At 41.3% G+C, this 60,948-nt stretch overlaps 2 protein-coding genes across 3 annotated transcripts; one reads left to right on the plus strand and one right to left on the minus strand.

Annotated features, from left to right (window-relative positions):
* The first annotated feature begins 12,345 nt into the window (after positions 1-12,345).
* On the plus strand, positions 12,346-57,694 carry EFCAB14 (EF-hand calcium binding domain 14). Of its 2 annotated transcripts, XM_036255398.1 has the most exons (11): positions 12,346-13,420; positions 15,054-15,202; positions 22,298-22,443; positions 32,857-32,955; positions 37,842-37,955; positions 38,969-39,073; positions 42,213-42,299; positions 45,056-45,167; positions 48,534-48,659; positions 54,285-54,448; positions 56,906-57,688. In XM_036255398.1, the coding sequence occupies exons 1-11, from the start codon at positions 13,239-13,241 to the stop codon at positions 56,909-56,911; spliced, it is 1,290 nt and encodes a 429-aa protein (XP_036111291.1). In that variant the 5' UTR covers positions 12,346-13,238; the 3' UTR covers positions 56,912-57,688. The 2 variants fall into 2 exon arrangements, with proteins under 2 accessions (XP_036111291.1, XP_036111290.1); XM_036255397.1 differs by having other exon boundaries at positions 54,285-57,694.
* Positions 57,695-59,557: 1,863 nt separating this feature from the next.
* TEX38 (testis expressed 38) lies at positions 59,558-60,723 on the minus strand. The gene is made up of 2 exons (XM_036255401.1): positions 60,687-60,723; positions 59,558-60,165 (listed from the first exon to the last, which is right to left on the minus strand). The coding sequence occupies exons 1-2, from the start codon at positions 60,721-60,723 to the stop codon at positions 59,558-59,560; spliced, it is 645 nt and encodes a 214-aa protein (XP_036111294.1).
* Between the last annotated feature and the right edge of the window lie 225 nt (positions 60,724-60,948).

Genomic DNA, 60,948 nt, shown 5'->3' on the forward strand with positions numbered 1-60,948 from the left:
GAGGGACCCCAAGAGATCTTTCTACACTCTCTGGAGACTGAAGGAAGCACCCCCATCTTTCCTTCTACTCATTCGTTCACTAACTTGCTAGGGGAGCAGTAAAGAATAGTGACCGAATGGCTCAGTTGGTTGGAGCGTCATCCTATATGCCAAAAGATTGCAGGTTTGGTTCCCAGTCAGGGCACATACCTAGGTTTTGGGTTCAATTCTTGGTTGGGGTGCGTATAGGAGGCAACTGATCAGTGTTTCTCTCTCATATTGATGTTTCTCTCTCTCTCTCTCAAATCACTGAAAACACATCTTCAGGTGAGGATTAAAAAATATGTATATAGTGATTAAGAGAAAAGTATCAGAAGTTGGGGCTGAGTCCAAATCTTAGCTCTGCCTCTTTCTAGCCATGTGGTCTTTGGTAAGTTGCTTAATCTCCCTAAGTCTCAGTTTCCTCATTCAAAAGTGTAGATAATAATTTTACCCATCTTATAGTGTTATTGGAAGGATTAAGAAAAATTATTTATGTAAAATGCATAACACAGTGCTCAATAGATGGCTGTTATACCCAAACATTCACTCTAGGCCAAGAGTTATTGAATATCGTAGATTTGAAGACCAATCAATTATGTCAAGAATTCTCAATCTTAAAGGAGATAGCCAAGTGATGAGACAATAATAATACAGCACTCTGGCTGCCAATGGCTGAGGAAACATGGGGACTCAGAGAGCACAAGGGAGAAATTTTAGCCCTAATAAGTGAAAAGAACATTCAAGCACAAATGACTAGGAAGGGAGAAATAAAGCTGTCATTATGTTCAGATAAGTGATTGTCCACATAAAATGAAAAAAATCCAGAGACAAATTATTAGAAGTATTAGGAGAGTATAACAAGGCAATTGGATGTAAGGTTAATAGACAAAGATCATTGCATTTCTATGTACCAGTAACAAAGAATTGCCATAAAAACAAAATACTTTAAAGATGTTATCTATAATAGCAGCCAAATTATAAAGTACTTAGGCATAATTGTAACTAAAAGTTGTATAAGATCTACATGCAAATAATTATAATACTTACTGAGAGATACTTCCTCAACTAAGTGATCAAACCTAATGTCACAAGCAATTCAACAAATGACATTGTGTGCCCTCAGATGTGATAACACAGAGAAGAGCATCTCAGTGATATGTATTCCTGCCAAAAATGTTTAAACTGAATCTAATCGTGAGGAAATAATCATACAACAGATGTTGATGGGAATGTATTTTGGCACAACCATTTTGAATCTAAATTGAAGGACATTTTGCAAAACAACTGGCTTGTACTTTCAAAAATATCATGGAAGACAAAACTCACAAAGGTCAATGACAGACTGAAAACTGTTCTAGATTAAAGGAGAAAAAAGAGGCAAGGCATCTAAATTCAGTGTGAAATCTTTGATTTGATCCCAATTTTTTAAAAGCTGTAAGACATTAAGGGAAAAATTGGAGAATTTTTAATATGAACTGTATATTAGAGAATAATGATGTATCAGTGTTCAGTTTCCTGAATGTAATCATTATATTGAGCTCATAGAGAAGAATGTTTGTGTATTTGGAAGTTACATACAGAAATATTTGGAGGTAAAATTTCATGATTTGAAGTAAGTTACTCTCGAGTGGTTCAGAATAAAAGAACATATTAAATACTTATATAAATATGAAGAGTTAAAGCAAATGTGGAAAGGGTACGTGGATATTGCTTCCCTACTTTATTTAATGCCATCCCAATCAAAATCCCCACAGAGATATTTAGATAATTCTGAAGAAAAATAGGGAGGAAGCACTTGCCCTACCACATATCAGAATGTATTCTAAAATCGTGGTAATTAAAACAGTGTAATAGTACAATTCATCCAATATGAATTAGAATAAACATTCACAAAACAGACCTATCACATAATGGAACAAAAATGAAAAATGTGGAATTGGAATCATATTTGTCCTACACACACACACACTACATTCAAGATGGACTAAGAACCAAAATGGATAACATAAAACATTAAAAGCATCTAGTATAAAATATAGGTTAATATCTTTGTAACTTTGAATTGGGAATAATTTCCTAAACAATTTACAAAAAAGAGCTAATCATAAAAGAAAAAGCGTAATAAATTAGACTATATTAAAATAATTGCTTCTGTTTATAAAAGACATTTTAAAGAAAGATAAGCAATAATTTACATACTAGAGAAAAATAATTATAACAGATAATTAACAAATGATTTATATCAAGAATCTATACAATGCCTCAAATATTCAGAGAAAGAAAAATGATTAAAAATAAATAAAAGTCATGATTAGACTTTTCATAGAAAAGGAAACTATATCTTTTTTTTCTTTTTTGGTATGTGCCCCTAGCGGGAACCGAACCTGGGACTCTCTGGTCTGATGCTCCAACCGCTGAGCCAAACTGGCCAGCGTGAAACTATATCTTTAATAAACATTTTCTCGCCCTGCCGGTTTGGCTCAGCGGTTAGAGTGTCAGCCTGCGGTCCACAGAGACCCAGGTTCGGTTCCCACTAAGGGCATGTACCTTGGCTGCAGTTTGTCCCCAGCCCTGGTTGGGTTGTGTGGGTGGCAGCTGCTCGATGTGTCCCTTTCACATCGATGTTTCTCTCTCTTCCTCTCTCTCTTTCCCGCTCTATCTGAGTAGAAAATGGAAAAATGTGCTCGGGTGAGGATAAAAATAAAATAAATAAATAAATAAATAAACAAATAAATAAATAAACATTTTCTCAACCTCATTAGTAATCAGGTAAATGAAAATAAAGACTACGATGATACCCTAATTACCCCTATTCCATTTACAAAGGGTAAGAATTCAAACAATAGCAAATATTAGAGAATGTGAGTTAATCTTTCTACTGTACACTGTTGGTGGGAGTGTAAATTGTGACAACCATTTTGAAAAACAATTTAGTATTATCTTGTAAAGTTGAACTTTCATATACTCTACGACCCAGAAATTACTCTTCAAGATATGTACATATGTATGTGTAAGTGTGAGTATGTATAAGGAGACATGTACCAGGAAACATGTACAATAGGATTTTTATCAGTACTGTTCATAATAGGAAAATAATGGGAACAACTCCAATGCCCACTGACAGGAAAATGGATAAATAAATTGTGATATACTTGCACAAAAGAGTATTTTATATATAGCAGTAAAATTGAATAAATCACAGCCCGTATTACAATTTGGATGAAATTTGGTAACATACTGAAAGAAAAAAGCAAGTTTCAGAAGATTGTATACAGCGTGATACTCTTTCTATAAACTTCAAAAAATTTTTAAACATGGGGTGTGTGTGTGTGTGTGTGTGTGAGAGAGAGAGAGAGAGAGAGAGAGAGAGAGAGAGAGAGAGAGAGGGAAGAGAGGGAGAAAGAAAAGAAGGAAGCAAGAGAGAAGGAGAGAGGGAGGAAAAGAGGTTTGTTGCAAGGGCTAATGATGACAGTGTCATGAGCCAAGATTATAGCTAAGTCTATTTTGTGGTGTTAATTAAGAGGAAGAGGAGAAGGAGGAGGAGGAACCTAGGAGAGATCAGGGAAGGCTTTTCAGAACCATGTACACCTAAGCTGAACATTGAAGAGCATCTAGAATTTATCCAGGTAAAAGAGGCATCAAGGGCTTTTCAGAAAAAGTTAACATTCAAAGACAAAAGGTCAGAAAAGTTGAGCCTACAGGTTATTAAGGGTAACTGCTGAGCAGAAAGGGAACTAAGCCACTATGAGAAACAAGACTAGGGGGCTATGCAGGTCTTGATCCACCTCCAACAGCCTAAACCACAGGGGTAGGATGGGGACTAAGAAAGTGAGTAGGTGAAGGCCCCAAATCCGTAGATCTAAAGCTGTGCTCAATCTGTCTGGCCTGTGAGACTCCATCAAAGCAACTATGACATTAGTGATCTGAACAGAGGGGAGCCAGAGATACCATCCAAAACCATCTTTTATCAGAACCCCAAGGTCTCATGTAGAAAGATTGCTCTGGGAGCACTGTGAGGATGAAATGGAAGTTAGGGTGTGGAGCCTGTAGTCAGGAAGACAAGGGAGGAGATGAGAGCAATCAAGAGGTCATCCTTTCAGACTAGATCAGGGCTGATAGTCTCCTGGCCTCCCACTCCTTGTCCTTGGGCTCCTGAAACCTGGAATGTCAGTCTTCAGGGAGTTGTCTGCCAAAATTTCCTGTCTTCCCGTCTTGGCCTGAACCCTGAGGAGGGGTGAAGTGATGCAGTCTCTGTCCATGGTGCTGCTTTGTAGGTCCCTCTCTCCACCTCTTGAAGGCATACCTGCGCTCTCGTCTCAGCTCAACTCAGTTCTCAGCACAGAATCAACAAGCCCAGCATTACTCTACATATGGGAATGCACACCTGGGGATTTTATTGAGTATAGGGTATTGTGAATGTTCCATTGTTGAGAGTTTACATTTTATTTCCTTCCTTGAAAGAATGTTAAAGTTTGTTTTGTTTGGTCAGGCAATTAAGTTAATTGTGGATCAGTGTTATCTTTTTTAAGCTTTACTCTAAGGCTACTTTAGCCCTTCTACTATAACCCCTTTGAGGTTTGCACTGAGTGCCCCAGGTATTAAGCAAGTTCTCTCCCCTCTAGCCAGCTGAAGCATGAATGTCTCCCAACCAGGACTAAACTCTGGAAGTTACAGCTCCCGGGGAGTTATTACTTGCCCATACTCATGGAGCTTCACTCTGTACATGCACAACTTAGTATTTCAGCGAAGACTCAAGGGAGACCCCTGTACAGCTTTCTGGAGCTCTTTTCTGAGTCGCTCCTTTCTCTCTGGTACTTTCCCCTGCAAATTCTAGTGTGTCAGCCTTTTCATACTTCAATATCCCTCTCTTCAATTTAAAAAAAAAAAAAAGACTTGTTCTCTACTAGGGTTTTCCCTCTCTATTCTTTCAGAAAGTGTTTTTAGGCCTAAAGCTAGGGTGATTATCAGGCTCACCTTGCTTGTCTTTTCTCAGAAAAAACAGTCCTGTGTTAACTGTTGTGCAATGTCTGAACAGTTGTTTCATGTATTTGTCCAGTTTTCCAGTTACATAAAAAAGCCCAGCAAAACTCGATCATGATCAGAAGCTAAAATTCCTCTCCCTTGGGTCTTTATTCAAATGTCACTTCAGAAATTGCAATCACTCCAACAATACTGTCTCCTTTCCTGCTTTATTTTTCTTCTATTTATTTATCCATCCTATTTATGAATCGTTTCCCTTCATTAGAATGTAAACTCCATGCGAGCAGGGACTTTTTGGTATTTTGTTACCTGTTATAGCTCTAGCAGAAAGATTAGGGCTTGGGTTACATTAAGTGCCCAATAAACACATGATGGATGGATGGATGGATAGATGAAAATTTACCTTCTTTGAAAACTTGTCCTGATGCCATCCCTACCCTTTCTGCATCTTGTATCACAGTGCTGATTATATCTTTATTGTTTACGTTCATGCATCTGTCTGTCTCTCTCTCACAGACACACACACACACACACACACACACACACCAGACCAGAGTATAAGAATATAATTTTGGCCCTGGCCAGTTTGGCTCAGTGGTTAGAGCGTTGGCCTGTGGTCCAGAGAGACCCAGGTTCGGTTCCCGCTAAGGGCATGTACCTCGGTTGTAGTTTGTCCCCGGCCCTGGTTGGGTCGTGCGGGTGGCAACCACTCGATGTGTCCCTTTCACATCGATGTTTCTCTCTCTCTCTCCTTCCCACTCTGCCTGAACAAAATATGGAAAAATGTCCTCGGGTGAGGATTAAAAAAAAAAAAAAGGATATAATTTTGTCTATCTTTATGTCCCTACTTCCCAACACAGGGCTGCACATAGGAAACTTATTTGTGTGAATGGAAATTGTCCCCATCCAAGACACGCAGTTGTTCAAAACACCAGCAGAGGACAGCACAGGTCCATGCATGTCTATATTGCCTCCCTGGTGCCGGACTTAGGAAAGCAGAGTCTAGTATCAGATGGAGATGGAGCTACAGTCTTACGCTGATTTAGACACACAAAGCCAGTTTCCTCAGAAAGAACTCAGGAGGGCCCAGGCCGCCTCCTCTATTGATGGCTCTATTCCTGCCCAACCCCCAAGTGGCCTTACTGACTCAGGGTCTCCCACCAACACCCAGCCTCAATGGAGGAAGCAGGCAGACACACACACACACACGACCTTTCTTCAGTTAGAAGAGCCTTCCCTTCAGGATTCCATCAACCTCTCCTGGACTGTGCTGTTTAAGTTCCCTGGTTCAAATGAAATTCCTGAGAGGTGCTTCCTGGCCAACCTGTCTATCCAAAGCACTTATCAATTAGAGGGCTTTAACCTCTAATGCCCGCCGTTTAAATGTAATCCTTACCACAGGCACTGCCAGGAGGTGAGCATTGTTAGTTTCCATTTACAGATAAGAAAACAGGCTCAGAGAAGAAAAGGAACTTGTCTAAGGTCCCACAGCTAGTGGATTAAGAAACTGATACTCGAACCTAGATGTGCTGGTCCCAGAGTCCCTTCCATGGCCAGTTACAGCCCCCTGCCCAGCTCCAGCCCCGGGGAAGAGGGCAGGAGCAGGGGCAAGTGGGCTGGAGGCCTCCATGCAGGTTCTTTCCTCCCACAGTTATTGTTCTCATCCTAAAATAAACCCTGTCACTCCAGACTTGCTTTCTTATTTCTTCCAGTATAAACCTATTCTGTGGCATTTACTCCCAGAGCCATTGCATCTTTTTTGGGAACTCTTGCAGGGCAGAGCCTGGGTTTATTGGTGTGTTTCATGACCTCACAGGCATTGGGGGACCCCTCAGGGCAGGAGAGGTGGGTGGATGGGTGGATGGACAGATGAATGAATAGTGTCACCATGATGAAGAACAGTGCCTAGAAACTCTTCAGAGTTCCCTCTAACTCTTTCTATGAGATAATTCAGAATAGTTCCTGAGGTCTCCCCAGCACTGGGCTCTGTTCTGAGTACTAAAGCACAGTTAATAGATGGGGAAACTGAAGCTACTACTACACAGCTGAGGCACCAAAGTGTGTAGCAACTCAGAGGAGGCTGTGCCTGGAATAGAAGGAGAATCTGCACGGGGCAGCCCTCACCCCTGCTCACAATAATGCTGGGAACCATTTGCTACTTCCGGCTGCCTGGGACCCACCAGGAGAGAAACCATTGTTTAGCTTGGAGCTTGGCCCCTTTCCTACCACCCAATCCTTCCCCTTCCCATTGTCCTTAGTCCTCTCATCAGGGTACAGGATGCAGCTGCCAACACAACAGCAAAAAGAATGGGGAAGGGGCCAGGGAAGCAGATGAGGCCATCCCGGGAGAAGGAAGACGCCTCAGCTGCAGACAAAGGCCCCAGACAGCAGGCTCCTTCAGCACGGCGGTCAGCATGGCATGGGGCACTGGGTGCAGAACTCAGGCTTCAGAGGCACACAGATCCCAATTCAAGCCCTAGTATCTGCCATTGATGTCCTGTGTGTTCCTGGGCCTCTTGCAATCTCAGCATCAATTTCCTCCTCAGTTAGAGCAGGGATAAAATGCTTGCCTAGTGAAGATTAGCTTATCGCAGTAAGGATCAACACCAAAATGCTTGATACCTATGTCTTTTTAAATGTTTATTTCTGTTCCTTCCCCTATCTTTAACCAGAGCAAAACACCAAAAAGATGATGGCAAAGAGAGTTCTTAGAGTAGATTAAAGCAGCTTTATCTATTAGGTAAATAAAGATATATCATCAAAATCACATTTACTAAGTCACATTTCATAATGAATCACATTAATAGAACAGCTAACATTTATTGAGCACTTACTATGAGTCAGACACATAACTTCTTCCCAGCTACACCATGAGCTAGGTATTATCAGAGCTAGTTTCGTGGGTGTGTGACCAGTGCAGTTGCACAGAGCACACCCCACACCCCCAGAAGGGTGCCCAACAATAGGGATGTAATGTTCTGTGGTTGCCATCTTGAAATTCTTAATCATTTTATTTTTAAATTTGTGTTTTGTAAATGAAGTTTGATGGAATAATGGAGCCTATATTGGGGACCTGTAGTCTAAACTCACACGTAGTCCTACCTCTCATCATCTCCCCATCTTCCTTTCCCCAAAATGGGTTCTCAGCTGCCTGTTCCCCTGTCCTTCTTCTGTCCCAGGCAGGAGCCTGGGTGCAGGGAGAGTCAACTTGGGGTGCATGCCAAGTCAGAGGCAGGGTCCCAAGCCCCTGTGATTTTCTCCATGCCCAAGGGAGCATAACATTCATTAGTGAATAATAAACAGCATGACAGGTTGAGCAAGAAATAACAAAAGAAAGGAACATATTTTTTTTTCCCGCAATTAACAAAGGGTCTTGCATTTTCATTTGCACTGGACCCCACAAATTATGTAGCCAGTCCTGGGTACTATTATTACCACCATTTTACAAAGTGGAAACTGAGGTCCAGAGAGGCTCAGTAATTGGCCAAGATCTCACAGCTGCCAGCGGCAGAGTTCAGACATGCCCTTAGATCTCAGGGGAAAGAGGACTCTGAGATCTTAAAGAACTTCAGCCCAGGAAGTAGGAGCCCTGGAACTGATTTCTAACTATGACCCTGAGCAGGTTTGCCCCTACTGTGTGCCTCAGTTGTCCCAAGTGAAAGTGCTCTTTGTTTGGGGGGTGGGAGCAGGAAGGAGGGGGTCAATGGGGAAAGGGGGGACATCTATAATATTTTCAACAATAAAAATAAATAAATAAGCCCAGCCGGTGTCGCTCAGTGGCTGAGCTTCGACCCATGCACCAAGAGGTCACGGGTTCGATTTCCAGTCAGGGCACATGTCCAGGATGTGAGCCTGATCCCCAGTGGGAGGCATGCAGGAGACAATCGATGTTCTCTCTCATTGATATGTCTATCTCTCTCTCCCTCTCCCTTCTTCTCTCTCTAAAATCAATAAAGAAAAAAATTAAAAATAAATAAATAAAACAGAAAAATAAATAAATAAAAAGAAAGAAAGTGCTCTGTGGAGTCTTCTGAGGTCTCAAGATTTGGCGTTGCCACTTACACAGTATGGGATTTTGAGCATGAAGGAGCCATCTCTGCCCACTTTCCCCACAGCACTGCTAGAAGGATTCAGCAGACATCACCCATCCTCCATGACATTTTATCATATATGATGCACTCTCATGCTACTTCCTCCCCCAAACGCACTGAACAGAAGGAATATTCTCTTATTTTTTTAAAATTCTCACCCGAGGCTATTTTTCCATTTATCTTCAGATAGAGTGGGAGAGAGAGAGAAAGAAACATGACATGAGAAAGACACATTAATTGGCTGCCTTCCACACGACCCCGACCAAGGCCGGGGACCGAACCGCAACCAAGGTACGTGCCCTTGACCAGAATCGAACCCTCGACTCTTCAGTCTGAGGGCTAATGCTCTAACTGCTGAGCCAAACTGGTCAGGGCAGGGCAAGGAATATTCTTATTCCCATTTTACAGACAGGAAAGTTGAAGTACTGGAACTGCAAAGTGACTTACCCATGTTCACACTGTATATCAGGCAAGTTTTGAAAGGGTAACAGGGTTCTACAGATACAAGGTCATAAAATGAATATCCCCAAATTAAAAGATGGGTTACAACCTTGGGAAGTCCTGGTGTGGGAGGACACCTGGGCTTTTCAGTGCAGGAACCCTCTCTCAGAGAGGAGTGGCTAAATCTCTGGTCTTTAGGGTTCCAAGTCTGAGGAAGGAGACCAGAGAGGTGCTAAGAGGTGGCCAGCAGCTTTCAAAGGGTGACTCATCATCCTATGGGATGTTTACCTAACATAGGAGGGGTGTTATCTATAGATCCCTAGACAAACAGGCAGACAGACGGAAGCAGAACCATCCATCCCCTTACCTCTCCACTCCTCCAGACTCCCCACCCATGACCAGCCCACTGGCCAGTCCTTGGGGAGGCCTCCACCTGCAGAGAGGGCAGGGTCTGGCTGACTGGAAGTCAGTGCAGTTGGGTGATGCATCTGTGGCCCTGCCTCACTCCTGGGGGTTTCTCAGCCCCCAATTCCCGTTTTAGCACAGTAGCCAATACATTTTATTAATTTAAACTTTTTATGTAATGCTGATTAAGCTACATGTAAATTTAAATTGTACATAGCTACTGGCTACTGTATGGGGCTCTGTGATAAGGAGACAATAAAAGCAATAACTGCACTGTGACTCGGGGCTTCAAAAGCACTTTCACAGGCATCTTCTCATTTGTCTGTCCTATGAAATAGATGTTATCCCCATTTTTCAGAGGGGAAAAACTGAAGATCAAAGAGTTTAAATGGCATCCATGCTGACAGAGATAGTATTAGAAGCATGATTTAATCCCAAATCTCTTTTTTTTTTTTTTTTTTTAGAGTGAGAGGGAGAGAGAGAGAGGGAAACATCGACGTGAAAGGGACACATCGAGTGGCTGCCTCCCGCACGACCAACCAGGGCCGGGGACAAACTGCAACCAAGGTACATGCCCTTAGCGGGAACCGAACCCGGGTCTCTCTGGACTGCAGGCTGACGCTCTAATCGCTGAGCCAAACCGGCCAGGGCTAATCCCAAATCTCTTGATTCCAACTCCACTCATACTTCTGTACAACTCTGCCCACTTATGTAAGTATCACATATTCCTTGGATCTGTTACAAAATGCCTGCCTCTGGGCTAGAACAGAAAGACAAATAAGAGGCAGGCCTCAGCTTTGGGTGTGTCTCCCTGAACAAAGACAGTACAGTTGCCATAATAAGAATAACACTGTAATTGCCACAATAAAAATTATTTTAAGTGACTTTCTTCCAAGTAGCTCAAAGCACTTTGCTTTAAATACCATCTATATCTGATGACTCTCAGATTTGTATTTCAGGCCTCAACCTCTCCCCCAAACTCCAAATGGATATACCAAACAAGCAATTTGAATACTTAACTGGTTTCTTAAGCTTGCCTCACATCTGCTCTTCACCATCTCAATCAGTGGCAAGTCCCTTCTTCCAGTTGTTCCACCCCAAAACTCTGGAGTCTTCCATTAATCCTTTTTCATTCACACCTTTCATCCAATCCATCAGTAAATATTATTAACTCTACCTTCAAGAAGCATCCAGATGCTCACCATCTCCATTACTGCCACTCCAGTCTGTCATCATCTCTATCTGGATTGGTTTTCTGGCTTCCTTTGTTCCTCCCTTTCTCCCATTTCTCTTTTCCACACAGTAGCCAGAGTGAGCTTTTCAAAATATAAGCCAAAGTATGCCTCTCTCGTATTAAAGCTCCAATGACTTCCCCAAATCCTCACCTCGGTCCATAAGGCCCCTCACAATCTAGCCCCTGATGCGTGTCTGACCTCATTTCCCATCTCTCTCCTCTTTGCTCTTCAGGTCCAGTCACACCAGGTCGTACAGGTTACTCCTTCCTCCTGGCCATTGCATAACTCACTGCCTGGCTTCCTCCCAGTCTCTAACCAAATGTCCCCTTATCACAGGCATTCCCCATCTCCTTATGTTTCCATTTTTTTTCATAACACTTATCACCTCCTAACATTTAATATGTGTGTCTGTTGTTGCTCTCCTCCCTGTAGAATATAAACTGCAGGAATAGAATTGACAGATAAAAAAAAGGACACCTAGTTAAATTTGAATTTCAAATAAAAAACTAAATTTTCTGTATGAAGATGTCCCTAGACCTGCATGGAATATACTTACGCTAAAAACTACTCGTTGTTTAGCTGAAATTCAAACTTTACTGGGTGTCCTGTTTTTGTTTTTATTTGCTAAATGTGGTATCCCTACCCAGGAAGGCAGAGACAGTTGTTATTTTGCTCTTTGCTTCTGACAGGTGGTAAGCTCTCAAACATTTATGGAATGAATGACTGTGTTCAACCAGATCATGAATCTGCAACACACGTAAACTTTTAATAAACAGCCTGCGAGTCAGAGAGGCGGAGCACCTAGGCTGAGTAAGTTCAGTTCACAACTAGGGCCTGGACAGCTGATGAACTTTACAAGCAAGTCGAACAGCTAAGTGTTTTGGCTGACCCCAAGCCGGCCTCTCAGGAAACAAAACTCTCCGCGAGCTCAGGTGAGCGGCACGCCCCTCTGGGGGCGGGGCCTTCCCAACCTGCGAGCCAGCCCCAGCCCTCGCCGGGGCCCAGGGCCCTTTAACGCCCCGCCTCCCAGCCGCTTCTAGCGTCCCAGGGTGTGACGTCACCATGCGGGCGGCCAATGGGAACGCGGTTTACTGGCAGGCGGCGCGGGCGGTTGCTGCCAAAAAGGAAGTGAGCTGGGGCTATAGCGATGGCGGGGGGCTGGAACCCACGGCCGCCTCCGCCGCCACCAGCACATCGGGAACAGCCGCGGCCGCAGCCAGATCGGGGGCCGGAGTCGTGGCCGGAGTGGAGAAAGAGCGTGTGAGTCGCCAGTGCCGGAACACCTCAAACTCTGGGCGGGAGGTCGCCCCTCCGCACCTGCCCCCCAGGCCCAGAGAGCAGGGCTGGGGTCTCCCCAGGCGCTGGACTGGCCCCTCTCAGGCCGAGCCCTCGGAGCCGGGCCCAGAGTCTTCCTCGATTTGGGGCTTCCTTCAAACTCAGGACAGAGAGCACCCACGACCCGGGCATTTTGTTGTCGCCCAGGCTGTGTCTTGGTTGTAGCAACTGGGAGCCCCCTCCTGCTGCCACTTCTCCAGCGAAGGAGGGACTGACGTGTCCCCACTGTCTCGTTCTGCGCTTCTCTCTCTCCTCCCATTCAAGAACAAGTTTCGTTTCCCTCTCCATTGGAAATCCTGTCCTGGAAGTCCAAACACCCATCTGTGTGTCCTTCTGCAGCTCCTGGGGCACCCTTAGAAATATCTGCTTATCAGGGGTGAGAGTTGCTCGTTCTTGACTTGGCTTTTTAACCCCCTTTGGGAGACAGAAGTTGTCTCCTTAACACCTCTGAACTGACACTTCATGCCCAGCACCTTATTCAATTGGATCACCAGCTCCCTGGCCATATCTATGTGACTTCCCCCACCAATCTGAGTTCCAGTTTCCTCTGGGCTCCAATCTCCAACTCCCAGCGGATCTGGTCAGTCCCACCCCTGGGTGGGAGTGACCAGGGGGCTCTGGCCCAGGAACTCCCATCCTGGAAGGCAGCTCCAAGGTAGCAAGAGAATTGGGCATCGGATACGAACCAGGAAGCTCTGGAGTGGGTGCTCCACTCACCCCACACAAGAAGATGAAAAAGCGCAAAGAGCTCAATGCATTGATTGGCTTGTCTGGGGACAGCCGGAGAAAGAAGCCCAAGAAAGGCTCAGGCCACCGCCTTCTTCGCACTGAGCCTCCTGACTCAGACTCAGAGTCCAGCTCCGAGGAGGAAGAGGAATTCGGTGTAGTTGGAAATAGCTCCCGGTTTGTCAAGTGAGTGATGCAATGGTGAGGGGTGGGTTGGGGGAAAGACATCTTGCACTACCAAGGGGGCAAATTGAAGAGGAGAAGGTGTTCTTAGGAACAGAAAGGGGTGCAGTCCTTGGAAGTCAAAGAGGGAGAAAAATTGTTAGGGAAAAAAATGAGTTCAGGTTCTGAATGAAGGGTAAGTTAGAGATCTGTCTCTAAATGTGCAAAAAAGAGCTCTGAATCTAGGGTGGAAGTGTGGACGTGGGGAATGTGCCAAGAACCCAGAGAGACCAAGTTGGGAGTAGCAAAGAAGCTAAGAATAGGAACATAAGAGCAGAAAAGCTTTTGGAAGTAGCCTTTTTTTTTTTTTTTAATGCCCTGACCGTTAATCGAACCGGCGACCTCTTGGTGCATGGGTCGACTCTCAACCACTGAGCCACACCAGCCGGGCAAGAAGTAGCCTTTTTTTTAGTGTGAGAGAGACAGGAAACTTAAGACTGCAAAATTACTTATTTTTTGCCCTCTTGATGAGTCTGAATCTTGGTGATGGGAGAATATGGTAAAGGACATACTGTAGAAGGTATAAGCCTTGAGAGTAATGGAGCATGGAGGAAAAAAAGAAGAGGCAGCTTTTTCCCAAACCACTTTTAGATGGTGCAGCCACTAGACATATCCAGTAGTGAGCATTGAGGACTTTGGTAATTAGGACTTGGGGTTGGGAAAGGACTGAAGGGAACCTGGAAAGTGCCGTGGACCCTCTGAGAGAGTACATTAGTACATTAAAAGAAAGGAGTATTCTGCCAAGGATGTGAAAGCAAAGGCTAGGCAGAAGGTTGGGTGCTAAAAGAGATTGAATCCTTTGTTTGAGGTCTGTTTGTTTGTTTGTTTGTTTGTTTGGCGTGTCTTTATCCTTCTATTTTGTTAAAGAGAAGGATTTGGCTTCTAATGAGCTTTGCCAGACTAGGTAGTTAAGGACTATCCTAGGTTTGGGTTGTGAAGATCTGATGAAATGGAATAGCTCAACTGAAATAGTTACACTGTTGGGTTAGTTTAGACCTTGAGTGTTTGTTGAAGTTTGGTGTGAAATCTAACCCCTTTCTATGTTTCCCTTCTTCTGAGCCAATAAGCTAGAGTGTAGCAGGTGTCCACTTAAACCTACAGTTCCTATTTCTTTCATTCCATTTGCAATAAAACTTGCTCAAAAGTTTATGAAGTTCCAATAAACTAAAACAGGGTCCCTGGAGTGAGCATGTATTTGACAGAGACAGACAGGTAAATTACAGTGCAGTGATGGAATTGCAGAGAAGCTCTGGTCTTGATGCTTTCCTAACCTGAGATTGTTTCCAAAGACCTGAATTGATGGTGTTGGCAGTGAGCTATAGTTCCCACAGGTGCTTCCTGTGGCCCACAGGAAGTCTCTCTCTTTTATGTGAAGTTTGAAACTTCTGTTCTGAATAGGTGAACTCTTAATAGGTTATAGTACTTAGTTATTTTCAATTTGCTATTCAGATTAACTGTGTTACTCTGTATTCTCTGGTAAATCAACTGGTTATTCGTTTAAAAAGATAATTTCATAGCAACACATGTATGCTATTTCGAATAAAGCTGTGCTCATAATCACTTATGCACTCCTGGTTGAATTTGTTCTTGTGATCAGGGGAGACTATTTACGATGCTGCAAGATCTGTTATCCCCTCTGTGCTTTTGTCATCCTTGCCGCCTGTGTCGTGGCCTGCGTTGGCTTGGTGTGGATGCAAGTTGCTCTGAAGGAGGATCTGGATGCCCTCAAGGAAAAATTTAGAACAAGTAAGTGGTCGCATATTTCAGAGTTTATCCTTGGATTCTTTTCCAGAATGTAGGACAAAGTGGACTGTGCTGAATTAAGAGTTTTGCCCACTGATAAAGCAATTATACATTATATATTTGTTCAGCATTTTAATACTCTTTCTTAGCTGTCAGCTTGAATATAGTAACAGTTATTTGTTTTAATCATACAACAAAAAACAGTGCTTATGCACTGTCAAGACAAATAGCATCTAAAAAATGCCATTGTAGTCAACACTTAGGGCACAGAAGGGAAGCGCTAAGGTCCAGGAGTCTAGAACCTTGGTTGACCTCCAGCTGTTGCCACTTTATACTTTACCAGTATACTGGGCTATTTCCTTCTTCCTCACAAGATCATTTGAGAAAGAATATGGGAATCTGTCAAAAAACTTTACATACCTCAGAGGAGAGGGCTGAGATAAACCAAAGAACTTATGTGCATGTGTGCGTAACCAGTGGACATAGACAGCAATGCTTGGTGGGGAGCGGGATAGGGAGGAGGGTGTCTGTGGGGGGAAGGAGAAACATCCGTAACAAAAATAAATTAATAAAAAAATACATATATATAAGAACATAGTAATGGGCAGTAATAATAGCCAGCATTCATGAGGTGCTTACTGGGTGCCAGGTCACAAATAAATATTTGTCTCCTGGGTGAGTTTTAAGTTTAAGATATTGCCCTGGCCAGTTTGGCTTAGCAGTTGGAGCATCGGCCTGCAGACCAGAGAGTCATGGGTTCAGTTGCTGCTAAGGGCACCTACCTCGGTTGCAGTTTGTCCCCAGCCCTGGTTGGGGTCGTGTGGGTGGCAACCAGTCATTGTGTCTCTCACATCGATGTTTCTCTCTCTCTCTCTTCCCTCCCTCTCTTCCTCCCACTCTATCTGAAGATAAACGCAAAAATGTCCTCGGGTGAGGATAAAAAATTTTTTAAAAAATAATAAAGTTTAAGATATTTTCTAAAGTTAAGGAGTTTTATATATACTAAATTATGATGTTGTATTTTGCATATCCAAAGTACTTTTTCTAAAAGATGTGTTTGCTTGATAGCATCTACCAGATTTAACTTAAATTATCTTCCTTTACCAACACAGATCATCGGTTTCAGGGTTAATTTTCTAAGCTAAGAAACCAGTTCCAAGTTCATCATAAATTTCATAACCTTAGCAGTGTTAGCACACCAGGAAACTGACCACCAGGCTTTCTCAAGGTCATCAGAACTGGAATTAGAGTTGTTTTCTTACTTTGCATCTTAAACCTTAGGAAATCACAACATCCTAGTTTTCCTTCACTCCAGCTTCTCTGCTGCCTGCAGTTATTCAAGTTCTGAACCCGATCTAGGAACAGCTAATCCTTAGTGTGTTGATGATTCCTAGTGATGTTGCTTGAAAAAAAGCCTAAATACTAACTTTGGTTTTCTTCTGAATTTCTGATTCAGGGAATGGGCTTGGGTAAGTCATTCTCTTCTAGAATCATCCTGACCTAAATGTTTTATCAACTGGTGGGATCACAGTATAGTATAAGAAAGAATGAAATTTGTGTTCTAGTTATTGTCCCTCCTTAATGGTTGTCCTTGGCAGTATTGCAAGGTGCTTCTAAGGCAAGTGTTTTCTTTGTAAATAGTGGTCATAACTTGGAAATGGGGTTCTCAGAAACAGTGTTTACCTGTAAATAACCACAGAAGACACCCATCTATGCCATCATCTCTCCTTAATTAGTTGGGCTTCCTAGGTTTGTGCTACAGCTTGTTTTGATCACATGTAGCAATTATTTATTTATACATTTCAAAACATTGCTCAATTCTACCTCTTGGATTCCTTTCTCTGACTCCTCTGTGCCTGTGTTTACAGGACACCCATGTAATTTATACTTTAGCTTTTCAGTGAATGTATTGAGCTCTTGTTAATTCCAATTCCTGGAAACACTGTATTCAGGAGATTCTAGGAATTGTACCCTGAACTATGAGACCCGATTTGTATAATTGAGCACCATTCCCCTGAGACCCTGACTACATTTGTCATCCAGCTGAATGAAGCAGATTTAGAATTGTCAGTTCAACTACTTTGTTGGCTTTGATTTGCTACAATAAACATGCTAGCACCTGGAATGTCTAAGCGGGACTTCTTAAAGAATAGGGGATGTGGCCTGGGGCATAGTGTCAGTCCATGGGCTGAACCATTGTGGATCACTTGCCCAAGAGTTTTTTTGTGAAAACCATTACCTTGACTAAATGAGGTCAATCTTATAAAGCTTTAAAAAATCTTTCTTTGAATTATGCTTTTGCTTTAAGTATATTTCAACAAGTTAATTTTTACTTCTTGTTTTTCAGGAGGACAGTGGAAGTCACTGACTCAAATAAGACCATCTGTTGTTCTGGCTTTAATACTTTTTTGAAAAATTCAGTCATTGTTTTTTATTTCAATAAATTTTCCAAGACATTTGTGTGGAAAGGAGGTAGGGTTCCTGAATTAGAAAACAAAGCAGACAAAAATGAATTAATAAAAATTGCAAAAGCCCTGGCCAGGTTGGCTCAGCGGTTGGAGCGTCAGCTTGCGGACCAGAGTCCCGGGTTCGGTTCCCGCTAGGGGCACGTACCAAAAAAAATAATAAAATTGCAAAAAAAAAAAAGATTAACAATGAACTCTAAATACTACCCCCCTTACCCCTCCAAAAAAAAAGAAAGAAAGAAAGCAAAGCAGAGAGGCTGGTATTTTTACCTCATGTTCAAGGAGTAACTTGATCCTTAAGCTAAAAATACTGGCTGGCCTTGAAACTCTTAGCTCAGTATTCTTTTTCCAGAACCAGGTACTCCAAAAGACCTCCACAGTTATTCAAAGAAAGATTCTATTTCCAACCCTCCTTCTTTGTCATTCAACTATGAAACACTAAAGTGATAGAAGAGATTTGGAAAAGAAAAATCATTAATGAATTAAGCATCTCCTTTTTGGTCATACAGACAGAGTAGCAGTGTGGTCATTTAGTACAGAGCCTAAAAATGGTCTTGTGCTAATGATGGTATTAGGATGTAAGGGTTTACAGTAGCTAAAGTGTACTAGAAAGAGTGCTGGTTCTAGGAGCAAAAGGTTTGACTTGAATTCTGGCTTGCTTATTACTAGCTGTAAAACTTGGACAAGTCACATTCTTTTTGAGCCTTCACTTTCCCAGCCATAAAACATGAAGATGTATTTGTGCTACCAAAGCACCTTGGGCATTCCTCTGTCATAGCATCTGTCACATCGTATAGTAACTCTGTGACAGTGCCTTGCTCCCTGCTAAAGTGAGAGCTTCAGGGTCTTTTTTTGCACCAGTATTGAGTGCAAGTTTGGGCACATGGTAAGGACTCAATAACAAGTTTAATAGTTACATAAAAGTTTATTGAAAACTATAAAGACTTACAAAATATTGTTATCAGCTTTATATATTGTGTCTGAAGGGTGTATGCAGAAATCTCCATTTCCCGATCTTCAAGATCAGGAAAAGAGCTAAATAAGTTTGAGTATTAACATACTAAATTTTAAATGAGTTGCTTTCCATGTTGAAAAAACATGAATAAGGAATCATACGTTGTTTGCGCCACTGTAGTCAGAGTACCTTGATTTGGCTTGTCTCTCCTAAAAGGCCCCAAATCAGCCCTGGCCGGTTTGGCTCAGCGGTTAGAGCGTCGGCCTGCGGTCCTGAGAGACCCGGGTTCGGTTCCCGCTAAGGGCATGTACCTCGGTTGCAGTTTGTCCCCAGCCCTGGTCGGTTGTGCGGGTGGCAGCCACTCGATGTGTTCCTTTCACATCGATGTTTCTCTCTCTCTCTCTCTGTTCCTCTCTCTCCCTCCCACTCTACCTGAACAAAAAATGGAAAAATGTCCTCGGGTGAGGATAAAAAATAAATAAATAAAAAATAAAAGGCCCCAAATCAGAAAGTGAATATGATCCCTTCTTGGCTCATACAATCCTCAGGATCCAGAGTGTTTTCAGGGCTTATCATCTTTATGTTTACTAGTTAATAATTGTAACCCAAATTATTTATGTGTTTGCCTTCCTCTTCCATTTCTACCTTCCACTTAATTTGTATAGATTGCAGGAAAGAGAGAGACTGCCCCCTTTTCATACACACATATGCACACACTCTGGGGATGTTTGACCACCTGAGAATGGCAGACATGTGTGGGATTAGTTACTTTGCAACTGCCCTGAAAATGTAAAAGAAATTCACTGAAATGCTGTGTTTAATTTATTTATTTATTTATTTTTGTTCAGATAGAGTGGGAGGGAGGGAGGGAGGGAGAGGAAGAGACAGAGAAACATCGACGTGAAAGGGACACATCAAGTGGCTGCCTCCCACACGACCCAACCAGGGCCGGGGACAAACTGCAACCGAGGTACATGCCCTTAACGGGAACTGAACCCACGTCTCTCCAGACCGAAGGCCAAGGCTCTAACTGCTGAGCCAAACCGGCCAGGGCTGTTTCATTAATTTAGACTGGTAAAATGTTCTTACTGTATGAGCTGAATGTAGTCCTACAAACCATGTGTAAATCAAAAGTTACATTAAAAATACCTAGGGAAGCCTAATTATAAAGAAATTCTTTGGTGCATATTTTTGGAAGATGAATAAAAATATCTAATTTCTTTTAATAATTCTGAATTTTCAGGTAGTGAGCTTTGTTGTAGCAGGGATACTACCATATCACTTGCCCCCCACTACCTCCAGTTTATCCTCTTTAATGGTTGTCCTTTTATGATTTTTTTTATCCTCACCCGAGGACATTTTTGCATTTATCTTCAGATAGAGTGGGAGGGACAGAGGGGAGAAGAGAGAGAGAAACATTGACGTGAGACACATCGACTGGCTGCCACCCACACAACTCCAACCGGGACGGGGACAAACTGCAACCGAGGTATGTGCCCTTAGCGGGAACCGAACCTGGGACTCTGGTCCATAGGCTGACACTCCCAACGGCTGAGCCAAACTGGCCAGGGCCCTTTTATGATTTTTAGTCATTGAGTTTGTTTGTTTGTTTGTTGAGTTTTCTTTGTTTGACTTAATAGGCTAACATTATCTCCATTTCATACCCTATGATTATGTCACTGGACAATCATTTGAGTTCTTCTGTATACCCGGCACTATAGTGGGCCCTGGGAATACATAACAAATAAGATTTGGTCCCCATCCTCTTGCATCTGTCTATCAGTCTGTGGAGGAGACAGACAAGGATATAGCTACAGCACAGTGTGTTAAGTGCTTGGTAGAGTTAAGAGTGGTAAAGAGGTGGCAGTGGTCCAAGGTAGAGGTGCTGCTACTTGTGCTGAATACTGAAAGGAATTAACTAGGCTAGGGTGGCAGAAATGAAGAAGGGGCAAGCTAAGAGCATCTAGGCAGAAAGAATAGAGTATGCAGGGTCAGTAAGGTTTTTTAAGAGGTTGGTGTGTCAGGAAAATCTGCTTGGCTAGAAAGATTGAAGAGGTAGGTAAAGCGATGGGAAACGTGGGTGAGAGGTAAGCAAAGGCCAGATTTATTCAGTAACACTTACTGAGTGCTTAAGATGTGCTGAGTATATTCTAAGTGCTGACCATGCAGAAATGAACAAAAAAGTCTTGGCACTTACATTTTAGAAAGTTGTCTTATGTCTGTCCTATGTGCCAGTTTTTGGTTCTGAAGAAAGCATATAATAACTAATCCAGTGCTCTGTGCTTTAAAAAAAATGATGTAGGTTTTATACTAGAGGACCAGCCATTATCAATCTTTTCCATGAAAATACTCTTTTTTGTTGTTGTTAATCTTTGCCCAGGGATATTTTTTTCAGGAAGAATGGAAGGGAAAGGGGCAAGGGAGAAAGTGAGAGAGAGGAGAGAGGAAAGAAAGAAAGATCGAGGTGAGAGATACATCAATTGATTGTTTCCCCCAAGTGCTAAAGATGGAACCTGCAACCCAGGTACATACCCTTGACTGGGAATCGAACCTACAGCCATTTGGTGTGTGGGCTGACGCTCTAACCACTTAACAACACCGGGCAGGGCAGGAAAAATACTCTTTAAAGTAAGAAGAGAAAGCACTTGTGCAAGCTTCTGCCTTCAGGCTGGCAAATCTCTAAACCATTCAGGAGATATAGTTACCCAAAGGAAAGACCAAATATCACCCTATACTTCGTTTAACATGTTCCTTTATCTTCTTTTGCTTTGAACTTTTGGGTGGATTTCAGGAAACCCTCTCCTATTTATGAAAAAGATTTAAAACTTTGTCCTCATAACAGTACTTAAAAGGGAGTAAGAACCCACCTTGCATTTGACCAATTTGAAATAGAAAAAAGTAGACTTTTGCACTAGGAGATATAACTTGTCATGTTGCCTGGAGCATTAATGGAGTAAAAGTGGTCAATATTTAACATTTATCACTTACCATATGCCTAGCCCGCTGTTCAGTATTGTACAGCCACTCTTTCATTTGATTCTAAAAATCTTGTAAAGTATATTTTATCTCTGTATTATGGATGAAGAAACTGAACTCAGAAAAGTTGAGTAATTTTCTCAAAATCACAGTAAGTTACAGAGTTGAGATTCACATCCAAGCCTTTTTTAAAAATAATTTTTCTTTATTTACTTTTTTTATTTTAGAGAGAGAGGAAGGGAGAGGGAGAGAGATAAAGATATCAGTGAGAGAGAACATCGATTGGCCACCTCCTACATGCCCCCCACTGGGCATCAGGCCCATAACTGGGGCATGTGCTCAGACTGGGAGTCAAACTGATGACCTCTTGTTACATGGGTTGACGCTCAACCACTGAACCACACCAGCCGGGCCAAGTCCACCTCTAATTGCTGATATTCATCATTATCATTTTTAACCATCTGACTTTTAAAAGTTGTATTGCCAGTAGTGAATAGCCCAGTTAAAAGGGAGCTTCAGTATTAAAGATATACATTTACATAAATAAAAGAACATGTAGTTGATAGATATAAATTTAGTCATTATCCTCCGAGTTAACTTTTGTTAATCTGGCTTCTTTTCTACTGTATGATAATTTTTTAAATCTTGGAGCAATGAGGTAACTTTATGGCTGTTTATGATTGTTCTTATTTTTGCTTTTAGTGGAATCTAATCAGAAAAATTCATTCCAAGAAATTCCCAAACTTAATGAAGAACTACTCAGCAAACAAAAACAACTTGAGAAGATTGAATTTGGAGAGTTGGGATTGAACAAGGTCTGGATAAACATCACAGAAATGAATAAGCAGGTAACAAAAGTGTGATTTTATTTCTGTGTAAGCTATGAAAATTTAGTTTTGTTTTTTTGGTCTGAATTTGTAGGTATAGGGAACTCCAAATTGTTTTACTTTTTGAAATGATTTTTGCACACTATGATACCAACACATTAAATTTAGGCCAAACAGGTAATAGTTATGCATTTACCAAATAATTAAATGATTAACCCTTTTTGAAAAGCATAGTTTTACAAACTAGAGCAGTTTAGAGGGAGCTGGAAGTTTTTGAGTCCGCTTTCCTAAGGAGCAGTGTAGGTATCAGTTTTTTTAAAGAGTGTCATCCAACCCCCCAAGAAAAAAGATAACCTATTTTTATTAGATAATGAGAGCTTATTTTGTTTAATAGACCTTACAGACTTATAGACATAGTCTTGAGGTATAGTGCTATACACTATACTAAAACCAATCTGGAAACCATCCACAGTTAACAATAGTTATTCTACCATAGCATTGGTGGACATGGCAGAGCTCGTTAAATACTCTGTCCAGGCAAGCCACCCTAGAGGAGAAGCTTTTCCAGTCCTTAAGAGAATTTTGATCAAGCATCTTGTATATATATAATTGCCACTGGGTAACGATAGCCACTATCCTCAGTTTTTAGTTTAATTAGGAAAAGTGTGCATTGAAAAGAAAGCTCAAGCACCAAATGAATGATACATGTGCAAAGTGCTTAAAAATAGATATGCCATCCTTGTTGGGGTTAAGAGGGTATTGTCTTCTTCAGAATGAAGTCACAAAGTTAATCAGCCAGTGGCAAGGAGCACTGTGCTAGTATAAAGGGCTTACACATATTTCCGAAGCAACACCCCCAGTCACCCCCTTTCAGCAGTAGTGCAGGAGTGGGGCAGTTCCTCAGTTAAGACCAGAGATCAATGACCTGGGGCCGCAGATTTAAAACTTTTGCCTGGAACCCACAAAAAGAAATGTTTTACATTGTTATCCACTAAACACATATATACATATATGTAACTGAAACAAAAGTTTCTGAAAACATTAGCTACCCTTAATATTATGATGCCTTATGATATTTTATTTTCTATTCTGTTCTATTTCATTTTTAAAAATCATTTGTGAAATACTTAATCAGTTGCAGTATTTAGTCATTCTCATTTAACCCTGGACTCTTAGAATTTAGGAAAAAGCAAGTATTCACTCTTTTTTTGCAAAAAGAATAGGATAAACTGTGGCCTTGTATTCACAGAGCAAATAGGCAGTTTGGCCAGAGTTACATCAGGTGAAAATGGACCACAGTGAAGCACTGCAAGATAATTAGCATCTCTCACTGGGGCAAACCAGAGATTCCATTTAGATAGTCATGGAGTTTACAGTTCTGAGTGAGGATGAGATCTTTCAGGATGAAGAACAGGCAACGTCAGCTATTTCCCATCTCCTTGTAAATCAGCATGTGAGAAGAGTCAAAAGAGAGCTTTGTACTTGGTGTGAGAGGACACATGGGTTTTCACACCTTTGCTACACATTTTGAGTTCTCAGTTCTCTCTAATTCAGAATCTAGAAACGAAATTATTTTATTCTTGTCGTGGCTGTTATTTTTAATGCAAAAGTACCAGGGAAGAAAGGTATACGGGAAAGTTTACTTCAGTCCTAGGGCTTCATATATAAAACTAGGGGAGATTGAACTGAAACCCTTTCCACATTAGCTTCAGTAGATCTTCAGTTAGATAATGGGACTGACTGATGAGACCAACCTGAGGCAGAGAAATTCTCTGCTGGCATGGGCACAGAAGGACCGGTGATAATAATAACATGGAGCTTTATGTTGGTCCAAAGGGAGCTCATCATTCTCTGAGTGATTTTCTAAAACTGTTACTCATCTCTGATGGAGAGGCATTTGTCCTCAACCAAAATGGCTATAAAAATAAAATTAATATTTAACGATGTTTCTATATCTAAGGGTAATTCTGACAATTAAGATGCTTTTAGTGGCAGAATTTTTTTTTTTTTAATCTTTATTGTTGAATGTAAAATGTATTACAGATGTTCCACATTTTCCCCCCATTGACCCCTTCCTCCCCATTCCTGCTCCCCTCCCGCCTTTTCCCACACTATTGTCTGTGTCCATTGGTTATACATATAAGTTCTTTGGTTTATTTCTTCCCACCCCCCCCAACCGCTTTCCCTTTGAGTTTGTCAGTTTAGCAATGAATTTGTACTTCTTAATCTCTTCACCTTTTTCACCCATTCCCCCAACCCCCATCCCATCTGGCAACCAACAAAATGTTCTCTGTATCTATGAGAATGTTTCTGTTCTGCCTGTTCATTTTGTTTGTAGATTCCATTGTTGATAGATATGTATTCATTGCCATTTTGTTTGTTCATATATTTTATCTTTTTCTTCAAAAAGACTCTTCGTCATTTCATGTAATAACAGTTTGGTGGTGACGAACTCCTTTAACTTTTTCTTGTCTGGGAAACTCTTTATATGGCCATTGATTCTAAATGACAGCTTTGCAGGATAGAGTAATCTTGGTTGCAGGTTCTTGCTTTTCATCACTCTAAATATTTCTTGCCACTCCCTTCTGGCCTGCAAAGTTTCTTTTGAGAAATCAGCTGACAGCCTTATGGGAACTCCCTTGTAGGTAACTAGCTGCCTTTCTCTTGCTGCTTTTAAGATTCTCTCTTTGTCTTGAACCTTTTGCATTTTGATGATGATGTGTCTTGGTGTGGGCCTCTTGGGGTTGATCTTGTTTGGGACTCTCTGTGCTTCCTGGACTTGTATGTCTGTTTCCTTCACCAAGTTAGGAAAGTTTTCTGCCATTATTGTTTCAAACAGGTTTTCGATTTCTTGTTCTCGCTCTTCTCCTTCTGGCACCCCCAAGATGCGAATGTTGGCACGCTTGAAGTTGTCCCAGAGGCTCCTTACACTATCCTCATTTTCTGGGATTCTTTTTTCTTTTTGCTGTTCTGGTTGGGCGTTTTTTGCTTCCTTATATTCCAAATCTATGGTTTGCTTCTTGGATTTACGTACTCTACTATTGAAGCTGTGTAAATTATTCTTTATTTCAGTTAATGCCTCCTTCAATTCTGACTGCATCCATAATTTCTGACTGGTCCTTTTTTATGCTCTTGAGGCCCTCACTGAGTTCATTGAGCATCCTTATAAGCAGTATTTTGAACTCAGCATCTGCTGGGTTGCTTATCTCCATTTCGCTTAGTTCTTTTCTTGGGGTTTTGTTCTGTTCTTCCATTTGGAACCTGTTTCTTTGTCTCCTCATTTTGGCTTCCTCCCGGTGTTTGTTTCTGTGTATTACTTAATGAGAGGTGTGGGGCTAGATGAGACCAGATGCTGCTCGTTTGAAAGAATTTAGGAAAAACCTGAAGCAGGATCCAAGACAGGCCAATCCTATGGTTAAGCAAGTGCCAACAGCTTGGGTGGGCCTGAAAGTTGGGTGGGGTGGGGCGGGGCCTCAGGGAGTCACCAGGGCGGGGCTACCAGTGTGAGCCAGGTTGCTGGAGTCCCAGATATGGGGGCTGTCTGCCGCCCCAGGGAAGGGCTCACCAAAGGAAGAAAGGCCTCTGACAGCACGGAGAAAGCCCCCTCTCCAGCCGTTGCTCCAGTGCCAAACAGCTCAGTTCTTCCCTGTGTGTCTCTGGCGCCCCTGGAGCTGCCTCCCCTCCAAGCTTAGAGGGAGTGAGTCCTATAAGTTCGTGCGCCGGCCCTTTAAGGAGCTGCCTGGGGCTCCAGCCGCTTCAGCTTCCCTGAGCCTCAGTTCCTGCTGGTTTTTCCAGCCAGAAGTTATGGGGACTTCTCTTCCTGGCACTGGAACCCTGAGCGGGGCACCTGGTGTGGGACAGGGATCCCTCACTCCTCAGGAAGGACCTTCCCAGCCGAGGTATCCTCCTGATTTTTATCTGCCGCACGTGGGTGTGGGACCAGCCCGTCTCGCCACCGGCCTCTCGCCTCCGCCCCTCCTACCAGTCTGGATGTGGCTGCTGCTTTAATTCCGTAGTTGTAGGACTTCCATTCAGCTTGATTTCAGGCGGTTTTGAATGATGGTTGTTCTGTAGTTTAGTTGTAACTTTGATGTGGTTGTGGGAGGACGCAATACCGCGTTTACCTACGCCACCATCTTGACCGGAAGTCAGCAGAATTTTTTTTTAAATGATTCAAAGTGGCTTAAACAACAAGAAGATGTATTCTATCACTTAACAAGAACTGTCCTTATCACAGTATGAGTTGAAGTTAATGCAGCCTAAAAAAAAGTCATTAGTTTGAAGTAAGTTAAAATCAAATTTTGCATTGAAAAATAATCTTTAAATTAGTGTTAAAATCTCATGTACTTTTCTGTGTTATTTATGAAACCTCTGATTTTATACCCAGGCCCATTCTCAACCATTAGAGGGAGTCTCCTCCCCTTCTTTGAAGATCATTAATTCAAAAATGTTTATTGAGCTGCTTTTATGTAGTTAGGCCTTGAATTCCCATCCTCAAGGCTCTTACAGTCAAATGGAGGAGATAAAAAGGAAATAGTTGTAAAACAGCCTGATAAACAGTAAGAAGCCAGTCCATGTGAGTAGCGTACCGTGGGGGCAGTTTTTAGGTATGTATCTAACCCAGACTGGCTGAAGTCAAGCAAGTCTTCTCATATATCTTGAGCTGAATCCTGAAGGGCACATTGGAGTTGGCCAAATGAATTCTGCAGAAAAAGAAAGGATGTCCTCATTAGTACACTTGATCGTTCTCATCATTTACAGATTCCATATTTGCAAATTCACCTACTAGTTAAAATTTGTTTGTAACCCCCGAATCTATACTTGTGGTGCTTTCACAGTCAGTTATTTATTGGCAGGCATTCAGAGGCAAAAATTTGAGTCACCCAATAGGAACTTTTCCAGTTGAGGTCAAACAAGGCCACACTCTGCCTTTTCATCTGTTAGTGTAAACATGTTTCCTTTTTATGATATATTTAGTGCCACAGTTTTTGCACTTTTGTGCTTTTTTTTTTTTTTTTCTGATTCCACTGCTTAAAATGTACATCTTATCATAGTGCTAAAGTCTGTCTAGTATAATTAAGGGCAAGAAAGCTGTGTTGTGCCTTATAGTGAAAATACATGTGTTAGATAAGCTTCATTTAGGCACGAGTTCAACAATATACATTAAATAAGATGTCTTTAAAAGAAACATACATAAAACAAAGGTATGTATTATTTATATTGATCAGTTGACAAAAAATGTTGTGACCAGAGGGCTCTCAGGAACCTAACTCTATACTTCCCTTAGGAGCAGTGGTTCAGTAATCACTAATTCATGTATGCTGTGAATTTCTAGATCAGTGATTTTCAACCTTTCTCATCTGATGGCACACATAAACTAATTACTAAAATTCTGTGGCACACCAAAAAATATATTTTTTTGCCAATCTGACAAAAAAAAAAAATAGGTATAATTTTGATTCATTCACACTGGACAGCTATTGTGTTGGCTGTTGTCATTTTTTTTATTTGACAATCTAAGGGAAAAGAGGTCAGTGCCCCTTGACTAAACAGTCAGGTATTTCATGTTTTAAAAATTCTTGTGTAGCCCTGGCCGGTTTGGCTCAGCGGTTGGAGTGTTGGCCTGCGGACCAGAGAGTCCCGGGTTCAGTTCCCGCTAGGGGCACGTACAAAAAAAAAAAAAAAAAAATCTCATTTAAAAATTCTTGTGGCACACAGGTTGAAAACCTATGTTCTAGAACATAACTACTGTGAATAACGAGAATTGACTGTATGTACAAAGGCTCAGACAAATGAAAAACAGTGTGTTCAGGGCATTTTTGTATTTAATTATAGTATAGTTTAGTGGAAAGAGGCCAGAAGAAAAGATATGTCAGCAAGAGGCAACAAGGACCTTATGTGGATCATCTTTTATAGTATTCTCTATATTGTTTTTTTTGGGCACTTGGTCCAGATACCTTATGATGTGATAGTCACAGTAGCCCTCCCTTATCCAAGGGGAATACATTCCAAGACCTCCAGTGGATGACTGAAACCACAGATAGTGCCATACCTTCTGTATACTATGTCATTTCGGTGCATACATACCTATGATCAAGTTTCACTTATAAATTAGGCACAATAAGAGATTAACAACAGTAACAATAAAATAGAATTGTAACAATATACTGTAATAAAAGTTATGTAACTGTAATCTCGCCAATAATCTTTATATTTTTTAGTTCAAACCTACTCCTGAATCTGTGTAACCATCTCTTACTTTCAAGAAATGACTGAGTGTCACTCATTTCAGGGGACACCTTGCTGAAATCTTTGTATAGGCTCAATGTTTCTGGCCTAACATGTTGCTGTCAATCAGAACATGTTTTCTGTTCATGTCTTCCATCCACAAATTTAATGTCATTCCCACTTTAACTAAGCACTTAACACACACTGTGGCTGACTATTGTAGTTTGAAATGCAACAGCAAAACTAGTATGAATTTCTTTTCCTTCACAATTTCACAGACAAGATTCGTTCTTACCACAGATCTTTGCAACCTCAGCATGTGATATTTTTCTTCTAAGTGAAGAGCTTTCACTTTTTCACTTGAAGGAAGCACTTACAGCTTCTCTTTGGTGTATCCAAATTGCCAGCATCTCTACTCTTAAACTTTGGGGCCATTATGAAGTAAAATAAGGGTTACTGGAACACAAGCACTTCAATACTGTGACAGTCATCTGACAATCAACATAGCTACTAAGTGACTAATGGGCAGGTAGTATATACATTGTGGATACACTGGACAAAAGGATGAATCATGTCCTGGCAGGATGGATAAGTATAGCAGGAGATTTCATTACACTACTCAGAACAGTGTGCAATTTAAAACTTATGAATTAGTTTATTTCTGGAATTTTTAATTTAATATTTTTGGACCACAGTTGACAAATCGCAGACAACTGAAACCACGGAAAGCAAAAACTGAGAACAACAGGGAACGGCTGTATTTGCGTATGCATCTAATTACACTAGAAGGTTGTACACTGTACTCCGTGTTTTAAGCATGATGTTGACAATGATGATAATGATGGCAATTAAGATGGTAACTGCCATTCATTAAATGCCTTCTTTGTACAGGCCACTATTAGAGGCACAATATATAAGATCTCCATTTTTGCTCCTATAGACCTATGATGTAGGAGGTGATATCTCCATTATACTGATAAGAAAACAGATTCAGTGAGGTTGGGTAGTTTGCCCAAGGTCACACAGCTGTGTAGCAGTGCTAACCTTAAAATATTCAAGTCCTAGGAGCCTGTTGGTTTTTTTCCCCCAGTTTTCCTTTCTGCCTTTCATCTTTATATTCTTTATAAAATGCAGTAGGTGCTCAGTAGATGAAGTTGAAAGGATGTGATGTCAGGTTCCTAGTAGAGCCCATATTCATCACTGATGGTTCTCTGTTTTAGTAACTTTTTTGCCTGCTATTTAAAGACACTTAATTTTAACCCCAAAGCAAAAAAGCAGCATTTCAGATTTCATAGTATAAATGGTCTACAGTAGCTATTTTTAATTTTGCTAATGAAAAGTCATGTAATATGCATAAAAGTCATGACTCATCTTTTGGCTGGAACTTGATTTTTTTTTCTTAATGGTTTCTACTTAATTCAACGTTTTAGACTCTGCATCATAGTGTGTGACTTTCAGAGGTAAATTCTATAATGCTCGAGTCCAATCTGACATTCTAGAGCATTCCTGGAGGTAATGAGAGGGCCCCTTGTCTCTTCATGCTAGTTACATATGTCGCTTTGCTCTAGTTTTCCATAGATTTTGGCGTTATTCCACTCTTAAGAAAGGAATGCTGAGAGGTGGAATCCATCTTCGCAATTTATGAGAATGTAGCTGAGTCCTAGTGACTAGTGTGTGGGTCAGGTCTTATAAGTAAGAAGTCCTAGGTGATGTTTGGTAATTAGGGAGTTAATGGTCAGCTCTCCGGAGCCCACCCTTTCAGTGAGGCAGCTGATACCCAGGCCTAGAGAGTTTGGGGCATGGGGAGAAGTGGAACAGTACCTCACCTTATCCTGCTGGCATTGGCTTTCAGCTGCTCCTCTGGTTTGGGGAGAAAAGTAGCTGCCAGCCAGCCACAATGGCTATTTGGAGGCCATTACTATTCTTGATAAACTTAATCAAATAATTACACAAATACATAAATCATCATCACTTTGAGAATTGCCATACACAAAAAGTTTTCTTGGGCCTATTTATGGTGTTGCTCCCTACCTGTTACCCAATGCTACACTCACCCTTCTAACCTAAAAACATATAAAACTCTTCTCCATCAGAGTCTAATTTGAGTCCTATTTCGGTGAAGCCTGTCCAGTTCAGCTTGTACTAATATTCTTTTCGCAGAACTTTATTATCACATTTAGTACCTAATTGTTTCTTTAATGTTACCTCCCTGCCTCCATTTCCCCTTCTTCCTCTCTCTTTCTCACTCATATTATGTGCTCCTGCCACCAACCTTCTTTCTATTCTTCAGAAATGCCAAGCTCGTTCCTGCACTGGGGCCTATACCCCGGCAGTTCCCACTGCCCTCAAATGTACTTCATTTGATTTATGTCTGATTAATTCCTTCTTATTATTTAGATCAGTTTAAATTTCATCTCTTTAACTCTTGCTGGTTTGACTCAGTTAGTGGAGCATTGGCCGTGGACCAGAGGGTCATGGGTTCTGTTCTGGTCAAGGGCACATACCTGGGTTGTGGGTTCATTCCTCAGCCCCAATTAGGATTGTGGGAGAGGCAACTGATCAATGTGTCTCTCTCACATGGATGTTTCTCTTTCTCTTTTTCCCTCCCTTCCTTCCACTCTATCTTTAAAAAATCAATGGGAAAATAACCTCAGGTGAGGATTAACTCAAAAAATATTTTTAATCTCTTTAAACAGGCTTTTTCTAGCCATCCAATCTAACATAGCTGACCAGTCACTTATCAAGTTGCCTTATTTTAATTTTCTCCTAACACATCCCACTATCTGATACTGTCTCCTTCTACTAAAATGTAAACTCCAAGAGATAACTGACACTAGGTATAAAATAGGACTCAATAAATACTTATTGTAGGAATGAATGAAAAATGGTTTGACTTCCCTGAACATTTTCTTCCTAAAGGGAGAGGCAACCGATCAGTGTGTCTCTCTCACATCGATGTTTCTCTTTCTGCCCCCCCCCCCCCCCAAGTTCCTGGGCTCCTCACTGGACTCTTTTGTTCAGAACACACTGCTGGTCTCTCCCAGAGCACTGCTTAAATTCTGTGCATCATACTTATTATCTGATACTTTCCTTCTTTGTTTTTCTCACCTACTGTGATGTACACTCCTTGAAAGCAAAACCTCATGGTCTTGTTTGCCACTATCTCCATAGTGCCTGCAGCAGTACCTGGCACAAAGAAGATGCCAAACATTTGTTGAAGGAAAGAATGGGGGATCAGATTTACTTTGTTATATGTAACAAGTGCCCAGAAACTTTAGTGGTTCTTCTGTGATGTTCTTTGAATATAATTGCTTTTGGTAGATCGGTGTTCTTATTCTAGCATTTGAAACAGGAAAGCAGTATGGAACCAGTAATCTTTCAAGAATGTTTTAGCCACACTGCAAGGTCGTTAGAATATGATCTCTGCGGTCTGAAATTGAATATTATACAGGTTCCCCTAGTCCCCGTTCAAGAGAGAAGTCCAGCTATTTAGATTCTACCCCTAAATAGCAGAAGAGAAGACACATTTTATTTTGATTCAATTCCTATTTTAATACATTCAGTACATCAGTTAGCGGTCATTGGTATTTATTGAGCCCCTTCAGGGTACAAAGTAGTGCTTTGGTTGAGCTATTGAGTTTGAAATATTAATCACATTGTTAAACCAAAACTAAATCCCCAAGTAGTTGAAAGTACTGTTCAAGTTGTCGGGTACAGTTCCTGTAGACTGTATTTTGTGACGATGGGCTTTTACTTTATAATATATGTTCCCACCTGGGCAGAAACAAAAGTTCAGTAAATAACTGAAGTTTTTTTTTTTTACCAATATGTAATCCTTCGGGGGTCTTTGATCATTAGCTTTCTTTTTGTCCAATTGTTGAAGGATTGTGTTGTAATCACTGTTGTAATCATCTTTTGAGTAATTTAAGATTTTTGGATCTTGTAGTTGCCAGGAGTAGGGTAAAGAATAATAACTGCCTTTCCCCCTTTGGCACTAGTGTTTAAATTGGGCAGGAAAAGAAAGGGATTATTGCTGCCTCCCAGATCTCCAGTCTATTCAAGGTTTGAGCTGAACAGGGTATAATGCCTGGGTCACAGAAATGCACAAAATTCAAGAGTGCCTTGACATCTGCATCAGATGTAGAGTTTGGGAAGGAAGCATTCACTGTGCAGATTATTTTTTCATTGTTACTCTTTTCCTTTTAGATATCTGTGTTGAATTCTGCAGTAAACCACCTCAAAGCCAATGTTAAGTCAGCATCAGACTTAATTAGCCTGCCTGCCACTGTAGAGGGACTTCAGAAGGTAAGTACTATGTATAGACACTGAGATTAATCAATTGCTGTAATTCTAGCTTCTTAGTTTTCTTTGAAAGCCTGGCATTTGAAATCACCTATTCCAGTAGGGCGGTAACAGAGTATAACACTATGTTCCAAAGATTTCAGAACACCTCTGTCTTGGTCTGGTTAGTTGGGCCTTTAATTTGTGACAGGTAACTTTAGCTTTGGTTTAAATTTATTCACACCATTTTATTTGGCTCTCCCCAAGTCCCAGGATTGCTCTGCTGGGACTCTTATGTTAACGTATGTGGGTTCACTTTTCATTATTTGCCTTTTCAATTCATCATCCGCAGTGTCTTCATGAAAGCAGGCCAATTAATTGTACATGAGAGTTGCTCTAAATTATTAATTTTTAAATTACTAGTTATTTTATTTATTTATTTATTTATTTATTTATTTTAATCTTCACTCAAGGATATTTTTCTATTTATCTTCAGTTAGAGTGGAAAGGAAAGAGAGGGAGTGAAAGGGAGCGAGAGAGAAACATCCACATGAGAGGGACACATCGACTGGTCGTCTCCCGCACGACCCCGACCAGGGCTGAGGACGAACTGTAACCGAAGTGCATGCCCTTGGCCGGAATTGAACTTGAGACCCTTTGGTCCGCGGGCCAACGCTCTACTGCTGAGCCAAACCAGCCCAAATCTCTTTTTAAGAGATAATTTGAAGAAGCGCAAACACTTAAAATTTGGGATATGATAAGTGTTAGCAAGAATTTAGAGCAAAGGAAACTTTCAAACACTCCTACAGGCAGTATAAATTGATAAAAAGCTTTTGGAAAACAATTTATATTATTTTATGAAGGTAAAGGTGCACATCCTCCAAGCAGTTCACTCTGTATATACCCTAGAATGTAGGGACTAGGCAAACAATAATTTGGAATTTCTGTTTATTTAATCCCTAGAATTCAGGCCTAGAGCAGGAGGCATTGACCAAGCAGATGAGTAACACATAAGGACCTTTAGAGCTGGGTGGGGAGAGTAAGAAGAAGAGGCCTGCTTGGAACCCAAGCAACATCAGCCCCTGCAGCAGGAAGTGGAAGAAGGGATTCTGGAGCAAGGGAATCAAATCCGGGTTCTTTAACTTTTAAAAGTTAGTGTGTGATAACTTTGATTTGATTGCATGCCAGGCTCTATAAATATATAAATTGTGTCCACAAAGGAGAACTTTCTAAGCCAAAAACAGAAACTAAACTTGCTATTTTGTAGCCACTCCACCTATGTGCTCAGTCTCTATAGTTTGTTGTTTGTCCAATGTGGTCATCTGCTTATAACTTTAAATAAAATGTAAGGGCAACTTTGATGAGGCCAAATGCTTCTTGCCATTGTTCCCAAGGGCCAGTGGGGAAAAGGTAGGCCTCTATAACCATTTCTTCATTCATTCATTCATTCATTTATTCATTCATTTATTATCCTTACCCAAGGACATTTTTGCATTTGTCTTCAGCTAGAGCAAGAGGGAGAGAGGAAGGGAGAGAGAGAGAGAGAAACATTGATGTGAGAGAGACAACATCGAGTGGTTGCCACCCACACGACCCCATCCGGGGCCGGGGTCAAACTGCAACCAAGTTATATGCCCTTAGCAGGAACCAACTTGAGTCTCTCTGGACTGCGGGCCGATGCTCTAACCACTGAGCCAAACTGGCCAGGGCCTCTGTAACCTTTTAGCACAGAAGCAACTCTGGCAGTCTTGCCAGAGTGAAGGAAACTGGTTTATTTTTGCATTCATTAATTCAATAAACATTTCTTCCAGTGTGTGCCAGGCATTTTCAGTTGCTGAGAATACCAAACAAGAGCTTACTATCTTTTTGCATCCTGATAGGATCATACATCTAGCCAGTGAGGATTCTCTAACAGGAGGTGTCTTTGAATGCCTGTAGCTTCTGTAACAACAGAGCTTGCATAAATAACATCCCAGCTCAGAAACTTCTACCCAGTGTGTTGTGACTTTACAATCTCTGTGTTTATAATGTCAGATACTACTTTTATTATAAGTGGCTGTTTTGGTGGTAGTTCATCTCAAATACCTAACCTCAGTGTACTCATAATTTTTTTTTAATTTTGAAAACTATCATCTCTTGTTCTCTTGGACTTGGCTATCAGTGTAATATAGAAGACCTTGGTTAGCCCTGGCTGGTTGCTCAGTGGTTAGAGCATCAGGCCACAGACCAGAGAGATCTGGGTTTAGTTCCCGCTAAGGGCACATACCTCGGTTGCAGTTTGTCCCTGGCTCTGGTTGGGGTCATATGGGTGGCAACCAGTTGACTCTCTCACATCAATGTTTCTCTCTCTCTCTCCTCCTCCCTTTTTCTCTCCCACTCTATCTGAAGATAAATGCAAAAATGTCCTCAGGTGAGGATTAAAAAAAAGACCTTGGTTAAAATACTAATGTGACATCATAAAATTGTCAGTCTATCTCAATAAAAAGTCAGCACCTACCAAATAGTAACATTGTTTTGGATGTTCCCTTAGGACAGGCCTTTTATTTATTATTATTATTTTTTTTTTTTTTATCCTCACCCGAGGACATTTTTCCATTTTTTGTACAGATAGAGTGGGAGTGGGAGGGAGAGAGAGGAAGAGAGAGAGAGGGAAACATCGATGCGAAAGGTACACATCGAGTGGCTGCCGCCCGCACGACCAACCAGGGCCGGGGACAAACTGCAACCGAGGTACGTGCCCTTAGCGGGAACCGAACCCGGGTCTCTCCAGACCGCAAGCAGACGCTCCAACCGCTGAGCCAAACCGGCCAGGGCAGGACAGGCCTTTTATTTTTTTATTTTATTTTATTTATTTTTTTTATCCTCACCCGAGGACATTTTTCCATTTTTTGTACAGACAGAGTGGGAGGGAGAGAGAGGAAGAGAGAGAGGGAGAAACATCGATGTGAAGGGACACATCGAGTGGCTGCCACCCGCACGACCAACCAGGGCCGGGGACAAACTGCAACCAAGGTTCATGCCCTTAGCGGGAACCGAACCCAGGTCTCTCCGGACCGCAGGCGGGCGCTCTAACCGCTGAGCCAAACTGGCCAGGGCAGGACAGGCCTTTTAAAAATATGACTTCTCACCTGGCCGGTGTGGCTCAGTGGTTAAGCATCAACCTATGCACCAAGATGTCGCCAGTTCGAGTCCCAGTCAGGGCACGTGCCCAGGTTGTGGGCCTGATTGATCCCCAGTGGGGGGCAGGCAGGAGGCAGCTAATCAATGTTCTCTGTCATTGACATTTCTATCTCTCCCTCTCCCTTCCTCCCTCTCAAAAATCAATAAAGATAAAGTATGTGTATGTATATGTATACGTGTGTGTGTGTGTGTGTGTGTGTGTGTGTGTGTGTATGGCTTCTGAGTCATGTTTCCAAGTTCCCAGTCCACTTGGGCTCCTTGGGTCTAATGAAAGCAAAGTAAGCTGCTACTTATATCTAACCCTCAGTAGTTGCTGATGGGATGCTAAAATATAAAAAGAACAATTGCTGATAAATGGAATTTTTCCTTTATCTCCACAATGCTTGTTTTCCCAAAGCCAAAAATGGTTTCACTCATTTTCCCTCAAAAGCCGTTGTTTGCTCCAAACTTCATGGCAATCTACAGTGTTAGCTCTGGCCATTTGCCTGCCTACTGCAGGGCTTGGTAGAAGCAGTTTGTGGGAGAAGCTTATCTGTGGGTTCCAAATCTATAAACGTGGATTTTTTAAGGAAAGATTTGGTTTTCCTCTAGGAAAAGTCCTTTAAGTTGGGAAAATATATATATATATTTTTTTTTTTTCCTGTTAATTATGTCAGTGTAAGCTACATGAGATTCATAGTTTGAAGATATATGAAATAATTAAAAGCACTGACCTTTATTCATCAGTGTTCAATGTAAAATGAAATTAATGATATATGCACTCCCACTAGAATGCCTAAAATTGAAAAAACTGCAGGAAGCTATATAGAGGATTTGGAGTAACTAGAATTCTCATACACTGCTAGTGAGAATATAATGTGGTATAACCATTTTAGAACAGTTTGGCAGTTTTTTAAAAAGTTAAGCATAACATCTGGTATCATATGATCCACCATTCACCTTCTAGGTATTATGATGATAAGCATATGCCCACACAAAAGACATGTACATGAATGTTTATAACAGCTTTATTCATAGTAGCCAAATACTGAAAACAACCTACATGTCTGTCAACAAGTGAATAAACTGCAGTGTATCCATACAATGGAATGCTACTTAGCTGCATGCTGAGTAACTACAACATGAATACATTTTTAAATAATTATACTCAGTGAAAGAAGCAATATAAAAAAATAAAATAAAATAAGTACATACTCACTGCTTTTCTTTCTGTGAAATTCTAGAAATTGCAAACTGATATGTAATGACAGAAAGTGGATCAGTGGTTGCCTGGGGACAGGGATGGAAGAATTACAAAAGGGCATGAGGAAACTTGGGGGTGATGGATGTGTATTCTCTCGATTGTGGTAAAGGTTTCACAGTATGTATGTCAAAACTTAAAAAGTTATACATTTTGAGCATGTGCAGTTTATTGTATATCAGATATATCTTAATAAAGCTATTAAACATTTTTTTAAAGACTTCCATTACTTTTTAAATTTTCTTTATTGATTTTAGAGAGAGAGAAAAGGAGAGGGAGAGAGAGAGAGAAAAACATCAGTGAGAGAGAACATTGTTTGGCTGCCTCCTGCATGCCCCCCCACTGGGATTTGGCCCACAACCTTGAGCATATGCCCTGACCGGGAATCGAACCGGTGACCTCTTGGTGTATGGGTCGACGCTCAACCACTGGCTATTAAAATTTTTTAAAAAGGAAAAAAACACTAACCTTACTATATGTTTCTGTTCAGAGTGTAGCTTCCATTGGCAATACTTTAAACAGTGTCCATCTTGCTGTGGAGGCAATACAGAAAACTGTGGATGAGCACAAGAAAGCCATGGAGTTACTTCTACAGAATGATCCGGTAAGGAAATCTACAAGTGCTATAGAAGGTCAGCATTTTCCTGCCTCCTCTTTTCTGTGTAGTAACTGATGCCCGCTTTCCATTTGTCTAAGCAGACCCAATTATGCACCTTTTAAAAAAATACAATAAGCAGTTTTGTTATTTTTGCAATCTGTAAATTAAACAGTTAAGGTGAATAGAATGAAGAGCTGAGTCTCTTGCAAATATGCTTCAAGAGATAAAGAAATAAGACACTTGAAGATGGAATGGGAGGAAGGAAAATGGAAAAGAAGGAAAGGAAAGTGGGGAAGTATCTCAGTTGTTTTCTGTGACATTACAAATCACCCCACAACTTAGTGGCTTAAAACAGTACGTTATTATTTCTCACTATTTTGTGGATCCAGAATTTGGCAGGGCTCTTAGACTAGGGAATGATGAGAGGCCAAGTGAAGGGGCCTCTAGGTGATGAAAGATCATCTTGGATGTTCAAGCTCCCAGTTGAACGCAGTCATATATGTGACCTCAGCCTACACCATGTGAAATAGAATGCCCCCATCCTCACTGAGCCTAGTCAACCCACATTCTGAATCCTGCGAAGTAATAAATTATTTATTTGGGGGATGATTTGTTATGCAGTAATGGATAACCGAGACACAAACCAACCCCTGCAGTGTCAGAGATTGTTTTCAAATATCTCTCAATGCTGTGCAGATGTAAGCTGCCTGCTGTCATTCAGAGGCCTGAATTTATCTCCTAATGGTTACTCAGCTCCATACAGGATTTAGGAAGGGTGAAAAGGATAGCATAGCCTCTGCTGTCATGCTGGTGAGATGAGGTATATGTACTTGAAATTGGGACTCTTCAAGGCATACAAAAGTTCCCTAGCTTCTCTACTCATTCCTAGATCTGCCTCCATGTTGATTAATCTGTGGATGCCCCCTGTGAAAGACTAGAATGTTCTGGGACCATCCTAGATGGTTAAGTAGACTTAGTAATTACTTGTTGCCTATACTAATCTCCATTCCTGTTAACAGAATCAGCAGTCCTTGAAGGAGACCAGTGGAAGCAACCAGATTATTCCATCACCTTCAGCTCCATCAGAACTTGACAAGAAAACCCACAGTGAGAATATGAAACAGGTACTTTTTGTCTCTGGCTTATCTCCCTGTGACCACAGAGGACTTTGGAGCAGCCTGAGTAGCTTGTGCTTGGTGGTGTGGTGCCTCAGCAGGAATCTCGTGCGTAGATGTGCCTGCCTGAGAACTGAGCAGAGAGGGGTGTGTGTTATCTTAGGGAATCCAAGATGCCCTGTCTTTCGTTTGGCAATCTGATTTTTCCCCTGCATGTTGATCAGTGGAGTAAATTCCTCTTCACATCTTGAAAGACATAGAATGACCAGAGTATCCTGGAACTCTTTTGTTGTTGTTGTTGTTGTTCAGATAGAGTGCGGAGGGAGAGAGAGAGAGAGAAAAACATCGACGTGAAAGGGACACATCGAGTGGTTGCCACCTGCACGACCCAACCAAGGCCTAGGACAAACTGCAACCGAGGTATATGCCCTTAGTGGGAACTGAACCTGGGTCTCTCTGGACCGCAGGTCGACACTCTACCGCTGAGCCAAACCGGCCAGGGTGTATCCTGGAACTCTTTATGAAAAACAGCAATCTGGGCAAATTAAAGATGGATGAGTAACAGATTAATTCAGAGTGATGGTTATTTTGAGCCACTGTAAATTCTAAGAATGTTAGAAAGCATATCCTAGAAAATCAAGATTCTCTGAAGACGAGGAGGAAAAAGGATATTGAATTCAGAATCACATTAAAGAGAATAAAGTAAATCTTCACTAAGAAGAATTCCTGTCCTGAGTTTAATGCCCTTTAAAACCTATAGTCATCATTTCTATCTAAGTAGTAATCAGTAACTAAAGGATGTCAATAAAAATAATTGAATCTTGTACTAAATAATGTACTACTTGTTATGGTTTTGCTACATGAGCCAATTCAGTAATTGTATTGTTCCTTAGGTAGTTTTGTTCTGACAAATTAGGTAAGTGGACGTTTCAGTTAATAACCCAGCAAGCTTTCCTGCCAGCAAATGAGGTAAACATTGGGAAATCAATTCCTAAGCTCTCAGCTTCCTGGGACCAGAGAGTGAATCATGTTAGGTAGACCTCTTCCCTCTTTCCCTCTCCTGTCTAACTGAGGTCAAACAATTCCAGAGGGAGTAAATTGGGAGCAATTTAGAGCAGAGGGACAAAGCAGAGACAGACAATCAATGGCCTAAACCAGGAAAAGGAGTTTACTTCAGTAACTTGACATAATAGTGGTTGTTTAGTGCTGCTGGCTTACTTGTCTAGTACACATCTTTAGCTGGATTTCACAACTTGATTTATTTCCACTGCAGGATATCTTGTACCTTCACAACTCTTTAGAGGAGGTAAACAGTGTGCTAGTGGGGTACCAGAGGCAGAATGATCTTAAACGCAAGGGGATGAATGAGACAGTCAGTAATCTTACCCAGAGAGTCAACTTGGTAGAAAGAGATCTGGTTGCTATGAGCAAGGTAGAAAAGCAAACAAACCTGTCCTTCAGCATGGTAAGCCTTTCAGATCTTTTGTGACGTGTTCTATGTTGCAGTGTCTTTTGTCTATACATGGGTGACAGTCCACCACCTTTTCAGACACAGTCTTCTGGCATATTTGAGAGGCTACCCATTTGTATTATACTTAATCCTTGACTCCTCTAATTTGTACATTAGCTCTGTGATGTGAATGGCACAGGCGGTGTTGGTCCTGATTTGGAAGGGAGATGTAGAGAGGTTTAGTTGCTTGCTCAGGCCTCACCACAAGTTGGCAGAGATGACAAGCCTCCTACTATGTTACCAGTGATCCATCTGGTAGGGAAGCTCTTGCACCTAGTTCCAAGTGAGGTCTTCTTGATCTTTCTTTTTTAAGTCGTTAAGGGTGGGAGCAGTGACGGTGACACTAACTGAAGAATCTTTTGAAGTTTTATTAATCCAGAACTTGGCTTTTAGATTTATCCTGCTTCGTCTGCATATTAAGGGTGTACTTGTACATATATGGTCAGGAAAGCCATTTAAACAGATCAGATCTGACCAGCTCCTCAACTTTAAGATATCATTGAGTCCAGCCTCTCGTTTTACATATGAGGAAACTGAATGACCTACTAGGTCACCAGTGCTGGCATACCATGTGGTTTACTGGTTTTCATGTTGTGTCTTTCTTTAATCATCTTTCTCATATACCTTGTGCTGGGATCCATGTGGATTTTTTTAATAGTTGCAAGCCTTACCCTTAAAGATTTCATACAGCAAAGATACAGGCATATATAAAGAAATAGAAACCAAGTACAGGAAATTATACTGTAAATTTAAGTAACCACCAAAGCTGGAAGCAAGCCCACAAATAAAGTTGAACTTTGGCACATAGAATGCAGTGCTTGAGCTGGCTTGTCCACAGTGGAGCATTGGCAAGTTGCCTCAACTTGGCTTGGAGGGTGGAGTAAGACTTGTTCCCTCTCCTATTTTACAGGGGTGTGTAATTTGACTACAAATCTGCCAAGATTAAAGGAGCCTTACTTTAAAAAGCCCTTTTGAACTCTGCTAAACTAAGCAGGGGCTAGGAATTTTGGATGATTTGATGAGTAGTAGGCCTCAAAGGTTTTCAAGGCTTATTGTGAAAACTTACCATAGCTAACTTCCCCTACTGTCCCTCCCCTTGCCACTTATTTTTCTCCAGAAGAGGAAATTGTTAATAGTAAGATCTGTCCTTCCCTCCTCCTTCCTACATCTTTGTTTTAAACTGTCCTTTGGACAAAAAAAAATCTGTCTTACTCTTTCTTCCATCATACCCAGCATGGTTCTAGGTTCAAGTTCTTTCGCTTTTTATACTTCAGAGTTTTAAAGTTTGTGAATGAAACAACTAGACTAAGCACCATTTTCAGTTTTGTATCTCAGTGGCCTTTCACCCTCCCTTCTCTCATGTTCCTTCTGGTATTTCTGTTGACAGTGTTCTGAGATCTTTTAAATAAGTTTGACCAAATTGCTTAAAAAGTGCTAGATGTTGTTTAAGTTTTTTTTTTTAAAAAGGGTTTTATTTCCCCATAAAAATGCAAACTGGATAGACACCCTCTCTCCGAACTCAAACATCACAGCTGTTTCAGTATGTCTGCGCTTCACTTGGAGAAGCGAATGGTTATAAATGTTATTTAAGTTTTAATGTTTGCCTTTTATCTTCTCTTATTCTTTTTACCCTTTAAGATAGGTGATAGAGCTGCCACTCTGAAAAGAGAGTCTTTGCATCAGGTGACCAGCAGAACAGATGCAGTAAAAACCCAAAGCATGAAGGTAAATAACAGGAAGCTCACTCTGAAGTAAAGATAAACGCATCGGCATCTTTGTGCTTTTGAACTACTGCTTTTTTCTCAAAAGGAGCACTTTGGTCTTATTTGCTAAAATTTCAAGACAAAGTAATTAGTAAATTAGTGTAGTTGAATAAGTGAATACTTTGTGAGGCACCTACCCCGTGCCAAGCATTCTGCTAGGAGCTGGGTGACTACAGTGAGCAGGATAGATATGTGACTCTTTTTCTGGTGGAGCTCAAAGTCCATCAGTCAGAAAATCATTAACACATAATTGAACAGATAATTAATCACGAGTGTGATAAATGCCAGAGAGGAAAAGTAGAGGGTATAATGAGGACGTTAGCAGAGATGAGGAAGGCTTCCCTAAGGAAATGACTTTTTGTTGTTGTTCACAGTATTACAGATGTACCCCAATTTCCCTCCCCATTACCGCCCTTCCCAGCCCCTGTTCCACCCCAGGCCTTCACCACAGTTTTGTCTGTGTCCATTGGAAATGACTAAAATAGGAAGTTATCTATACTAATGATGGGGAACAGTGGCTTAGGTAGTCTAAAAACGGTGTCTAACCTAAATATTATTTTTTATTTATTTATTTTTTCTAGATAGAGTGGGAGGGAGAGAGAGGAAGAGAGAAAGAGAAAGAAACACCGACGTGAAAGGGACATACCAAGTGGCTGCCTCCTGCACTACCCAACCAGGGCCAGGGACAAACTGCAACAAAGGCACACGCCCCCAGCGGGAACCGAACCTGGGTCTCCCCGGACCACAGGCCGACGCTTCAACTGCTGAGCCAAACCTGCCAGGGCTTATTTTTTATTTTTAAATTAGTCTCAGAACTTACATAGTTCATTTAAGCCTCAGCCAGTTCCCTTCACCTGTACCTTTCCCTTTTGTTTTTTGTCCCAGACATATTGTCAAGATAAACAATCCGTGATATACTCTAATATCCCAGGAAAGAAAGTTTGTTTGCAGGATTCTCTGTGATTAGAGTATTACAATACTGTAAATCCTGGGCTAAGCTAAAGGAAAAATCCAGAAGATTGTGACTGAGTGGCTAAAATACCATCTCAGATGCATATCAAATTTGACAAATTCAAATATGAGGTTCAAACAAAATGAACTTCGAAATGAACCATAGTATAAGCAGTTTTCAAGATAATGCTTTCCATCTATATTTTTTCTTCTTTAAAAATTTTATATCATTTAGATAAAAATTACATATATTAAAATGTTAATGCTTTATAGGCTAGGCTTTTTTTGTATTTTCTAACTGCTGCAAAGAATTTTTTTTTTTTAGAAAAACATCAACTGGAGAATGAAACAAGAAAAATTCAAGAGCCAGATATACATTGAACACAAAAAAGTAACAGGTGGTTACTGTTGGAAAGTAGTGATTTCAGTATCAGTTCAGGTTTTTCCACAGTAAATATCAGAACAAAATACAGCTGGTACACGTTTTTGCCTAAATGTATTGGCTTTACTTTGAGACCCTTTGTAGTTTTTTTGTTTTTGTTTTTAATATTTTTTCTTTATTGATTTTTAGAGAGAGAGAGAAACAGTGATGAGAGAGAACATTGATTGGCTACCTCCTACATGCCTCCCACTGGGGATTTGGCCTACAACTTGGGCATGTGCCCTGACTGGGAATCGAACCGGCAACCTCTTGGTACATGGGTTGACGCTCAACCGCTGAGCCACATTAGCTGGGCCCCTTTGTGGTTTTTAATTGTCATCTCTGTACACATCCCTTTGTGCTGCCTCATCTAAGCATCCTAACCAGATGTAATTTCTCTTAACATAAATTCTTCAAGCATTTAGGACCTAGTTTTAGTTACATATGTTCATATATTAGCTCCCTAAATAATCCAAGAGTGATCTAATAGGTAACTATTAGGATAGAAATAAAGGCAGGAAAGAAATAAGTAAATAGATATTGAATACAAGAAACATGTAATGAGTTGATACTCTGATTAAATATAGGAGCGGGACCTTTTACCCTAGCCTAAGCAGTTAGAAACTGACCTCATAGAAATCAGATTTTTCTCCTTTTATAATTAAATGTATTTTTATGTGCCACTCTAGATCGTTCAGGAGATGAGGCAGGGTATAAGGTAAAAAGCTTTTTTAAAAGATATAAGTAAGACTGAATTAGAATTATTACAGCTTCTTCCTCATGTTCCTAACAGTTCCTGCCACCAGTTGAATCACCACCATGGTGGGGGGGTGGGGGGGTGAAGAAGGAAGATCAGGGGAATATTTGTGGTTTGGTTGCTTTTTTTAAAATGTGATAAGAGTATAAAACTCTACCTAAAGTGGTCTAGTCACAAGGTGAAGTAAGATATTCAGGGAAATTATTTAGTTAGTGTGAAATTGTTCCTAGAAACCAATATCCTACTCATTTAGAAAATAGGTGTCGCAGAAGCACCTGAGCAAGGGTACATTTCCTTTACTGCTGACATAGGCATGCCTTCCCCCATCAGCCAAATGTTCACAGTGAATCAGATCATCTGTAGCATAATGTTCCCTTAATGGTCTAGGCTCAAATCCAGCTAGGCCCTCATCAACACTGAGTGCTGAAGGTATCTCTAGTATTTGTTGATTCATTCCTTCATTGCCTGTACTGATAGGAAACCTACTGGGGGTCAAGCACTACATGCTAAATAGGCTCTGGGAATATAATAATGAATCAGATGAAGTCTTACTTCTACCTTAAACCTCTGTGATCTTTGTTTTGGGCAGGAAGAAGATAGTTCAGATTCTCAGGTATCCAAGCTGAGAGAGAAACTACAGCTGATCAGTGCTCTCACCAACAAACCTGAGAGCAACAGGCCTCCAGAGACCACCCATGAAGGTGAGATATTCAGGGCTGGCTTCTGAATATTTCACGCAGGCTTGAGCAGCTTGCCTCCCACATGGAGTGGAAAGGTGTTCCAGCAGGACTGATCGAACTGAGTGAATGATGCCTGAGCGCACCGAGATGAAGCTGATACACTTTGCTTTCATTTAGAAAAAGCCCATTTGGTACATGATTTGTACTCCAGTCTATTAAGGGAAGAAGGGGTAATGTTTAGCTGGAAATAGACTTCTCCATGCTGTCTGCATCCAATTATAGGCAAAAAACATTACTGTCATAGCATGTATTAAACCAACTAACTGTTTATGGAAGTCTTTTCATTTTTTTAAGTGCATAAAATTTACTTAAAAATAAATATTAATCCTTCTGAAAAACCATTAACAAATAATGATGGGATCATTGGGTTGGAAAGGCCCTTGACTTTAGGGAGGGACATAGCTAGTCAATGTTGGCAGATATACCAGCCTCCACTGGTTTAAACTCCAGGAGGACGAAACCAAGGCATTGGACTATGTTGACTTTGACCCCTACCTCCCACAAGTATGTTTTATTTTGGGGGGAAACAATACAATCTCTCTTATTCTCTTTTGGGTGGGAGTCCTTGGCTTAACATTGTGCTGCACAATTGTATGGTAGCACTCTTTTAGCACTGGCTGGTCTGGTGGCACATACCCCGGATCAGGCTTATAGTACAGCCCCTAGGATATTAAATATCCAATGCTATTCTCACTTGCACCTTAAACTCCTAACATCTAAACATGTATAATGCTTTGTGATACTATAAGATCTTCCAACGAGACCCAAGCTTCAAACCTTAATGTTATTTAGTGGGAACCGAACGAACCCAGGTCTCTCTGGACTGCAGACCGACGCTGTAACCGCTGACCCAAACCGGCCAGGGCTCCTTAATGTTATTTAATACTGATTGATCTTCATTTATCCACAAAACATATTCAATCCATGCCTTGTAGTCACTTTGCTACTAAATTCTCAACTATTTTTTTCTTTGTTTTATTTTTCAGTTACAGTGGACAATCAGTATTATTTTATATCAGTGTCAGATGTACAGCATAATGGTTAGATAACCATGTAATTTATAAAGTTATTTCCCCACTATTTCAAGTACTACCTGGCACCATACATAGTTATTACAGTATTAGTTACTATATTCTCTATGTTGTACTTTATATCCCCATGACTGTTTTTATAACTACCAATTTGTACTTCTTAATCCCTTCACCTTTTTCACCCAGCTCCCCAACTCCCCTCCCCTCTGGTAAACCTCAGTTGTGTTCTGTATCCAAGTCTGTTTCTGTCTTGTTTATTTATCTTGTTCTTTAGATTGTACAAATAAGTGAAATCGTATATTTGTCTTTTCTCTGACTTATTTCACTTAGCAAAATACCCTCTTGGTCAGTGATTTTTCAACCTTTTTTATCTCATGGCATACATAAACTAATTACTGAAATTCTGCAGCACACCAAAACATATTTTTTGCTGATCTGACTCAAAAATAGGTATAATTTTGATTGATTTACAAAATAAATAATAATAATTGTAATTACCTACACTTTTTGCTCCAAAGTGACTTTTTTTTTTTTTATTCTCACCCAAGGACATTTTTTCATTTTTTGTTCAGATAGAGTGGGAGGGAAAGAGACGAAGAGAGAGAAATATCAACGTGAAAGGGACACATCGAGTGGCTGCCACCCACATGACCAACTGGGGCTGGGGACAAACTGCAAACAAGGTACATGCCCTTAGTGGGAACTGAACCCGGGTCTCTCTGGACAGCAGGCCTACACTAACCGCTGAGCCAAACCAGCCAGGGCACTCCAAAGTGACTTTTTTAAAAAAATGTTTTAATTGATTTTAGAGAGAGAGGAACATTGATTGACTGCCTCTTGCATGCCCCCACTGGGGATTGGGCCCACAACCTGGGCATGTGCCCTGAATCGAACCGATGACATCTTGGTGCATGGGTCAATGTTCAACAGGTGAGCTACACCAGGTGGGCTCAAAGTGACTTTTAAAAAAATCAGGAGCCTAACCATGGCTGGTTTGGCTCAGTGGTTAGTGTGTTGTCCTGTGGACCAGAGTATCTTGGGTTCGATTCCTGGTCAAGGGCACATACCTGGGTTGCAGGTTTGATCCCCGGCCTTGTTTGGGGTTGTGTAGTAGGCAACCAGTCAACGTGTCTCTCTCAGGTTGATGTTTCTCTCCCTCTCTCTCTCTTCCCACCTTTCCATTCTATCTGAAAATCAATGGAAAAATATCCTCAGGTGAGGATTAACAACAACAAAAAATCAGGTGCCTATATTTGTATCTGGTACCAAGAACTAACCAATCAGACACAACCTTATTATGCAATGTGTCCAATAAGATGCAACTCTGTTATATGACCTATATATTTATGGTTCAAGTGGGGCAATCATACTGTTTGGCTATTGTTGTATTGGCTGTTGTCATTTTTTTATTTGACAATTTAAGGGAAAAGAGATCAGTGCCCCTGACTAGTTAGGGATTGCATGTTTTAAAAATTCTCACAGCACATCTGTTGAAAATTGCTGCTCTAGATCCATCTATTCTGTTGCAAATGGTAAGATTTCGTTCTTTTTTATGGCCTAGTAATATTCCATTGTGTATATCTACCACAACTTTTTTATCCAGTTGTCTGTTGATGGGCACTTGGGTTGCTTCCATATCTTGGCTATTGTAAATAATGCTGTAGTGAACATAGGAGTGCAAATATCTTTTTGAATTAGTGTTTTGGATATCTTTGGATATATACCCAGAAGTGGAATTGCTGTTCATTTTTAATTTTTAAGGAACCTCTATAATGTTTTTCACAGTGGCTGCATCAATCTGCATTCCCACCAACAGTGCACAAGGGTTTCCTTTTCTCCACATCTTTGCCAACAACACCCATTGTTTGTTGATTTATTGATGATAGCCATTGCGACAGGTGTGCGGTGATACCTCATTGTGGTTTGAATGTGCGTTTCTCTGATGACTAGTGACATAGAGCATGTTTTCATGTGTCTTTTGGCCATCCGAATGTCCTCCTTGGAGAAATGTCTATTCAGGTCCTCCAGCCATTTTTTAATTGGATTGTTAGTTTTTTTGGTATAGAGTTGTATAATTTTTTAAATAAATTTTGGATATTATCCCCTTATTAGATGTATCACTTGCAAATATCTTTTTTCATTCAGTAGGTTGTCTTTTTGTTTTGTTGATGGTTTCCTTTGTCAGCATTTTCTCTTAAATTACGTATGTATGCAGTTGCCCTAAAAGGTGATCTTCAATACTGGCTTAATTTGGTGTCAGATTTAATAATGTTAAAACCATACGTGTTTGTTGCAGAGCAAGTACAGAGTTTCACATCAAAGCCATCAGCATTGTCAGAAGTTCCACAGTCTCTTGGAGACCACATTGAGAAAACTGCCCAGCGAAGACCTATCTCCCTACCAGGAATTTCTAGCATCAAAGGTAAATTTTTATACCCTAGAGTTATAAGGGAAATTTTCAGAGATAAAACTTTTAAATTTTTTTAACTTGCAAGAAAAGGAATTATATGTAACATTGATTGAGCACTTTGATATACATTGTATTATATAATCCTGATTAAAAATCCTGGGAACATAAATATTCATATATGATACCCATTTTACTGATAGGGAAACTGCCTAAGTCTATACAGCAAATAATTAGTTGAGGCAAAATTCATACCAAGGCAGTCTGACACCAAAGTTTACACACTTAACTAATGCACTATATTATCTCTCTTGTAATGATTTTTAGAGTTTTCATTCATTCATTGAGTACCTAATTAGCCCCAGTGCTAAGCAATAAGAATACAATGTAAGATAGTCTCATATTGCTCACAGATATGAAAGTCTATTGGAGAAGGCAAACAAGAAAACAATACTGTGCGATTAGCCAAATAAAGAAGTTGACCCTCTCTGGCTAGTTTTGCTCAGCGGTTAGAGCATCAGTCTGCAGACTTAAGAGTTGCGGGTTCAATTCCCAGTCAAGGGCATGTACCTGGGTTGCAGGTTCCATCCCGGCCCCTGTCGGGGTCATGCGGGAGGCAACCAATGTGTCTCTCTCACATCGATGTTTCTCTCTTTCTCTATCTCTTTCTCTCTCTCAACTTTCCCTCCCTTCCTTCTACTCTGTCTAAAATAAATCAACGAACAAATATCCTTGGGTGAAGATAAAAAAAAAAAAAAACGTAAAAGTTGACCCTATTTGCCAGGGCCCTCCAAAAATGAGGGGCGTCCTTTGGCTGAAAATCAGCAAGATAAACATTAATAGGAAGGATAGGATTCACAGAAAAATATGTTGGTCTTGCCTTCAAAAGTGTGTATTCTGTCCCTCATAATGATGTTGTATCTCCTGATTTTACATTTGTGAACAGCCTGAAAGTGACTCTCCACTCTTGTCAACCCATCTTTGCTTTAGCTTAGATACCATTCTAACAGGGAACATTTCCTTACCTTCCAGGACTGGATAAGGTTCATTTTTTTTTTTTTTTTTTTTTTTTTTTGTTTTGTTTTGTTTTATCCTCACCCGAGGACATTTTTCCATTTTTTGCACAGATAGAGTTGGAGGATAGAGTTGGAGGGAGAGAGAGGAAGAGAGAGAGAGAGAGAGAAACATCAACGTGAAAGAGACACATCGAGTGGCTGCCACCTGCACGACCAACCAGGGCCAGGGACAAACTGCAACCGAGGTACATGCCCTTAGCGGGAACCGAACCCGGGTCTCTCCGGACCGCAAGCCGATGCTCTAACCGCTGAGCCAAACCGGCCAGGGCGGATAAGGTTCCTTCTGTGTGTGACCTCTTTTTTGTTCAGGTAGAGTGGGAGGGAGAGAGAGAAAAACATCGACGTGAAAGGGACACATCGAGTGGCTGCCACCCCGCACGACCAACCAGGGCCGGGGACAAACTGCAACCGAAGTACATGCCCTTAGCGGGAACCGAACCTGGGTCTCTCTGGACCGCAGGCTGATGCTCTAACTGCTGAGCCAAACTGGCCAGGGCTGTGTGTGACCTCTTATATTTTGTTTTTTTGTTTTTTTTGTTTTTTTTAATGCTTTATTTTTTTTATTATTATTTTTTTTTAATCCTCACCCGAGGACATTTTTCGATATTTTGTTCAGATAGAGTGGGAGGGAGAGAGAGAGAGAGAAACATCGACGTGAAAGGGACACATCGAGTGACTGCCACCCGCACGACCCAACCAGGGCTGGGGACAAACTGCAACCGAGGTACGTGCCCTTAGCGGGAACCGAACCCGGGTCTCTGTGGACCGCAGGCTGACGCTCTAACCGCTGAGCCAAACCAGCCAGGGCTAATGTGTGTTTTTTTGTTTTGTTTTGTTTTTGTGCCCCTAGCAGGAACCGAACCCGGGACACTCTCGTCCTCAGGCCAACGCTCAACTGCTGAGCCAAACTGGCCAGGGCTGTTTACCCCTGTTTAGTACTTGTCACTCTGTTGTTATTTCCTGGAGACATAAAATTTAAATTCCCTCCCAGCCCCTAGCATAGTGCCTGGTACACGTGAATATTTGTTAAGTGAATAAGTTATCTACAGGCTATAATTAAAGCATAGAAGACCTTAATTTATTTTGCCATTTATTATTTTTTTTAACATATTTTTTATTGATTTTTATAGAGATAGAGGAAGGGAGAGGGAGAGAGAGAGAGAGAGAACCATCGATGAGAGAGAAACATTGATTGGCTGCCTCCTACGTGGCCCTCACTGGGCATGTGCCTTGACTGGCGACCACTTGGTGCATGGGTGGAAGCTCAGCCACTGAGCCACACTAGCTGGGCTATTTTGCCATTTAAATGCAATTACTTTTATTTCCTCCTCCTAAAATTTTTTTTCTTTCTGTTTTCTGGGGAAACAGCAGAGTTTATTGGAAATACAAGTTGCCTCTTCCCACTCTCCATTATTATTTCAAGAATTGATGCGATTGCCCTGGCCCCTGTGGCTGGTTGGGTGTTGTCCCATGCACCAGGAGGCTGCCAGTTCAATTTCTAGTCAAGCACACACACCCGGGTTGCGGGCTCCATCCTTATTAGGAGACATGCAGGAGGTTGCCCATCAATGTCGTGTTTTCACATCGGTGTTTCTCTCTCCCTCTCTCTCTCTCCCTCTCTCTCTCCAAATCAATAAATTATTCTCTTAAAAAAAAATAGAATTTATGAGAATGAATAGGAAAGTCTGTTAAGAGCAGATTAAGAACTAGCCATCTTAACATTTGTACTTCAGTCCCTAACATAGGTTTTACACACTTTTTGAATGATTACACTTTTGAAATGACCTGGAGCAACAATCAGATTTTTATTTGAGTACTGCTACCAAGTGCATAACACATTTTATAAATTTACACTTCATATAACACACAATAAAACATTTTTCAGCCAGCCACTTGGTGGCAGACATTGAAAACAAGCATTCGATCTGTTTTTCTGGCTTTCAAGGATCTTTTGAGACTTTTATTTAGCTGCTTTGCTAGGGCTATCATAAGTGAAGGTAGGGCCCATCTGGTGTGGCTTAGTGGATTGAGCATCATCCCATGGACTGAGAAGCCTGGTTCGATTCCTGGTCAGGGCACATGCCCCGGTTTCGGGCTCGATCCCTATTAGGGAGCCTGCAGGAGGCAGCCAATCAATGTTTCTGTGTCTCTCTTGCCACTCTTTCTCTTAAAATCAATAAAAACATATTTTAAAAAAATAAGTAGTTTTTCTGATTTAGTAATATCCTAAACTTTACCTTTTGGAATCAGAGTCTGCAAAGTAACTTTTTTTTACTGCTTTAAATTCAATTGAGGCTACTTTTTAAACTGTTACTACATTCAGCTATGTGTATAGACATATACACTGTTTTACTTTTTTTTTTTTTTAATCTTTATTGTTGAATGTAAAATGTATTACAGATGTTCCACATTTTTCCCCCATTGACCCCTCCTCCCCATTCCCGCCCCTCTCCCGCCTTTTCCCACACTATTGTCTGTGTCCATTGGTTATGCATATATGTTCTTTGGTTTATTTCTTCCCACCCCCCCCCAACCCCTTTCCCTTTGAGGTTTGTCAGTCTAGCAATGAATTTGTACTTCTTAATCTCTTCACCTTTTTCACCCATTCCCCCAACCCCCCTCCCATCTGGCAACCAACAAAATGTTCTCTGTATCTATGAGAATGTTTCTGTTTTACTTGTTCATTTTGTTTGTAGATTCCATTGTTGATAGATATGTATTCATTGCCATTTTGTTTGTTCATATATTTTATCTTTTTCTTCAAAAAGACTCTTCGTCATTTCATGTAATAACAGTTTGGTGGTGACAAACTCCTTTAACTTTTTCTTGTCTGGGAAACTCTTTATATGGCCATTGATTCTAAATGACAGCTTTGCAGGATAGAGTGATCTTGGTTGCAGGTTCTTGCTTTTCATCACTCTAAATATTTCTTGCCACTCCCTTCTGGCCTGCAAAGTTTCTTTTGAGAAATCAGCTGACAGCCTTATGGGAACTCCCTTGTAGGTAACTAGCTGCCTTTCTCTTGCTGCTTTTAAGATTCTCTCTTTGTCTTGAACCTTTTGCATTTTGATGATGATGTGTCTTGGTGTGGGCCTCTTAGGGTTGATCTTGTTTGGGACTCTCTGTGCTTCCTGGACTTGTATGTCTGTTTCCTTCACCAAGTTAGGAAAGTTTTCTGCCATTATTGTTTCAAACAGGTTTTCGATTTCTTGTTCTCTCTCTTCTCCTTCTGGCACCCCCAAGATGAGAATGTTGGCACGCTTGAAGTTGTCCCAGAGGCTCCTTACACTATCCTCATTTTTTTGGATTCTTTTTTCTTTTTGCTGTTCTGATTGGGCGTTTTTTACTTCCTTATATTCCAAATCTATGGTTTGCTTCTTGGATTTACGTACTCTACTATTGAAGCTGTGTAAATTATTCTTTATTTCAGTTAATGCCTCCTTCAATTCTGACTGCATCCATAATTTCTGACTGGTCCTTTTTTATGCTCTTGAGGCCCTCCCTAAGTTCACTGAGGTTCTCACTAAGTTCATTGAGCATCTTTATAAGCAGTATTTTGAACTCAGCATCTGCTGGGTTGCTTATCTCCATTTCGCTTAGTTCTTTTCTTGGGGTTTTGTTCTGTTCTTCCATTTGGGACCTGTTTCTTTGTCTCCTCATTTTGGCTTCCTCCCGGTGTTTGTTTCTGTGTATTACTTAATGAGAGGTGTGGGGCTAGATGAGACCAGATGCTGCTCGTTTGAAAGAATTTAGGAAAAACCTGAAGCAGGATCCAAGACAGGCCAATCCTATGGTTAAGCAAGTGCCAACAGCTTGGGTGGGCCTGAAAGTTGGGTGGGGTGGGGCGGGGCCTCAGGGAGTCACCAGGGCGGGGCTACCAGTGTGAGCCAGGTTGCTGGAGTCCCAGATATGGCAGCTGTCTGCCGCCCCAGGGAAGGGCTCACCAAAGGAACAAAGGCCTCTGACAGCACATTTGTCCCGGAGAAAGCCCCCTCTCCAGCCGTTGCTCCAGTGCCAAACAGCTCAGTTCTTCCCTGTATGTCTCTGGTGCCCCTCGAGCTGCCTCCCCTCCAAGCTGAGACAGGGAGAGTCCGGTAAGTTCGTGCGCAGGCCCTTTAAGGAGCTGCCTGGGGCTCCAGCCGCTTCAGCTTCCCTGAGCCTCAGTTCCTGCTGGTTTTTCCAGCCAGAAGTTATGGGGACTTCTCTTCCTGCCACTGGAACCCTGAGCGGGGCACCTGGTGTGGGACAGGGATCCCTCATTCCTCAGGAAGGACCTTCCCAGCCGAGGTATCCTCCTGATTTTTATCTGCCACACGTGAGTGTGGGACCAGCCCGTCTTGCCTCCGCCCCTCCCTCTACCCCTCCCTCTGCCCCATCAGTCTTGATGTGGCTGCTGCTTTAATTTTGTAGTTGTAGGACTTCCATTCAGGATGATTTCAGGCGGTTTTGAATGATGGTTGTTCTGTAGTTTAGTTGTAACTTTGATGTGGTTGTGGGAGGACACGATACCACGGTTACCTACGCAGCCATCTTGACCGGAAGTCTTACTTTTTTTTTTTAACAGATCTTCAGGATTTATTCCATGAGACTGGCCGGAACATGGATGGGAAGCTGACCTACCAGGAAATTTGGAACTCCTTAGGTTCTGCGATGCCAGCACCAGAGAGTTTGAGAGAGTTTGATGCTAATGGAGATGGAAAATACTCATTCCTGGAGCTAAGAGTAGCTGTAGGTGTCTAGCCTCATTGGACATTCTTAGAAATGGATATAGCCTGGGCTGCCTAGTATCTACTCAACTAACAAAAACAACCCTTCTGTTTACCTGTCAGTCTTCCAGTCCTCCAAACTATTGTAGCAGACACATTGCCACCTTTTAACATGTTTGAAAAAGCTATATAAAAGTTATTTTTTTAAAAAAGACCATTTTGCTTATGATATTCTGAAATCTATGATTTCCTGAAACCAGGAAGATCTTAATTCTAAAATTGCCAGAATAAAAGTGAAGCCCTTCTTTTTTCTCCTTCCCTTTTTTGAGGGAATGAGACCTTATCTTTTAGAACTGGAAAATGTGTATATAGTGAGAATAAGCCACCTTTTATATTTCACATAAATTTGCCTTAAATTAGCTGCACTTTATACAGACTCAGAAAATGTCTTTCCTTTAAAAGATAGATTTTTTTCTGTATGTAAATATTTAAAATGAAAAAGAGTTCTGCATATTTTGTGGGAAATAAGAGGAATGGTTTGAAACAGGATGTGAACAAATGACTTATTATTAAAAATCGCTAATTTGATCTGGTAGCTGCTAAAACTAGGTCCATGTCTCCTTCAGGCATCTCCTTCAGGTGCTGCCACAGGGTTTAGTCTGGGGGCTGGAGCAATATATTTAGGGAGTGGACACTGGGGACAGTGTAGCCTCTAGGCTCAGGAAAGTAAGATCTGGCGCTTTGTTTCTGTCCCGGTAATTAATCCCAACCTGTGAACCAGAGAAGTCTTCTTGAACATTTTTATTATTTTCTATCCTATTTTAGGGTTTATGAGCATAACAGGTTATTCAGTGGGGAGCTACATTTTCCTCCCTGAGTGAGCAGAATTACACACACACATTCTCTCTTTCTCTCTCTCTCTCTCTCTCTCTCTCTCTCTCTCTCTCTCTCTCTCTCTCATCTGTCTTAAAGCTGTGGCTGACTTCCACCTCTGATACTGTCTCCATTCTGAATGGCAGGGCTGAAAGTCCCTTGGCCACTGTCTCAGCCAGGTTGCCCAGGAGCTTTAGAGGAGAGCTGTGCCTCTAATTCTGACCCAGGAAACTCACTGAGATTTTACCTGGGGGCTAACCAAGAACCTAATATGTGCCTCTGGGAACTAAGGCCAAATACGTATTAGATTTATTTATAATTATCAGGTCAAGAGTAGCTGGAGGCTTTATGTCCAGAGGATGCCAAACAATAGCAGGCAGGCCTTGAACATTGGGCTTCATGTGATGGTAGCAAGTGTTTTCAAACCTAATACAAGCAAGTGCAATACTTTTCCCTTTAAATACTTCTGTAGCCTGGTACTAAAGGACCTGTGTTTGCGATGTTGTTCTCAGAAGGAGTCTTTGAACAACACAAAAGGAAAACACTTTGCAAAACTTAACTGTGCTGTAGGCCAAGTCAGGGAGAAACTAGAGAAGCTTTTGTGGATTGACTTCTTTAGTGGAGCTCATTTCCATTTCAACTTTTTCCATTTTAATCTTGTTCAAGTTGCCCAGTTAACCATGGATGCAGCCAAACATTCTTAACTATTTAAGGGCTGGTTTTATTTTGTTTTTACTTCACATGATATTCAGCTTAATGTAGCTAATCTTGATTTTTTTTTTCCTAGAAATACTAAAATTTAGTTAAAGCAAGATGAAGTCTTTTCCCATGAATGTGTCTGCTTACCTCATATGGCTTATGCTTCTAAGAAAAAAAATTTTCCTTGCCCATCAAAGCTATTTCATTTTCTTGGAAAGGTTAAAATATAGTATAAAATTTGTCTGGCACTTTAGGTAACTTGAAGATTACTCTTCTGGCTGCCTCCCATGCCCCCCTCCCCTTTTTAATATATATACCCTGACGGATTTTGTAACAACCAAATAACATTCTAGCAATAAATTGAATTATACTACTATATTTGTATATACTGTACCATAAATAGTATGTCTGTACCTGGAAGGTATTTTTTTGAGAACTGATTTATATGAAATATACTTGAGGGTAATGTAGCTTGTCCTTTTTAGTTTCAAATTCTTATTCATAGGCAGATACTTTGAAGACACCTTAACTCTTTGTTGTATGTACTTTTCTTTTGTATCATATAGCTATCCAAGGAGGAGTCATTTTTGTTTTTTAGTTTATCATCTGTTCTTACCTCACTTGTCTGGCTAACATCATCCCTGAGTCAGGTATATAGTATCATCCTCTCCCCTTACCCAATTTGGCAGAGATGTTCCTGCTACACTCTCAGACTTGTGAAATACCCTTGTCACACAGCCTGGGAAAGTGCTCTATCTCCCAGGCAGAACTAGGGCACCTTGAACTCCTTTGTTTTAAGTTGAGCAGATTCCTTGGCTTAAGAGCCTTAGAAGCCTATTACTCAGTGTTAATTTGAGATTTTATTTGTAAATTGTCTTAACTTACCCAACCTGTGACTTGTATGTAGCTGTAAATCAAGCATCACCTGCCACATCTCAGCTCTGAGAGGAGAGTCAACAGCAGCAGTGAGCTTGGTTTTGGTTTTGGTTTCAAATACTTTGACATTTTTCACTCTGGCAGCTCCTACTGCTGCTTTTCTAAGTTACTCAAAGCACTACTTCTTGGTCCTTTTTTCTTTTGTCTTGTAGTGTCTGGTATCATGTTTACTTAAAGGGGAAAAAGGTTTTGTAGGAAAAAAACAAAAGAAGAGAGGACTAGCTTAGATATGACTATGGTGTTGTCTTAAGGGCAGAGAGGGGCCTGGCACTTAGGAATGTGTCTCAAACAGAAATGCTAAAGAATGAACACTCTTCACCTACTGGCTACTTTCCATTGACATTTCCTCACTTTGTGTTGCTGGACAGAACACTCTCAGTGCCCCCGCTGGTCTTGCCGGTCACAGTTGAAGATTTTGACTGTGATGGGCTCATACTCATAATGGCCTGCTGTTGAGTTGTTTTTAGTGACAGCTTTCGTTTGCTATACACCTCATTGGCTTGCTTACCAACACCAGCTAGATGCGTTCCCTTTCATATCCAAACCAGAACACATTTGGGTATTCCTGAGACTTTATAGAGCGTGTATTGTTTGTTATATGAACCTAACCTACCTTGTTGTTTTCTCACATTAAGAAATGTCAATCTACTTTGCTTTAGTGGAGCTATTTTGGTAATGTATAAGCAGTTTGGGTTCTGTTTGGGTGTGAATTCAAGGTTTCCATGACTTGATTTGAACTTTGCTTATTTCATATCAGTAATACAACCATTTTAATTTATCTAAATAAAACATTTCCTTTTTCTCCCACTGTCTATGGCTAATGCCTCCCCCCCCCCCCCCCCCCCCCCGTGTTGATCCCTATGTTTATGGACTCCTTCCTCCTCTTGAAAGCAAAGACAGATTGTGGGCATAATGTTCAGTTGAAGACTGTACCTGACAAATACAGAATTTGGCTCGAAGGAAAGAAGCCTGCTTTTTTGGCATTTGTAGGTTAGGAGAGGGCAGGGAGAGGGACGAGGGAGCCCATTTCTGTATCAACCACAGAATCTCCGCTTAGAGCTGTTTTATGTGTAATAAGAGAGTCAGTGTAAGAGCATGTTTACAAGAAATGTGTCACTGCCTTTAAAAAACAAAAAAAGGCTTGAAACCCATTGCAAGAGAGTGAGCTGGAGCATTTTTGCACAGAAAGATAAGAGAAAAATTAGCTCTACATGGTTGCTAGATTCTGGGATTACAACACACAATCTGGATAGCCTTTTCCCTGAAGGAAGACTACATAAAGCTTAGCTCATTTGGTCTACTACCAAATACGGTAAGATGATTTCCTTATTTCCAAAGTGAAAGGAAAAAAATTATATCCTGGGCACACCTGAGCTTTCTTACCTTTAATCTGGGACCAAAAATAGCCAGTATCATCTTTCTCTTTAGGATTATTTCCAGAAGGTACAAAAATTAATATTCTGATATAGTGGATCTTTTTAGAGGGCCATAAATCCCTTTCAGAAACATTTTTTTTTTTTTTAAAGTGGATACAGCCCTGGCAGGTTTGGCTCAGCAGTTAGAGCGTCAGCCCGCAGACCAGAAAGACCCAGGTTTGGTTCCCGCTAAGGGCACGTACCTCGCTTATAATTTGTTCCTAGCCCCGGTAGGGGTTGTGTGGGTGGCAACCAGTCGATGTGTCTCTCTCACATCAATGTTTCTCTCTCTCTCTCTTCATCCCTCTCTCCCTCCTACTCTATCTGAAGATGAAGGCAAAAATGTCCTCAGGTAAGGATAAAAAAATAAAACTGGATACATTTCTTTGTCTAATTTTAGGGGTCTTACTGACCAGCCCTTTTCCCAAACCAATCCATGGGCCAAGCTAATTACACCCTACACACACAGAAATCATTTGCCAAGTGTTGTGTAATAAGACATGTCATTAGAGAAAGGACATCAGGATGTATGGTCGGAAGATCAGGAACTTTGAAACCAGGCTGATGTAAATTTGAGACCCTGATCTGCAACATAACAAATGCCTTTGGGAACTGTCTCTTCATCTCTAAGCAGAGGGTCATTGGCAGTGCTCTTATATTAGAAATAATGTAGACAACTATAGCTCAATATACATACAAGTTAAAGAACGTGATTGAGCCAGCAGTGTAGTATGGCTCATGGATCTCAGCAACTTATTTTGCCTGTGGCATGGCCACTATGAATCACTAACTCATTCACCCTCCTCAGCTATCACTTTTGTGGCAGCTGTGCTTAATGTCCCACAGAATGGCAGTGCCTTTGGGTACCTATCCCAGGGTCTGGCACACATTTCTGGTCTTAAAAAAATACTAGGTAGAGGACTTAAGCCCATCACAAATACTGGTTAGGTGTGTCTTTCCACAGCCAATCCTCTATTTTCCCATTTGTGTTGGTGATACTCGGTGACCTTCAGTTTGGTTTGCAAATTGTCCCAATCAAACAGGGGAAGGACTTTGCCCTCCTAACAACAAATGAGACATAAGAGACCATGGGGCGTTTTTTAATCTTTCATAATGTGACATCCAGATGAGCCTTAGCCTTTGTCAATACCACCCCCAAGGTTAGCTCTACCCCAATACCTCCAGCTTCCACCCTCAGTGAGGGGAGGCTATAATTCTGAAGCAAAAGGCTTGGCATTGAAGTGATGGTCCCCATTGGCCAGTGTGGGGAGAGACTGGAAGTGGTCGTTCCTTTCAGGACAGGTGGCCAAAGGGTAGGAGACCGAGTGGTTCAGCATTGGAGGTAGGTTACACAGGGAGAGGGCAAAGGGCACCTCCTGAAAGATGGGAATCGGGAGTGGGGAGCTGTTCTGGGGCTGAGGCTTTGGGGAAGGCAGGGGTGGCTGTGGGACCAGCTGTAATGCAGGTTGCAGGGGGACAGGAGCCTCCACCTTGGGACTGCTGTGTTGAGCAGCATAGCTCCTATTCTCAGGGCTGTCCAACTCCCACAGAGGATCTGAATTCTGGGCCTCAGTCTCAGTCTTGGTGACAGTAGGGGGAGGGCCCATGTTGATGGCTGTGTTCATGCCATAATGCCTTCGCTTGTTGATCCAGTACAAAAGTGGGCTGTAGGTGAACGTAGCAGCTCTCATCACCTCCACCCACTCCTGGGCACGTGCTTCCCGCCGCAGATTCTTCCTCCAGTGCAGAAAGAGAATGCAGCCACCAGTTACCACTGAACACAGCCCCAGGAATCCAAAGTACAACGAGACCCACACTAAGGTAATAAGAAAGAAAAAGGGACATGCTGATAGCTCTAGCTTGGGACCTGAGCTGTTTCTCATTACTCTTCTTAACACATTCATCAGTCATTCTATCCACTTAACTCTGTGCCTTCACTCCCTCCTCATTGACTTCATCATTCCCTGAGTCAAGGCTAGATTTCCAGGGAGCTTAAGAGGCCACCCTAGCCCTTTATAGATAAGGAAAGCTAGAGATCAGAGGGGGCATGACCTATCCAGGCTTAGGCAAAGCTCATCAAGGAAGTAAAGTTTAACAGTTGACAGGGACACCAGGGTCCCATCCCATTCCACTCATTCAATTGTGATGCTCCTAGGGTGTTCATAGTACCCCTCTGCCTTCAAAAGGAATCCTTAGTTTTCTAAAGGAAACCATAGCTTAACTGCTTAGCACTCATCCATTCAGGCAGCTATCACCCCATAATGCAAAAGGTCTTCCCTGAGTGTTTTCCCAAGTTAAGAGCATTAAGCAAGGGTTAGGAGTTGGAGGGGCATTTACCACCAGGTAGGCTCAGGTCCTTCGGTTGGGAATCCATGTCGAGATTTGGTACCTTGCCAATGGCTCTGGAGAGAAGGAGCTCACCTACCCATCTGTCCAGTCAACAGAAGTCCTTGGAATGCCCAGACCCCATTATTTCCTAAAGGTGAGGTCACTGAGTTCTGAACATTGAGCAGTCTGGGGCGGTGCTTGTGAAGTCTTGAGTTAATGATAGGGACTCCGTTTAATGGTGCCATAGTGTATGTCTACTGCTTCTATCAGG

This window comes from Molossus molossus, unplaced genomic scaffold, assembly GCF_014108415.1.
Source record: "Molossus molossus isolate mMolMol1 unplaced genomic scaffold, mMolMol1.p scaffold_m16_p_12, whole genome shotgun sequence".
Lineage (NCBI taxonomy): Eukaryota > Metazoa > Chordata > Mammalia > Chiroptera > Molossidae > Molossus > Molossus molossus.

Bases quoted from the DNA above. Each gene is read 5' to 3' on its own strand.
- TEX38 (XM_036255401.1), bottom strand. From the start codon at position 60,723: ATGGATTCCCAACCGAAGGACCTGAGCCTACCTGGTG. The intron at 60,166-60,686 runs GTAAATGCCCCT...TTATTACCTTAG, and splicing joins GGACCTGAGCCTACCTGGTG to TGTGGGTCTCGTTGTACTTT.
- EFCAB14 (XM_036255397.1), top strand. From the start codon at position 13,239: ATGAAAAAGCGCAAAGAGCTCAATGCATTGATTGGCTTGTCTGGGGAC. The intron at 42,300-45,055 runs GTAAATAACAGG...TGTTTTGGGCAG, and splicing joins TAAAAACCCAAAGCATGAAG to GAAGAAGATAGTTCAGATTC. The intron at 48,660-54,284 runs GTAAATTTTTAT...TTTTTTTAACAG, and splicing joins AGGAATTTCTAGCATCAAAG to ATCTTCAGGATTTATTCCAT.